This window comes from Podarcis gaigeae, assembly GCF_964106915.1.
Source record: "Podarcis gaigeae genome assembly, chromosome: 14".
Taxonomy (NCBI): domain Eukaryota; kingdom Metazoa; phylum Chordata; class Lepidosauria; order Squamata; family Lacertidae; genus Podarcis; species Podarcis gaigeae.
Genome location: NC_139690.1, coordinates 37,428,491 through 37,499,302, shown reverse-complemented (window position 1 = coordinate 37,499,302; position 70,812 = coordinate 37,428,491). Strand labels below are relative to the sequence as shown.

Sequence of the window (70,812 nt, the reverse complement as noted above, 5' to 3'; positions counted from 1 at the left end):
TGCTTGACAGCACAGCTTTCCACCTCACCTGCTTTTGCTGCCCTCTGCCTCTCCTCTGCCATCTTGAGCCGGTAGTCCCCAAAGACATGATGCATCACCTGACGCTTTTTCCCAAGAGGAGACTTGCTCGACCGCAGCACCCCAAGGATGCGCCGTGTCTCCTCTACTGCTCACAAGAAGTGGAAGAAAAGACAAACAGCTCACAATGATAACTCTGCTTTTAACTTGATGCTCTTACAAAAGTATCTGACAACCCACAGGTAATCTCAGTAGCCCCTACAAGCTCGCAGCCAGGTAACTCTGTAGTACTTCTCCCCTCTCTACACATGCTGTTTAACATGCAATCACTTCATTTTTTTAAAAAAGGGAAAGGAAAAGAGAAGAAACATTGCACTACAGAGATGCTGGGTGGTTATCAATATATCTTTGAAGTTCAAGTCATGTGTGCTATTGCCGATGTCATCAAAATGGCACAAGGTGTCTGAAATCTGAATGGCTCAAGAGGGATGGTATAAGCAGGCTTGGGGAAACCCTAAGATTTTCAGTACAGTACATAAAAACAAAACAAAACAAATACAGAAAAAACCCTAAGGGTAGGGGCAGGGAACAAGCCAATGAGACCTAAGCAAGCTCAGTGGGCATGGAATGGTGGCTGGCAGCGCAATGGAGTGGCTGGTGAGAGACTGTGACATAGTAATTTGATTTAATATTTGTATTCGCTTTTTCCAACAACAAAAGCTGAGCTCAAATGGAGCAGGCTAGCAGCCTAACAGCAGCACTCCACACCACACTGTTTTGTGGCTGATCCTACTGGTTTAGGGTTAAGCCAGTGACCTTGAGACAACACACCTTGCTTTGGAGTTGGGTTGAGATGCAGGAGGCCAGTCTCCAGTTGAGAGATGCACCATTCCAGTTCCTCCTGGTATGTTGGTTTGGGAGCCTGGATCAATGGAAAGATAGCAGAGATGGCATAAGGACTGCTACTTAAAAGGGGGGGTGTCCCTCCCTCTCTTTCTACATACTGAGAAACCCAGATGTTCCTAATGTATTCCTCTGTTAGTACCAGAATTGGATGGAACCCAGGCAATTTTTCAGTGGGAAACTCTATAATATTTGGTGACTGTGCCTCCTCTCTTCCACCACAGTAAAGCACGATTTGGGGGAATGTGGGATTTCTTTCTTAAGCTTACTTATTCATACATACACAACCACTGTATTAAACCCGTTTGTTTAAAATTGCAATTTAGTGCGACTTGTGAACCAGATCTCTCTCTAGACATAGACATGTCCGAAGTCCAGAAATGTAAGAAAAAATGTCATCTGAAACTGGAGGGCTGGTCTCTGTATTTTAATTGTTTCGGATGTGAAGATACAGTTATAAAACACCTTGCAGCACTGTGACATGACTTGCTGTACTTGCTAAAATTCCTCCGTTTGTAGCTTTTATAGGTGTACAGGAGCAAAGGACCCAGCAAACAGAGAAAGGCCCACACACTCCTTACCTCTTCCATTAGGATAGTTGGCAATCCAGGCTTGTGTACAAGTCCTTACATCATCATTCACCTAGAAGCACAAAATTACAGATCAACATTCCAGAACATTAGCAATTTACAGTGCAATCCTATACATATTTACTCAAGGGGATTGAGTTCAAGGGGACTTACTCCTCGAAAAATATGTGTGTATGGTTGCAACCCTAGGCTGGGGAAGGGGCTGCAGCTCAGTGGCAGGGCATCTGCTCTGCATACAGAATGTCCTAGGTTCAATCCCAAGAATCTCCAAGTAGGGCTGAGAAAGACTCTAATCTGAAATCCTGGAGAGCCACTGCCAAGCAGTGCAGGCAGTATTGACCTAGATGGAATGATAGTCTGATTCAGTAGAAAGCAGATTCCCATGCTCCTATGACACTGAATACAATGGGACTGACATGTGAGTAAATATGCTTTCCGTGCAACCTAGGGACGGGGGGGTGGGGGTGGCACTGTGGGTTAAACCACAGAGCCTAGGACTTGCCGATCAGAAGGTAGGTGGTTTGAATCCCCGTGACGGGGTGAGCTCCCTTTGTTCAGTCCCTGCTCCTGCCAACCTAGCAGTTCGAAAGCACGTCAAAGTGCAAGTAGATAAATAGGTACCGCTCCAGCGGGAAGGTAAACGGCATTTCCGTGTGCTGCTCTGGTTCGCCAGAAGCGGCTTAGTCATGCTGGCCACATGACCCGGAAGCTGTACGCTGGCTCCCTCAGCCAATAAAGTGAGATGAGCGCCGCAACCCCAGAGTCGGTCACAACTGGACCTAATGGTCAGGGGTCCCTTTACCTTTTTATTTGTCCACCTAGCCCAGGTAGCAGGCTGTTGGAAAGACCTTCTCTACTTAGAGACCCTAGAGAGCAGCTATAAGTCAGGGTAGAGACTATGCTGGGCTAATTCACAAACATTCTGACTGGGCCTAAGTGAGAGTCCTTGCTAGGCAGGTGGCCTTAGGCAAGTCCCTATCTCTCAGCCTCAGTCTTCAATCTACAAAATGGGAACCATAAAACCAGTTTCAGGGTTCTTAGTGAAGCACCAAGAACCCTGCATGAATGCTAAATGTTGCTCCTTTGGAGGGGTGTGTGTGCACTGACATACACTTAGAATAAAGGAAGAAGGTGCCTCTGGGCACATGCTCAGCCCAATAAATTGTTTTCCCCACAAGCACTGAGCTCACAGCCCTTTCACGCACAAACACACCCTCGCTTTAGTCGTTTCAGCAGCTTAATTAGGACGACACACACACCCCACCGCCAGAAAACCTTACTATTTGTTGTTGCTCTTGTTAAATGGTTAGCAAATTCCTGGTCACTCCATGGCAAGGAACCTAGAGTTCTACCACTAGGTCTCCCATCTATTTTAAGATCATCTATTTTAAGATCTTTCTCGCTCACCAAATGCCCCCCTTCCTGTGCCAGCTTCACAAACCTGAGCAAACTGGACTCTCTTTCAAGTTGTTATGTGGATATTCCTGCAGCTCTTCACTCCTTAATTGGCTGCTCAAGCTCTGCCATGCAAATAAGCGAGGCGGACCATGTCCGAGGCCGAACCTCTTCCCCGTCACCTAACATTCTCTGCTTTCAGTTCCGCCGTTAAGTCGTTCCGGCTATGCAACTCCCTTTGAAACTGAAGCGGTAGCTTTCGATTGCTGCAAATCTCTTGCTCAGGAATCGTCCACAAAGTATACCACACTTTAAGGAGGTGTTTTTAACCCCCACATTTGGGTTCATTATTCTTTTTTTTTTTACTCAATGTCAACAGCTTAATTTACTCAATCATTTCTACTCAAGAGTAATTCCGATTGAGTCCAATGGGGTTTCTTCCCAGGGTTGAAGTGTTATAGGATTGCAATCCTAACCTCTCTTAAAAAAAATGTGGAAGAGGCGATGATAATAATCTCCACGGGGACATTTATTAACCGCAAGTGCCCTCTGCCGGGAAAAACAGAAAAGCGCAGTCACTGAACGAATTACTGTATTTCGATCTTCTTAACGATTGATATCCTTTTATTCAACGCAGAACTGTTAACTGGTGTTAATAAAAAGGCCTCTCTCGTTCTGAAAACAGTCGGTTATGGCCATGACTAACAGCTGGACCTTTCTCATTATAATAATTATTTTGCCCTCTATGCCTTATCTAAAGATGCTTGTTTATGATGCAACATTTTCCTATATTCATTGAATACACTGTTTTGTTTTTCTTTTCAGTTTTGTGTCTTTGACTTCTGATATTGACTTGTAAAATTCCAGAGAGAGAGAGAAAAAAATAATCCACTCGTAGCGTTTTTAAAATACAGTACTGATCAAGGGACTGCATGGTGGTTGCAACATATCCATTAGCATTTTATAGAAAATGAAAACAGGAACACTCTTACACATTTCTAACACTCCTGTTCCCACACCAAGGATCACAAGCTGAACCTCCCCTCATTACACACACCACTAGAGGCTTTTCTGTTTTTCCTTTTCCTTTTTTTTTTTTAAAGTACTTTCACACTTTCTGTAATTAAATAACTAAGAATCAGTGTAACCACAGTTCAGTTAGGGTAGGGGCAGAAAATTGGCAAGCAATTAGCATTTATTGTTTTGCAGAGAGAGTTCTGCAGGGTTTATTTAAAAACTCACACACAAAAAACACCAAACTAGCTCTATCTTGGGACCTGGAAAATTGTGTCAGACTCAAGATGCATCCCCATTAAAATGGGTTTTATTATATTTGGATGTGGCGTGTGTGTGTGTTCTTTTTTTAGAACAAAAGTGGCAGAAGAGAGCAAATGAAAACAAGTGGGATGACATATTGGAAGCAGTGATCCAAAGTGTTAGACAGGATATTTAGTACCTAAACTGAACTACCAGATGTCAAAACAAAATAAAAAAATTCCTTCCAGTAGCACCTTAAAGATCAACTAAGTTGATCTAGGTGTGAGCTTTCGTGTGCATGCATACTTCTTCAGGACTTCTGTTTCAGTGTATCTGAAGAAGTGTGCATGCACACGAAAGCTCATACCTAGAACAACTTAGTTGGTCTTTAAGGTGCTACTGGAAGGAATTTTTTTATTTTGTTTTGACTATGGCAGACCAACACGGCTACCTATCTGTAACTTGAACTACCAGATGTGAGAGATCAATATATAGGGAAACCACTCTTTAAAAATAAAAGTGAAACATTTTCCTTTGGCAGGTAAAAGTCCAGTTCAGATGATTAGAATGAGTATGCACAGAACCCTTTTGAATTGTAATGATGATTACAGACTTCCTGGTTGAATCACAGCTAATAGATGAGCAAAAGAGCTATGTGCACACTGCATAGGAAGAAAAGGCTCCTACGTACCACAGCTTAATAAACCAAGATATAATTGTCCAGATTCACCCAGAGTTCCAGTCTATGAAAGCTGCTACTCATCAGTACAAGTTTAACTTCATTATACTAATGATTTGTGAAGTTGGTGGGTCCACTGGCCCCTTTAATTGCATATGCATGTACATTCTTGAATATCATCACCATATTGTAATTTGTAACCCCTGTAGAAGCTGGGTTAAAATTATTCTAAGTCTACTGAATAGTTTTACATTGCTCCAGGCTCTTGCACCTTAGTTACTATTTCAGAGTTTAAGTTCTAACTGAATTGCCAAAGACTTAACTTTTTGCATTTCATTGGCATTTAATGTCGACATCTGTATATTTTTCTCTTTACACTTGTGTATGCATATATACCAGAAGTAGCTATCCTGGCATGGTGTGGCCAGTCTCTCAAACACAGTGTTACTGCTGCTTACCAAGATAGTGAGGTTGTGTGTGTGTGTGCAGGCACCCTAGCAGAGCTACCTGGAAACTGAGGATTTCTCCATATATCCAACCTACAAAAATGTATGCTATTACAAGTGTGCTATTAAGATCTCACCATTTACTGTTTTTGCGGCCTAAGAAATATTTCATGATTCTTATTTTCTCTATATCTTCCTTCTTCTTTTTTGTAATACTTAATTTTTAAGTGCTTTTAAAATGCACTCACCCCAGACTACAGAGACTTAGACTGCAATTCTATACGCACCAACCTGGCAGTAAGCCCTGCTGGACACAGGGAGAACTTACTTCTGAGCAGACACACATAGGATTGCACTAACTTCCAGAGACCCCAAGGAGATGGCAAAAACATGGGAAACCCACATCCTCATTTGAGTTTAGAAGTGGGCAACCATTTGTTTATTTATTTAGAATTTAAAGATTTAGAAAACTATTTAGAAAATATGTATATGCCAGCATAACCCACCATGGCCATTTGTTACAGTGCCAAGTCTCCAGCAGGGCCTAGGACTTTGATTCTTAACACCAACTTCCGACATTTCAAAGACAAGAGGTCAAGCAAACAACAAATGAGCAACACGTAGCTGTGGCACCAGGGCTCTTGTGAATCCATGCATCAGCAACTGAGCGGCACAAATCTGGAATGTGGCACCTAGTTCAGAATTCAGGCTACAGTGGTACCTTGGGTTACATACGCTTCAGGTTACAGACTCCGCTAACCCAGAAATAGTACCTTGGGTTAAGAACTTTGCTTCAGGATGAGAACAGAAATCGTGCTCCAGCGGCACGGCAGCAGCAGGACGCCCCATTAGCTAAAGTGGTTCTTCAGGTTAAGAACAGTTTCAGGTTAAAAACGGACCTCCAGAATGAATTAATACTTAACCCGAGGTACCACTGTATTGAGAATATCAGCCTTCTAACTTCTAAAAAAAAAAAAATTAAAAAAATCACACCCCCACAAAGACAACCCAGGCTTCTGGTCCCTGTCAGGCCCCTGCAGGAGACAGCTGGGTACACTTGTCCCAGGCCTTGGACGGCTAAGCCAGTAGGGGGCCCTGCCAGGGACTGGCTGCTTTTTGAGTTTATAACTTTATTCTAACAAGGTCCTGCCCTGGGCCTCAGACAAGCTCTGCACAGGCCTGATCCCTGTGATTTGGACAGGTGTTCAGGAAACCGTCTCAGAAGCAGGAGGCAGAAAACAAGGCCAAGCACAAAGTTTCCACATAGCTTCCTTTCTTCCCTCATTATTCCAGGAAACAGAATGTATTATGCACAGCAAACTGGTATACATATGTGCAAGATTAAGTCAGGCTTCAGAACTGAGTTGGATGGTTTTTATGCAGAATCTGACTTGCAGGGTAATATTCCTTATTGGAATATTAGAGGTCCATATAAGAGCAGTGCAGAGGCAACTAGAAAGGACAATGGATGAGGTGAGTTCTTTCGTTAGGATGGCTTGATGATGGCTGGGGAGCTAGATGCAATGAGAGGGCAAATAACAGCAACCTAAGGAACACCTCAGACATGGGGGAAAGCTCATGGTAGCGTCTCACCCTCCTAGAATTGGAATAACATGCACGAGATGTCTCAGCTGGCTTTAATCTGTGGCAAGGAAGATGACAGTAAAAGAAAAGGCACCATTCCAGCATTACAAGGGGTAGGGGTGGGTTTATGGCTGAAGGCCACAACAGAGGCACCGTGGGAGGAAAATGGCCAGAGCTCCCCTATGGCATCTAGTGCAGAATTCTGCATTTTTAAAATCAAGTGTCTAGCTCCTGTTGTTTCAGACGTGCTTGAGAAGTTCTTTAGATAAAAGCAACCTCATAAGTTGATTTGCGCATTCAGTTCAGCCCTGTGCAATATTTTCCTCCAGGCCTTTGCATTCACACACGATAATGGGAGAAGCAAGCATCTGAAGGCAGCCAGACAAGACAACCACCTCCGGGTTTCTGGGGCCAGGTGAGGAAATTAACAGCTCCATCCACAGCTCCTTGGAGACAAGCAACTTGCCATGCAGGATGCAATTTGTGAACAGTGGAAAGGACTGCCACAGCTGGAACTTGTTTGAATAAGACTTCTTTTTTCCAGAGTCAGAGGAAGCAGAGATGGCTGGTGTTCACTGGGACTAGTGGGATGGTCAGAAGATGGAGTCAGAGCCAGTGATGAGGGGAGCGACAGCCAATGGGAGGTGGAGCCAACTTATTTGAGATTTGTCCCCCATCTGCCTGTTGAGTTGCACAAGGGCAAAACTTGAGACCAAAGAGGAAGAAGCTGCGAGCCAGGGCCACGCCTGGCTTGGTTTTAAGTAAGAAGACAGGTAGGTGAGGGCTGGCTGACTGAGGGCCAACTGAGGATGGTGGACCAGTGCTCCATTTGCCCTAATGGACCAGCCTCCACTGTGCAGGAACAAGAGAGACAGGGGCATTTGGAGAAAAAATGCTCTGTTCTGGCTAAAATCCACTCTCTGCCACTGATCTGAAGTGCTGCTGTCAGAGTCTCAGCTCTAGATTTAGATGGCAAAGCTGTCCTGCCTCCAGACCTGCTGGCCTGCAATGTAGGTTGCCCGAACATGGAGGTTGTCATCCAGCAACAGGAAATCTGTATGGAATATAAATTTATGTCACTCAACAGAGGAAGTGGGATACAGTGGGTCATTGGCAGCTGGCACCTGCTGGGATTGATGGGGTTGAAGGTGGGGAGCCTGACAGTAGGTGGAACCAGAGCCAATGATAGGCTGAGCCAGAGCCAATGACAGGTGGAGCTCTAGAAAGGCAACACTGAGACTAAGGAGGGGGAAACTGACAGGCAGTGCCATCCACCTGGAGTGAATGTAAGTTAGAAGGCAGGCAGTTGTGCGGCAGTCTGAAAGTTAGTGAGGCAGTGCCCCATTTGCTCTAATGGACCAGCCACCAAGCACTCCCAACAATGCTCAGGGCCATTTCCTTTTTGCATATTTGGCACAATGCCTGTTGAAACAGGTGCATGAAAAAGAAATATCTGGTCGAGACTGATGTGAGGGCAGGGATGGGGAAACTGTCGCCCTTCCAATGCTGGTGGCCAAAGGTTATGGGAGGTGAGAGTCCAGCAACAACTGCAGGGTCACAGGGTCTCCATCCCTGATCCACGATAATCCCTAAAGGAGTAGAAAACAGGCAAAAGTGCCTTATATCAGGCCATACTATTGCCTACTGGAAGTAATTCTTCAGGGTTTCAGGGGAATGTCTTCTCCACTACATGTTACCTTCTTTGTCCTCAAACTAGAGATTGCTAGGGAATGAATCTGGGTGCTTCATGAAGAATGGGTTCTATTGCAGAGCTATGTTCCTCCCCTTCCCAAAGTCATAGCTGCACCAAGCACAGCTTCAACTGTCCACTAGGAGTCCAGTGAAACTGCCCTACTCTCTCCCTCCCTGGAACTTCACACCCTACTCTAGTTGTTGTGCTCTCCCTGATGGGGGAAGAAAGAGACTCTCTCCTCAGTTTGAGGATTTTCCAGCAGAAGACACACAGGAGGGGCTTAGGGGTGGGAGGTTTGGAACTCGCTCTCCCAATGACGGCCAATACCTGCATCGGTGTCATAATCCAAGGTGCCCTTTCTGTCCTCGATTTTCAAGAGCTGAGCAGGGTGTAGAGAAGCAGCTTCCAGTGCTGTCTCTACAGAGCAACCTGAAAAAGAGAGAAGATCCATCACTACGATTTTATTTATTTGCTTAAGCAATTTACATATTGCTTAACTACAATAGTCTTTAAGCTGGTTTACAAAGACAGAATACAACAACAACAAATAATCAATTAAAACAGTGAAATCGAACTTCAATGAAAATACGTGCAGGAATAAAGAAGCCTTCAGTAGGTGCTAGAAGCTTGACAGGGAGGGAACCTGTTTGACCTCAAGTGGGAGTTCCATAAAATTGGGCATGCAATGCTAAATGCATGGCTATTGGTGGACACAAGTTGTGTAGCCAAGCCACCAAGGACCACTAGCAGGAACTCCAATGAAGACCTCAGTGATCTGGTGATCCTGAGGTGCCCTGGAGCCTTGTAAATTATTAACAGGATCTTGAGTCTGAGCTACAGACAGCCAAGGCAAACATTTTAGCATCAGCGATAGTCTGTCCCCATCAACAATCTAGCTGCAGCGTTTTCCTTCAGTTGGAGACTCCAGACCAAACTGAACGTAACCCCACATAGAGCGCATTGCAATAATTGAGTCTTGAGGTTACCAGTGCATAGATTACTGTGGCCAAAACAAGTTTAAAAGCATAGGCCCCAATACTGATCTTTGGGGGACTCCACTTTCTCCATTTAAAGAACTGCCCATTCCTTCCTGCTCTTTACTTCCTGCTACTTAATCAATCCCTGATTCACAGGAGGACCATTTTGTCCAAGAACGTATGGACAGCCATGGGTTCCCCCTTCTCATCCCACACAGAACAGCCTTACCAGTGGCATCCTTGAAATGTCGAACACATGTGTCCATGGTTGCAATGCTGCCACTCAGCGTTTTGGTCCCTGTGAAGAGGGAAGGGGTGAGAGAATGAAAGAACAAAGTTAAATGGAAAGCTGTTCACACAAGCCAATATGCGAGTCCAGTTTCCTGACTCCTGAGTAGACTAGCAAAGGACTGAGCTGTTTGGATTGAGTCTGCAGCACGTCAACACAACTTCATTCCTTTCTTCTCTATGAGGTGCATTTTTCTTTTTCCCTTGTGGTCATTAACCTGAGCAACAGCTCTGGAAAATGCTTCAAGTTTAGCCAGTATAATTAAGAATGCACCATCACTAGGTTGTGGGAAAGGACTAAGTGTGCAATGTCTTATCCTGGTATCACACACATGCTGGGAGATTCACTTTGCACTGGTCCATGGATTGTGACCGTAGCAGTCAGGATCAAGCATGGAGCCCAGTATGGGCTGCACACAATGTAGAAAGACAGGAAGCTGCCTTTATTGTGAGCCAGACCATTGGTCCATCTAGTTCAGTATTGCCTTCACTGACAGGCAGCTGTTCTTCAGGGTTTTGGACATAGATCTTTCCCAGCATGGAGATGCCAGAGATTCAACCTGGAACCTTCTGTATGCAAGGGAGATGCTCTGCTACTGAGCAATGGTTTGCGCAGCCAACATCATGGTGATGCCATGCAGGAAGGAGGTTGTTCCTGGTATCTGCAAGGTTTGGGCCTTCAGGAGCTTAATGGTTCAAAAGTCAGGCCACACACTCCAACCCTGAATGAGAAAGTTGTCCAGGGTCCCGTCCTCCCTACCTGGATTCTGGGGAACTCACCTGCAATGTAGGAGTTCAGCCCATCCATCTCCACTACCTGTTGGCCCAAGGTGTGCCTGCCTGGGGCAAGCCCCATGCCTGGGATGGCATCTGTCACCAGGACCAGACCTAAAGGGACATAATTGGCTCACGTTAACTCCAGTCTTGTCATAAAGGTCAGCAAAGAACACAGGAACTGCCAAGTCAATAGTTCTTTTAGCTCAACAATAGGGAATCTCTGGCCCTCCAGATGTTGTTGGACTCCCTACTCTTTCAGGCCCCATCTACATTGTTGAAAGCAGACTTTAAAGCAATCATCTGGGAACTGTAGCTCTGTGAAGAGAACGGGGATCCCTTAACTACTCTCTGCAAACCACAGTTCCCAGGATTATTTGGGGGAAGCCATGATGGCTTTAAAGTGGCATTTATTTATTTATTACATTTATATCCCACCTTTCCTTCAAGGACCTTAAAGGAGTGTCTTCCTGTTTTACCCTCACAATAACCCTGTGAGGTAGGTTGTGCTGAGAAACAGTGATTGGTCCCCGGCCACCAAGTGAGCTTCACAGCTGAGTGGGGCTTAGAATCCTGGTCTTCCAGGTCTTAGGCCCAACACTCTGGCCACTGTACCACACTGCCTCACTACCATTTTAAATGTATAGTGCAGATGTGACCTCACTCTAATGAACATACTCTAGCTGATCTCTCTCTACCTCCCTTGTATTATATATCTTTGGGCACCCAGCAAAAATGTTCCTCTTCAACCAGGCCTTTGGCCAATCAATATTCTACAGCCTTTTATATGTGTTTTTTTTGGGGGGGGTCTATTGTTTTGTTGTTGCTATTTGTGCTTTTCTCTTGTGTTTTTTATCTTTTGAACTGCCCTGAGATCTTTTGATGAAGAGTAATATATAAATATAATAAAATACATACATAAATAAATAAATAAATCACACTGTTTCCCCAGTACCTACAGGCAGCAGCTGGGAACCGATCTAGCAAGACTAACTCCATATTCACTACTCAGGGGATTTCCTGCCCAATGGGACAAACCTTTAGGGTCAGCCCGGTGAGCGATCCTCAGGGCAGCAGGATTCGTGTGGATGCCGTCTGATATCATGCCATAGAACACTTTCTGACCTGGGGGGATCTGGTCGCTTGTGAGGAGTCCCACAATCCCAGGATCTCGATGGTGGAACTGCAGGTAGACAAAACCAGGATGAGCATCAGAATGGTGCCCCATGGAGTGTTGTTTAACTGCTAAAGAAGGGAGATTGGCAGGCAGAGGAAATGGGAATCCTTCATTCAAGGCTCTCCTCCAGGTCCTCCTCCACCCCTGACTCAAGTGCAGGGATAGGGGTGGACCAGATACAGGGTCTTCTCAGTCATGGCACCAGTTAAAATTTGTTGACCCCGCCCCCCCAGCCCGCGCATTCGGAAGGCATCATTCCCATATTTTTAGATGTAGCTTCACAAGCAGAAAGGCCAAAAACTTGCTTTCCAGTAAGGCAAAAAATGTGTGGAGATTCTTAAGACACCTGCCAGACTGAGAGGGAGAATATCAGGGGCTGGATCAAGGGGCCTGATGGGCTGGAAGTAATTGATGATACTCACAGGTAACATGGCATTGAAAAGGTGAGTGATGAAGGTGGCCCCATGTTGAACAGCCTCCTCGGCATGAGACAGGTTAGCCATGGAGTGACCTAGGATCAAGGAGAACCAGGTGTCAAGTGTACTCAGCTAGAGGGACCAACGTCTGACTCAACAGAAGGCAACTTCCTATACTCCTAATATTTAGTGGGCATCCTAGCTGTTGGAAATATAATGCATTTCCCCATTTCTAATATATGAAAACTCTGGATCCGCTTCCAGGAACCCCCACACCAAATGCATCCTTCGATCAATAATAGAATGAATAATATTATTTCCGCTGTTCCAAAACATGTGTGGACCTAGGCTTGTTCCCTGCCTGCCAGATCCCAAATCTCAAACTTTAAGGTCTCGTGTAGAGGAGGCAATATTTACCTAGTGACACACAGATGCCGCACTTGGTGAGCTCCTTGATCACTTCACTGCTCCTCTTCATCTCGGGTGCTAGGGTGACAATACGGACGCTGTCCAGGCTCCCATAGGTGTCTAGCAATTCCTGGAAGGCTCCCGTCTCGAAGGTGCGAAGGCAGTGCTCTGGGTGTGCCCCTCTTTTTTCTTTGCTGATGAATGGACCCTCCAGATGAACCCCTGTCCCATTGCAGAAGAGATGGGTGAGTTCTAGAGCAGAGTCGCGAACCTGAAGCCCTGGAGATGTTGCTGGGAAACAACTCCCATCTGCTCTGACCACTGGCCAAGTGGGCTGAGGCTGATGGGAGCTGAAGCCCAACATCTAGAGGTCCACAGGCTCCCCATCCCTGTTCTTGGATGAGGACAGTGATGCCCTCTTCTGCAAGTCCCAACCTGCAGCAAGGCAGACCTACAGAGCCAATCAACTCTGTGAGTCTTCATCGCCTTCCTCCTCATTCCCCTCTCTCGAAGCTCCATCCAGGCAAACAAGAAGCACCAACACAGTTCCAGGACACATTCCATCCAAGAAAAAGCACTGGAGGAGGAGAGGCCAGTGAGGGGTGAGGCCTGGGGGCAGAGGCCGTGGCCTGGGAAGGGTGTCCCAAGGGCCAGATAAAAAGGCCTATAAGTCACATTTGGCTCCTGGGACTGAAATTCCCCACCCCTGGAATGGTGGACTAGGAATGGAGAGACCTGAGTTCAAATCTCTACTGAGCCATAAATCTCACAGGGTCTCTTTTGGCCACTCACTGTTTTACAGCCAAACATACCTCACAGGTTTGCTGTGAGGGTAAAGTGACTGGGGAATGAAGCATGTATCCAACCTTGAGCTCCTTGGAAGAAAGGTGAGGTATAAAGGTAACGAATATGGCAGATGTTGTCCTGTAGGAGAGTAGGTGTAACACTCACCTAGGACACCAGCTCCATGAAGTCCTCCATTTTTGACACAGATCTGAGGCAGCACCTGGAGTCGTCAGAAACATCACAGTTAATCATTGCTGTAAATGTATGAACAGAAAGCCCTTGCCTGCTGACTTCACTTTGCATAATTAACTTGTTCAAACCATGATGCAAGGGCGGCCGGCAAGATTCCCACTTTGCAGATGGGATACAGTCAAGCCATCTCATTGAGTATGTGGTCAAGGTGACATCTGAACTCAGGACTAAAGTCATCTGATGTCACTACATTCAGTGCTGAATTGGCTAAAGTGTGTGGTCCCATAGCTGCAATCGTTCACTTGCCCTGAACCCACATGAGCAAAAATAATAAAAGAGCATCCCAACTATCTTGCCTTAAGAGTCAACTTTGGCTATTTGGAGTGGGGGCTCAAACCAGTGATCCTTCCTCAGCGATGGATCCCAGGAACTTTGGGAATTGTACCTCGTTGAGGGTGATAGCAGCCTCCTAACGACTCAGCACCCTTAACAAACTATACTTCCCATGATTCTTTGGGGGAAGGCATGGCTCTTTAGAGTGGTATCAGAGTACTTTAATTGTATGGTGCGGATGGGGCCCTAGTCAGAGAGGCACTTCAGGACAAACCTTCTTCTGGGCCCAGTTTCCTGGTCGCTTCATGGACCCATGAAACCAACAAGGCCTCAGCCCCATGAGACAGAGAGATATCACAGTCTTAGAAAAATGGGCCTTAGCCCTGTTTCATTACATAAGCTCCTGATCGGGTATCCCTTTATTGACTTGGTTAAGACAATCAAATATGTCTTTCGCCCTCCATTGACACATGGAAGCTTGTGGAGAGACACTTCCATTTGACTGCTGTTCTTGCAACGTCTAAAACTACAACCATCACCCCTGTTTTTCTTTCTTTTCTCCACAACTATTAAGCTCTGTATTCCCAGTGTGGGTATGCGTTGTTATTTGACAGGAAACATAGATATATATAGGTCCATGAAAACAGCACCTTATCAACAGTCTAAAGTTTGACAACTAGCAATCTTAGTTTAGAGTCCAACCATTTACTTCCTCATTTGGGAAGGCTACAGACAGACAAGGACACATGAGCTGAAGAGGTACTCCACCTTAGATGGGAGGAGCTGTTGCTCAGTGACTGAACAAAAAGACCACATTCACACTGTACATTTAAAGCACCACAATACCATTTTAAACAGCTGCTTCCATTTCAGGGGGTGGAACTGTCTGTCTCAGAGGCATGCAGGAGGTCCTAGGTTCTGTCCCCTGCCTCCTCAGGTAGGTCTGAGAATGTCCCCTGCTAAAGCTCTGGAGACTTGCTGCCAGAGCTTGACAAATCAGTGGCATGAGTCAGGAAAAGGCAGCTTCCTCCGTGCCTTCTCCTTTCTGTCAGTGTTGTGCTTGTAGAATTCAGTAGGGAAGAGGATGGGGACAAAACTGGAAGAAGTTGGCTCTGCCTGTCATTAGCTCTGGCGCCACCTACTGTTGGGCTCCCTGTCCTCTGCCCTACCAGTCTCATTGGGAACCAACCACCTCGGGTACCAGGCGACAGGCAAGACTTCTCCCATGATCCCAGAGAACTCTAATGCTACTGGGATTAATTTGACCAACCTGTGCCTGCTTTAAGGAGAAAGAACAGAAATGGACAAGAGTTTGGGGTGTGTGCATCTAGATGGAAATAGGCACAGAAGGCAGCTCAACTATCAGAGGCTCATCCAGGCCTTCACAATTTGTGAAACAACATGAACAACACAGCTTTGTACTGTGGTATGTCAGACTCTTGTGGGCCTCACTCTGCTGCTCTGTTTTTGGAATCCCAGGCAAACAGCAAAGATGGGAGATTTATCACACTTCTGTAGGCTGCCACACATGGTTGGCTGTGTTCGACTCGCAGGTTGTTCAAGGCGTGTAAAAGCTGCTTAGAGCAACATTAGATCTCATGAGTAAGGAAGGGTATTCATAGGGCCCTATTCTTGCTTACCTTGTGATATACAGATGATGGTGAGGACACCAGGGTCGGGCAAAAAGAGGTCACTCCGTGAGACAATATTTTCTGGGCAACCAGTGAGATTCCTGCTCCCACATCATCTGTGGCCAGAGAGAAATCCACTCCAAAGCCTCCTGTGTGAAGGGAAGAACAGATAAGTTGCGACTGGCTATGCTATGAAAACTAGGTTAGCCATCCCTAACCATGTGCCCTCTAGATGGGCAGGGCAGGGCATGCATAAATAAATAATGTAGTTGATGCAGACTCCCATGTCCCTAAGCTAGCTAGTTTGGCCAATGTTCAGGAAAGATGGGAGTTGTAGCCCTTAACATCTGGAGGGCACCAGGTTGGAGATGGCTGATCCAGGGTGTCTCTGGAAGCAGATGATGTACAGGAGTAACATATCACTGGTTGAGTGGAGGGATCCTGCTTTCCAGTACATTTGAACTGTACAAATGCCTCTTGCTTGTCCAGATGGGCAAATATAGGCCTAGAAATCTCTGGCTTTTGTGTGGCAGAACTGCAGCCAACTGTACAAATGTAAGATTCAGATTTGTTGTCTCACCTACCAATGTCATGTGGATCCTGACGGCTGAAAACAGCTACCCACTCCTGATCTAAATATAGTCTAAAATTGCTCAGTTGGTAGGGCATGAGACTCTTAATCTCAAGGTCATGGGTTCGAGCCCCACGTTGGGCAAAAGATTCCTGCATTGCAGGGGGCTGGACTAGATGACCATAGTGGTCCCTTCCAACTCTACAATTCTTTCATTCTATGATGTTGCTCATATATATGTAAAAGCTTAGAACCCACAAAATTATGAAATAATGTTTTCTTCCAACTTGCCTCTCTTATCTAACTCTTCTGTGCTTTTTCTGCAAGTCACATTTTCACGGCAAAGCTTTAAAAAGATTCAAGCATGGACTACACAAGCAGAATCTAAGAGGCAGCAATTTCTGCACTGCTTAAACCATCCTAATCCTCAGTGTTCTCTTGTACTGGAATTATTCCAATACCTTACCATTGATCTGCACATCAATGAAGCCAGGTGCCAGGATGCTTCCCTTGCAGTCCAGCTGGACGTCTGCAGGTTTCTTTTCATCAAAGAACAGCTTCTCTGGGTTTAGGATCTTTCCTTCTCTCACCCACAAGTCCTCTCTGAAAACAGAAGCAACCAGTAACCTAGAACACAGCCAGACCTGGGAGAAAGCCATGCGTCTGCAAGTACATTTAATAAAAAGCAGCAGATTTCACCGGAACTTTGTCTACAAATGCTAGCAAGTTGAAGAAATTAGCATTGTCTTTACAAAGATATTTGATCAGGAGCAAACACTGGTACATGTAAACATACAAGGCTGGTTCAGATGTAAGTATAAACCATAGTTTAGTGTTACAAAAAAAAAAACAAGCCTGGCCTCCACAAAGGCTCACATGCACATCCTCCCACTCTGGCATGGCCACAAGGAAGAGTTCAGAAGATTTTGATTCCATTTTTTATTAGCCTCAGTTTGCCATGTCACTGGATCCAGGACATACAGGTTACATATGCTTCAGGTTACATACGCTTCAGGTTACAGACTCCGCTAACCCAGAAATAGTGCTTCAGGTTAAGAACTTTGCTTCAGGATGAGAACAGAAATCATGCTCTGGTGGCGCAGCAGCAGTGGGAGGCCCCATTAGCTAAAGTGGTGCTTCAGGTTAAGAACAGTTTCAGGTTAAGAACGGACCTCCGGAACGAATTAAGTACTTCACCTGAGGTACCACTGTACTATGATTACTCTCAACTATGGCTACACACCTTAAGGCCATCGCAGACAACAAGAAGCAAAGCATCTCCCCCACATGCTCACCTTTGCAGCTCATGATTCTTCAAAATCCAGCAGTTAGTAAACTGGAAGACTGGAGCATCTGAGGTGGCTTTGTCAGGTGGCATCATTCAGGCATTCAGGGAATGCGCCTGGTAATGAGAAAGGAAGCAAAACACAGAGAGAATAGGTGGGGAAATAACAAAACAGTTCTGCAAGGAAGACGACATCAGGCATTGCCGTTGGCTCGCACCTAGAAGCAGCCATTCCATCTGGTTATCTGAATTGTTTTCTTCTCTGCCTGTCACCATAAGAAATGTAACCTCAAAAACCAATGACTGGGTTTGCTCCTCCTCCCTCCTTCCTCCATCTCCTTTCCCCTGTGTTTTGCCATTATCTTTTAGATTGTAAACTTGAGGGTATTGGTCTGTATTGGTTTGGTTGTTGTTCTTATTTTATTGATCTGTATTGGTTTGGTTGTTGTTGTTCTTATTTTATTGATCTGGAAGTGGGGCCAAAAAGGGGGGGGGGGGCTTAAAAAAATGTTCTTGAAAGTATAGGTGCAATGCCTGGTAAACTCAACAATTAGATGGCATGCTCCCTTGGACCTCTCTGTGGCAGAAACAAAACCATACAAAAGCTCTAACATTTTTATTTATATGATTGACAGAGTTCTGCTTTTCTTGCTGCAACATTTTGCATTCTAATTTTTTTTAAAAAAACAGAATGCGTAAAGCACATCCCAGAGGTCAGAGGCAGCCCTCTTTAAAAACACAACTGTGCATGTGCAGAGTGCATTTCCTTCTTTAATGGGCAACTAGAATCCACCACCATACATTAGGCCTGGCAAGGGTAGCCAATGTGATGCTGAACACCTACAACTGTAACTGTCTTCCCTGCAGTAAGAATAACAGGGTAAGTACCACCCTCACTGCTGCCTCTGCTCATAAGAGGAGCCCTGCTGAATCAGGCCAGTGGCCCATTTAGTCCAGCATCCTGTTCTCACAGTAGCCAACCAGATGCCCACAAGAAGCTCACAAACAGGACCTGAGCTCAACAGAAATCTCTCCTCCTGCATTTTCCAGCAACTGGTGCTAAAAAATATTTTAATCACCAAGATGTACAGCATCTGCCAGTCTGTTTCTAGGTGCAATTCAAAGTGCCAGTTTAAATCTTTGGTTGCACCAAATTTTATTTTAAAAAGCTAACTAAAAAAGGAAAGGAAAAAGTAGTAAACAAATAAGTTCAGCTTCACTATTTTATATTATTTCTTAAAATCTCAAGCCTCTTACTAAGTTTGTAAAAACACAAGGAATATGTGATATAATTACGGTATATTACAATAATGTAAATAAATTATATAGATGTATATTCTCCTGAAAGTTATTGCTCTAAAGCATATAAAAAATAACAATTCTAGTTGTGCTCCATTTATTGCACTGTGGACTTTATACTGCCTTGTGGAATATTCTAACGTTTAAAGGAGGGTTGTAAATCATATCTAAATCACTACAACACAGGGCAGTGAAATCTACCGTGTCAGCTTCCTCCGCCTTCTCTTCTATTTTCAAGACTGGTAGCAAATCGGCCCCCATCATGTCAATGGAGGGGCGATGGAGAGATTCAGCCCAGTGTATCAGTTCGGAAACCGAGGAGCGTGATGTCATCTGTCACTCAATGCGGGGGGAGGCAAGTTGCCCAAGAAAGAGCAGTCCCGCCTACATCTGCATAAATTAGCATGTGCTTTACACAAGCACCTTCTCATTGGCTAGCATTTCTGCTCCAGGGAAAGAAGAGGTGTTCCGAGTAGCTGCTGAACCCCCGTGGTTTCCCTCGGAAAGAAGCGCAGAGCATTGGCCTTACCGGCTCCCAACACATAAGCCGTCTCTCGGGTCGCCCAACTTCTGCCTTAACGCTCTTCTCCAGCAGCGGATCCCGCTCACGTGACAAGTCTTTCCTCGTCAGCTGATAGGAAAGACTGTGGGGGGGGATGGGCTCCCTACGGGCACGTGAGCGGCACAGACGAGCCGCCATGATGGGAAGGGAAAGGAAAGGAAGGGGTCAGTGCCGGCAGCAGCCCTTGAGATGGTCAGAGTAACAGCTGACTAGGAATAGCTGAGCATGCAATTCTATGGAGACGGGGAATTAGGTGGTAGATATACATATGTATTTGTTTGTTTGTTTGTTTGTTTCCTTGATTTAGATGTTTTATTTAAGCAATTTATTGTTTTATTTACTTTTATTTATTTAAACATTTTATCTTACTTTTATTTATTTGAACAATTTGTTGTTTCTATATTTGTTTTCACTCACTCTGTACTGCTTAACTACAATCTACTCCAAGGGGTGTACAAGAAATACATTAAATATATATATATCGGTTAAACTATAAAATCTGACTGCAGTTAAGATGCCTGCTGGGCAGACTGAGGTCAGTGGGGCAGTGCCCCATTTGCCCTAATGTGCCAGCCTCCAGGACCTTTGTACATTTGCTGTAACTATTTGTTTTGCTTTCTAGCCGCCTATTCTTTCTTGTTCTGGGAACCCTGAAGCAGCAAGAACATGCCAAAGGGCGGCTAAGAAATGGGTATGACAGAAAAAATTTGCATACTGCAGGCAGTTTCCTTTTTTTCTGAAGAGTGACAATGGAGCTGAGGTAAAGCGCAACCAACGACCAGGATCCAGCCACATGTCTGTTTGCTTATTGGACAAGAACATCTGTAGGGGGGAAAAAACACCAGTTCTTCTCTGCCCTGCCCCCTCACCATCATTGCTCTTGTAGAGATAATGCATGTTAGTACACAAGATCCATGAATATGTGTGTGCGAGAGATGGAAATGAGGCAGAGGTAAGGTAATAATAATGAAGCAGCATTTATCTTTCAAGTGCTCAAAGTACTTCACATATATTATTGTTATTAATATACCACAACTTTTAGGATATGGGTGAAGCTATACCACCAGTTGGTAGAGCATGAAACACTTAATTTCAGGCTTCTGGGCTCAAGCCCCATGTTGGGTGAAAGATGGACTAGATGATCCTTGTGGTCCTTTCCAACGCTACAATTCTCTTGATTCCTCAGTCACACACCCCTCTCACCAGGTCAATACCCCATCCATGCCCTGGCCTTGCTTTGCCTTGAATGTTTTTGCCTGACTGGGATGTAGCTGGAATTCTGCTAATGCCTCTTGATTGCTTGGAAGGAGGCGAGAGAGGATGTGGGTGCATAAATTCACTTTTCTGGCTCCACCTACTATTGCTCATGGTCCCACTCACTACTAGCATGTGGTCCTCAGGAGGCTGCCCAGAAAGGAATGTGACCTTCAAGCTGAAGAAGATTCTTGAAGCCTGCATTACTAATAATTCAGTGGCACAAAAATCGGGAGTTAAATGTGGATCGTGGAGAGGATGCCAGCATGCACAGAATACATAACTTTAGTAACACCTTGCTCAAATCTTCAGGACCACATGCCTTTTTCAGTGTGAAGGATCTTCTAGCTGATACCATCAAATTCAGTGCTCATCTGTTGCAGATTTCAGGGCATTGTGTGTGTGCGTGCGTGCGTGTGCGCGGGGGATATATATATATTCAACACGAATGTAGGATATAATGATGCATGCAGAAAGACCTAGTTGCAGAACTGTATCAATGTGATGGAAATCTGAGGTGGCTGTGAAAACCAGTCATCCGTCTGTGTTGTTGGTAGCTGAGAGGTGTTTCTTATTCCCTGCTGAAAGGTTTCCTGACAACAGGTCTGGCATATTAATAAAGGCTTCTGACATCTTAGTGGCAAGGCAGGGAGGACATGAGCTAAGGGCTGAGTCACTCATAGTGGAAGGCACCGCAAAATAAGTAGACTCTTCCTCCTTGCCACCACTGTTCCTGCTAAGATGCAGATGCTGAATAATGATTACACACCTAAAGGCTCTTCAGCCAGATTTTGCTTTATGACCAAATGCCTGATTTTGCCTCACAGACCTGTAGAGTTGAAAGGGACCCCCAAGGGGCATGTAGCCCAACCCCTGCAATGCAAAGACTTGGTAGAATAGCGCTTGTTCATATTTGCACAAAGTGCTCTTGAAATCTACTTTAACACTTCTCTTTTCACTTTATAAAGCATCCTGGGAATTGTAGTTCCTTAAGGGTGCTGTTAAGGCCAGAGATGGCAGTGAGGAGGGCCACCCTTGACGCCCTCCCTCTGCCACCTCCTTTTAGTTCTCTTTCTGAAAGCCCATCTCCCCTTCTTGCCAACAGAATAAAAATGAGGCTGAGGGGGCCCTTTGAGCGGATGTCTGAGTTCTACCATGATGTGTCACATCCACACCATACATTTAAAACCTTTTCCCAAAGAATCATGGGAACTGTAGTTTGCTAAGGGTGCTGGGAATCACAGCTTTGTCGTGGGTAAACTACAGTTCCCAGGATTCCTTGGAGTGGGGTGCTTGAATGTGTTTTATATGTATGGTGTGTACACACCTATGATGCCAAGTAACGCTACCTGTCCCTGTAAATCAGTGAGACGATGCTCCATTGGTAGTACAGTGGTATTCGTTCCGAAGGTCCGTTCTTAACCTGAAACTGTTCTTAACCGGAAGCACCACTTTAGCTAATGGGGCCTCCTGCTGCCGCCGCGCCTCCGGAGCACGATTTCTGTTCTCATCCTGAAGCAAAGTTCTTAACCCGAGGTACTATTTATGGGTTAGCGGAGTCTGTAACCTGAAGCGTATGTAACCTGAGGTGCCTCTGTACTGTACCGAGGCATGACTGTAGGCATCTCCACACAAGGAGGGGTATTGGTTCAATCTTCACAAGGTAGTGTTGTTCATGTATAAAACACCTTCTGACTGGGTTCAGTCTAATGGATCAACACTTGACCCATATTTGGTTGAAACGCATGCTCCATGTGCACTGGGGATGTACGAGTCAATAGCCATTGTAGTTAAAATGAAACTGCCATGGACAGCAGCTGTTTACCTCTGAATGCTAGGTGCCAGGGTGAAGCAATTGGGGATAGCCATCACCCGTAATGGCTTGCTTGTGAGGTAGAAAGCTAGATTAGGTGGACCATGGGGCAGTCCAAGGGCTGCTTTCCTTTCTGGTCAACCTTCTGAGGGCCACATGATAGTGGTGGGTGGGGCCAAATGCAAAAGTGAGCAGAGCAAAGGATGCAGATTTCCCCTTTGCACAGTAGGTTGAACGTTTGCAAACCCTTCTCCATTCAGACAAGCAGGAGATATTATCAGCACCCAAGGACACATTCCAGCCAGGCAAAAACACTCAGGGTGCAAATCAAAGTCAATGAGAGGTGTGGTGTGGGAGGTGTGATTGTTGCAAGAGGAGAGTTCCAAGGGCCAGATACAGAGGCCCCGAGGGCCGCATTTGACACCCCAAAGTTTGAGTTTCCCCACCCATGAGATAAGACTTTGATCTGACCTGCCATGGCAATCCGCTGCCTTCCTCGGTCCTGGCCCAGCTAGGAGAGCAGAGGGCAAAGGGCTGACCAGGAGGCCATGTAAAACAATCCCTTGAGCTGAATTCAAGCTGCAAAGCACCAGTTGTATCACTTGGCAACAGGCACATGATCTAGACGTAGGGTTTAGTTGGTGTGCGTTTTGCGCCTCTGTCCTTTTCTCAGGCCTCTCTGTAGATTAGATTGCTCTTGGAGCATCAGCTTCCAGGAGGAAAATTTAGGAGCCTGAGTTAGCTACTCTTTTGATCCACAGGAAACCAGATCAGATGCAGAAAACAAAACACAGGACAGGACAGAGAGCAGAAGAAAGAGACTGTGTGTGGTGTCTGTTCAGAAAATGGATGGATTTTGCTAGTGCTTAGTCTGGTAGCATTGTGGTGGAGTGGTCTGAGTCTTGGACTAGGTACTGGAAGAGCTAATCTTCACTTTGCCATGAAGTTCACTGGGTGACCTTAGGCCAGTCCCTGCCTCTCAACATAATCTACCTTGAGTTCCTTGGAGGAAAAAGTGAGATCTAAATGCAATAAATAAAATTGAAATAAACAACGTTTCTTGGGCAAGGGTTCCCAAACTGTGATGGTCCTTGAATTTCATTCAGGTGGTCCATGACATGTCGTCATTAAGTTTTTAGTTGTGATTTTGGTGTTTATTTTATTCCCTATTTTGTATTTCACTGAGTTCCATGGAATGCAAATTGTAATACAATAAGAGAGAATGTAAGAAATAAAAGAAGCAATAAAAATACAATTAAAAACCACATAGCATCTAACACAGCACACTGCAATTGCTACAAAAGACAGAAAAAGGAGTCTGCCAGCAACTTTCAAATGATCGACAGGGAAAAAAGATTGGTAACCATTGATCAGGAGGTTCAAAGGAATTAAGAGTACTGAATTTGAGTGATTTTTTACACAAGGTCTCAAAAAACCCAGCAACTAAAAATAAAGTGTACGCTGTAGACTGTACAGTAAAAAATCAGGGTCTGGAGCTTGTCATCCACACAAAAACTTGATCCAAGCCATGGATCCTCATGGTTTTTACATAACAACAAGACCAGCAACAAATCATGGATCCCATTTGCGGACACAGCCAGGTGCTGGTGGTTTTGATGCTAAGATTATGAGGATCCAGAAGGATCTGTTTCTCCAGAAACAGATGGGGTGGGGAGTGTGACCTGGAGGATCAGGGACAGAAGGGAAGAGTGTCAATGTTCCAAAGCTTGGTGATCCCTTGTCTACACTGATGGGCAGCTGCTCCACAGGGGTTCAGATTGAGGTCTCTCCCACTACCTGAAGACTCAAGAAAATGAATCTAGGATCATCTGCATGCAGAGAGCAATGCACTCTACTGCCATGTGTTACTACTCTCTCCCTCTCCTCAATAAATCCTACCTTTCTTTGAAAAGGAATCCAGTATTTTCATAAGATTTTTTTTTGGCAGGCTCAATAAATAAAGCTTACAACCAGGTTGCTACACATGTAGGTCGCAACAGCTACAGCCATTCCACAGAAAATACACTTTAGTGTTCCATTCAGAGATAGTTGTTTGGGGAACCGCAGGCTCTCAAGATGTTACTGTACTATGACTCCCAAGATCTCTATAATTGGCATGCCATACATTTCAAGCACCTATCATACTGTGTTAAACGGTCATGGCTTCTCCCCAAAGAATCCTGGGAGCTGTAGTTTGCTAAGGGTGCAGAGCCTTGTTAGGAGACCCCTGTTCCCCTCGCAGAGATACAATTGCCAGAGTTCCCTTCGAAGTGGGATTATTAAACCACACTGGGAACTGTAGTTCTGTGGAGGGAATAGACAGCTCGGCATCCTTAAATTCCTTTAATTCCTACTGCTCATAGATCTTTTTGTGGGAAACCATGGTGATAGTGCTTTAAATTTATGGTGTGAACATGACCATGGACAATGCTGGCTGGGATTGATAGCATTGGGAGTCCAGCAACATCTTAAGCCCTCCTCCCCAGCTATCTGTACTATGTGATCCTTCTTTCAGAAAAAGAAATTGACAGGACCTGTAATTATCTACACTTCTAATTAAATCTTTGCTAGGAACCTATGTCAGTACAGGCTTGCTTTTTCCTCCCTGGGGCTTTTTTTTGGGCTTTTTTTGGGGGAGGGGAGCTAAAAGATGAAGCACAGTCAACGGAAAGAGAATTTACCTACGCAATCAGCATTTGACTTAAGGCCTCTTCCAGGGACCGAGGTGGCCTATTAATGGATATTATCCATCACTACTGCTGCTGCTTCTCCCTCTCCCTTTTGTCAGCTTCTCCCTCCCCCTCTCTGTTCCTCTGCAGGGCTGACTCACTCTGCAGCGCAGAGCTTCAATGTAAAATCAGAACAAGGCGATCCGTTCCATTTCACAAGAGCTTATCTGCAGACCCAAACCATTTTTTCCTTAATTAGATGCTGCAAACGCTGGCATTTCACGTCCCCCGACACCCACCACCACTGCAAGTAGACCCATACAAGTATTGCCTTGGCAAGGTGGGGGCGGCGGGCGGCGATGCTCTCCAATCCAATCTGTGAAGCTCGTAAAGGGTCTGAGGGGGGCTGAATGAGTCAGGAAGAAGTTCTCAATGGCCCGAATCACTAGAGACTGTCTGCTGATGTAATTGCAGGGATGCCTCAACCTACTTCATCCTTACTAGGATGCACCAACATGGCTCTCAAGAAATAAATATCCAGGCTTATTCTGAGCTCCTGTGTTTCACTACTCTGTATTTCTGTACATGGTCCCTTATGTGGTTTTGCCTCTTCTGCACTCAAATAATACATCATAATCTCAAAACATTTAGACTTGGGTAATGGTGCATAGGTGGATCGTTCGCTTTTTCTTTTAAAAATACATAGGACCCCCCCCCACCAGTTGCCATGCACATCTTTGTGAAAAAAGGGTGCACCTTTGTACATTTCTTTGCAGGTTGCCTTTTTAAATTATGCTGCTCATTTAAAGAGACTAGTGGTAAAGGACTATGCACATCATGCTCCCCTCACTTTGGTATCTCCAGCCACCTACAACTTAGGCCCCAAGTATCTGAACGTGTCTGCTTCCCTATAGACCTTCCTGAGTGTTAAGATCAGTAGAGCAGACCCTCTTTGTAGTTCCACACAACACTCAGAAGTTTGGGTGGTGGCGGCCCAGGAGAGAGAATTTTCTGGGGCAGCCCCTAAATTGTGGAATTCCTACCCATAGAGGTGTGCCTGGCTTTTTCACTATACATCTTTTGGGGAATGCTGGAGATGCACCTTTTTACCCTCACCTTTGACATCCAAGATGTGTAAAGCACCTTGGGGCCTGCTGGTGAATGGATGCTTAACAGCAACAACAACGGTCACATTTGGGAAGGAAAAGCTGCCACATGTTTACTCTGAAGCATTCAATTCAGCTGAGTCAGCTCCTAAATTTGCATACACAGGATTGCAATCTCTTGTCTCTTTTGAAGTTATCTACTTTGACAGTCAACAAGAGTCTACAGCAGAGGTTCTGGTCTGTGGCACCATTCACATAACAAAAAACAGCTATCATTTTTTTCCAAAAGGGGGGGGGGTGTCCATGGCTTGGCTTTTTAAAAACGGGTTCCTCAGTACTTAGCTAATTGGGGACCACTGGTCTAAACTATCAGCATAGGAACAAGGAGACCCATGTTCAAATCTTCACTCAGCCATGTCACACACTGGGTGACCTTAGGTTATATCTCTATTTTTACCCTGCCAGTCCTCCAAGGAACTCAAGGTGGTGGAGGAAACTTTTTCCCTTCATAAATGCCCATACATGAAAAAGCTGTTACTGCACAACTGTAGCTCATATTCCCAGAGCTAGACAATACAGCTCTGGAGAAATTATGAAGTGCAGACTTTCATTAGCTATGGTTGAAGTTATAATATGCCCAAATCAAGAGTCCTGATAATCGTGGCTCTTGTTTTTAGTACATTTGCTCCATGAGTAAAGGGTGGAATTTGGAAAGAAGCAGCATGGCAGGGCTGAAGAACTGCCTGTTTGATTTCAGCTACATATCAGCCACAGCCGGCCTAGTCAAGGGAGAGATTTATAATAAAAGCTGTAGCCTTCTAACTACTGTTAGAGCTGCGGTTTCCACATCCCTGCAGTCTACAGATCCTTGGTGAAAGTTCATATCTAGCCATCTGCATCTACTCCCTTAAATGTAAATAAAAGCCAAGTTCTCACATTTTTATACCCAATTTTCTACTGTGGTATCCATAAGATGCTTTCTCCAAGCGCACAAGAAAACCTGGAGGTGTGTACGTGGTGTACATCAGCTGTAAAGAGAACTGTGGTGCTGCAACTCCTATCATGCCTGACTATTGGCTGTGTCTCCCGAGGCTGATGAAAATTCTTGTTCGGTATCTGGGGAGGGGGGGGGGGAAACAGGCTCCCCAAAGCTGATGTATGCCATGAGAAGGATCCCATGCATCTGAAACCACACTGGCTTTAGTACTAGGTTTTCTTGAAAAACAGTACATTCTCTCTCCCCTCCCCCCACTTTAAACAAAACAGTTTTTTTCAGAACTAAATGCAAAGCCATTTGTGATGGTATTTCCGTTGGCTCCTTGAGGAACAAAAGCACATCTCACTGCGCTAACCAAAGTGTCTTGGAGCTTTACTGCTGTTTGGATCCAAGCACTGTTAGAAAGTCAGAGATAAAACTTATTCTGTTATGGCAACAGAAACCTGTCTATTTGCCAGGGGGTTGGACTAGATGATCCTCAGGGTCCCTTTCCAATGCTAGAATCTGAACTACATTGCTTGACTGTAATCTGCTCTTACAACACACACAGGGGAAATGGTAATAACTATGGATTAAGGCAGAGGTTTTTAAACTGTGGTTGCTAACCTGGTGCCCAGAAATCTCCATGTGGTTGCAACTAGATGCACACCAGTAGTAAAATGTGCATGGCGCCTAGGAAATTTCAACCACTGGATCCAAGTCCAAAGTTTTTTGATACAGTGGTACCTCGGGTTAAGTACTTAATTCGTTCCGGAGGTCCGTTCTTAACCTGAAACTGTTCTTAAGCTGAAGCACCACTTTAGCTAATGGGGCCTCCTGCTGCTGCCACCCGATTTCTGTTCTCATCCTGAAGCAAAGTTCTTAACCCGAGGTACTATTTTTGGGTTAGTGGGGTTTGTAACCTGAAGCATATGTAACCTGAAGCGTATGTAACCCGAGGTACCACTGTATAGCACTGGGCTGTATGGAATCAACACCCCTAGTATCAGTTTCAGCACAACCAAGGAATTTGCCACCCGATTTCTGTTCTCATCCTGAAGCAAAGTTCTTAACCCGAGGTACTATTTCTGGGTTAGCAGAGTCTGTAACCTGAAGCGTATGTAACCTGAGGTTACAAAACTGTATTTTGTAGTCAAGACAGTCCTGAAACTCATATGACAGTGAGGAATAGAGGGCAGGGCGTCATCTGATCAGGAAGGCTGTTTTTCCACAGTCCAATTGGGTGGAGTCCTGCTTGTGTTTGCCACAGACATGCCTTTGAACAAGCTGCTGCCCATGTGCCGACTGCTGTGCAGAGAAGAGACCCATAGTACAAAGCGGATTATGCCTAGCACCAAAAAAGCAAACAGGAACAAGTACAGCCATACTCCCCAAAAATATGCACAAGGAACTAGGGTGCCAATGGGAAATCAAGACTAGTTTATTGACCCTCCAGGCGGTTTTTAAGGTGTCCTTGCATTTACACACAGAGGGTTAGGTGGAGCCAGTGTTTCAAAAGCCTGCATTTCAGACAAACCACACAAAGACACACCTCTTTACAATGATGTAGTGGAGGAAATTTTATTATCTGGAAACGTATAACTGCGAAACCCAACACTGGGTGCACAACTTTGATGCCGGAGCATACAGATTTTTTTATTTTTATTTTTACTACTGGGAACACAGGAGTGTCTGACATTTTGCTGTTATTTGTATAAACACAAACAGTCTCACACTCCAATACCAGGACACGACAGCAATCTTTTGAGATTCAAATTACATCCAAGGATTTCTCTGCACTTACAATTAACCCCACAGTGTATTAATCTACCTATATATGAGATTAATATATATAAGCATGGGAAATTGAAAACTCTTGCTCCATATGTATGAACATGTCAAGTCTTATAAATAAAACATCCAGTGAAGAGAAAAAAGTTACCATTTCTAGTTCATATTTATACATAAAGTACTCTAATGGCAGAATGGATGGAAAATTGCACATGAGCTTCCCCAAGCCTTGCCTAGAGGGCTTGAGGCAGCTCATTCTCTTTAATATTGAAGTACACACAAGACAGACGAGTCACTAACATACATTGCGCATTTACAAGAGATCAACTACCAAACTGATGACAACTGTACACATTGTGGAGAGACCATTTTCATTCTGGAGATTAGTTTTGTTTGTTTTTTCAACTTTTTTTTAAACACATCATACTCTGATTTTTTTTATTTTACTTTGTGGAAAGGATAAGGGCAACAATGAGGCCATAGAGACCCAAGACTTCAGCAAAGATCAAGATCAGGATCATGCCCACAAATAACCTAGGCTGTTGTGCCGTCCCCCGTACGCCTGCGTCACCCACAATGCCGATGGCGAAGCCGGCAGCCAGCCCGCTGAGGCCTACGCTCAGACCAGCGCCCAGCTGAAGGAAGCTCCTGCAGGTGAAGGACAAGGGGGACAAAAGTTTAGCAGCAAAAACAAAACAAAACCCACCTCCAATCACATTGAGACAGCTTAGTACTGTTCTTCTAGGAATGGCAAGTCAAACCCATTCAGAAATTTCCTGGAAAGCCTTTTCGGCCAAATCAGCATTCCTAGACTATGCAAGCATTCTGCCTTAATAAGATTCTGCCCAAGTTATGGCTGCTGTGCAGCGATAAGCAGTTTTTTCCTCCTATTCTAAATCAGCTCAGTTAAGAGCTTTGTTAAACAGTTAAACAGTTTCAAGTAACCATGTCTAACAGGACTGCAAAGACCACCTTCATGCTAATTATTAGTTAACTATTAAACTGTGGGGATTTGAGTTTTTAAATGGTTTTAATTGGCACCCTGTCGTATCAAACTAATTTCTGCTCAGAGTAAACCTAACAAAAATGGGCATGATTAAATTAGGCCCATTAATTCCACTGCAACTACTCTTCGAGTCAAACTTGGCTAGACACAACCCTTTGTTTTTTAATTGCATTGTTTTGCTGCTCTGTTTGTTGGCAGGATATAAATTTAATAAATATTATTATAAAAGGGGGATTTTGAGCCATTCACAGTTGTTGCCAAGCGGACCAATTTTAATTGCAGGAAGTTCCGATTTCCTGCCCCTTTGAAAAGCAAAGGGCAAAGTAGCCCACAATTAGCTTATACAGTGGTACCTCGGTTTAAGAACAGTCCTGTTTACGAAGGATTCGGTTTACGAACTCCACAAAACCGGAAGTAGTGTCCTGGTTTGCAAACTTTACCTCGGTCTAAGAACAGGGCACCAGCGGTAGGAGGCCTCATTAGGGAAAGCGCGCCTCGCTTTAAGAACAGACTTCTGGAACGGATTAAGTTCCTAAACCAAGGTACCACTGTATAGACTCTGGAGACTGCTATGTGGCTACTTTTTCACTACTTTCATGAGTTCCTAACAAAAGCAATCTTGTTGCCACAAGCTTTGCTTTAAAGTCTGGATCTTATGCTAGAGAACCAAGTCCCTTGGAATAGCCTGCATCTGAGTCTGCAAATCTTCAACGGTGACAGCCCAAAGACCAAGAGGGAAAACCCTGAAGGAAAAGTAAACAGCCCAAAATGGATGGATACGGAATAAGTAACAAAATTAGTGCAAATATTTTTGTTTCATTCATACAACTCTGCTTTGTTAGCAATAAAGTTCTCCATTCATAACTGTTATTGGCAAGTTATTAATAGTAACTTTCTTAGGATGGATTATTAACTAGATATCCAGATAGCCATCAGCTACTACATGCAGGTTCTTACATGATCTCATCAGTTCCTATTAATCTTAGTTCTATTGTTCTAGTAATGAGCCACAGTTAAAACAAACTATAGTAGACAATGCACTCATGGCTGATTATTTCCTTGCAGGGCAGATATGCCCGGTAGGAGTCACAGGCTTGCTACAACTTCTCATGAAAGTTTAACAAAGATTGGGTTTCAGCTTATTCTAGGTACATAATGCAAGGATCCATCCGTGCCTCTTTAAGTCTAGCGTAGCAGCAAGAGATTGGTTTACAGACATGCTTCAAATTAAGCATCACTGAATAATTCAGTGCTTCACTACTGCGCCACATGTCAGAGTTATTACATATTAAAGTATTTTGCCTTATCTGGTTTGAAGACTTGGGGGGGGGGGCAAGTTCGTTAGAAAAGCCCCTCAAGCTTTCAAAACCCACTACAGCCCAGTTGGCTCAAATGGGCAGTCAGTTCTGCAGAACAAGAGAGGGGGCCTCGTACTATTGTTTCAACAATAGCCTTAACATTCTGTATGAAAAGCTAAAATTGAAACAGTTTGCAATATTATTACAGGAGGGCTTGATGTGCAGAAAAAATCCCCCGTCCCACCGCAGCATGCTGGAAATAATACCTTTTATCCCAGTTATTACCAGAAGGCATTTGAGAGTTGAATCCAGCTGGCTGAACACCTTTCTATCACAATGCTAGAGCTTAAGTCTCAAAGCAGAGGGACTCTATATTAAGTAATGATAGACCATTTTAAGCCCAGTGTTTCCTTGAGCTTGCAATTTTGACTGTACTTATACAAAGTTGATCCAGACTCAGTCTGAACAAGATGGGTTGATTTTGAAGCTATGCTTCTGTGTGTTGAGTATACCCTACAACATGCATGTCCAAAGTCCTTTTCAGGTGCCTAATCTGGCCCGCCGGTCGGTTTAATCTGGGCCCTGTGGCAATTAATTTCCTGGGGTAAAATCCTAAAAAACCCTCAACAACTTTAACCCTTAAAAAAACTCAACAACTTCAATCCTAAAAAAAAATAACCTAGGCTGTTGTGCTGTCCCCCATTTGGACACCACTGCCCTACAAGGACATACCTGGAAATAGCTGGGGCCTTTAGCAAATGGGATCCCACAGGTTTTGAACAGCTATGAGTAGCATATATTAATGCAAGTGCTGCCAAACATTACACGGAAACAGTTTTCGAAATGGCGCTATCATTAGCCAAGCATGGTAACATAAACAATAAGGGTTATCATTTGCATATATAAATTTTTGCTTTTTTGCACCTTAAAAGAACTGAGAAGAGGATTCTATTACAGATGTACTCCCACATACTACACTGCAGAGGTTGGCAACCTATGGTCCAGGGGCCGGATATGGCCCACGGGGGTAGTTTAACCAGCCCCCGAGCCGGCCCTGAACCCTGCCGCAGGCTTGGCAAGTCCCTGCGCGCTGCACTAAACTGGCACAGCGCGGCACAGGGACTCACTTCTGTGGTGCTGGCGGGGCTTCCTATCGGCTGCAGGAAGCTCCTGAAATAGCGTTTGCACATGTGCATGCACACGCCTCCTCCGCGTCGGATCGCGCACACACACGCGATCCAGCCCGCGGAGAGATCTCCAGGGGAGTGAAGCGGCCCAGGCTGGTTGAGCCTTGCCGACCCCTGTACTACAGAGGCACTGAAAAACCTGCAGCTGACATGTCAACTGGCCATTTCAGTGTTTTTTAAAAATTTCAGCACAGCTCGCAATGCAAAGGACTCAAAAAGAAAACTTACTTGTACAGTGTAATTCCAACTGTGATGGAATTGGCAATAAGGACTGCCACTACCAAGCCGTAGATTGCTATAATACCCGCCATGACAACAGGAATGATTGACTTCATGATCAGCTCTGGCCGCATAACAGACATGGCTGCAATGCCTGTGCCGCTCTTTGCTGTGCCATAGGCAGCTCCCAATGCTGGAAGGAAGAAGAGAAAAGCCAGAGGTGAGTCTTACCAAACTTACCATACCCTTTTAATACCAAAGAACAAAGGAAAATATTGGAACAGAAGTCAGCACTGTGTAAAATTGTCTTGGACTATGGTTAACATGCAAAAATATAATATGACTAAAATACAAAATCACACTGCGGGTATGAATGTCATACAACACAATTTTTAAACTGATTTCTAATGTCAAGTAACAAAGCATACCCATGCAAACAATAGAGAGAACACAGTACTATTTTACAAATAGTATCTAAAAAAATTCTAAACTTCTGACCATGTAGTCCATCGGCAGCTTTTTAACAGTAACTGTTGTGTGCCCTGAGCAGCAATGTAGCTTTACAAGTTACAAGTCAGGCTTGCTGTACAACGTGCCAAGCAAGGTTTCAGAGAGACCACAATACTATATTATCCACACACTATGACTAAGATATTTGTTTCTAATTTAGGGGCCACCCGCAGTAGATTAGAAGTAGAAATGGTAGACAAAGCATAGTGTCAAGAGTTATTGTGCAAACAGCAACAAGACTATATGTTTTAGCTACCGCACAGGTTGGCTGACTACAATCTAGGGCAGGCATAGGCAAACTTGGCCCTCCAGATGTTTTGGGACTAGAATTCCCATCATCCCTGACCACTGGTCCTGTTAGCTAGGGATCATGGGAGTTGTAGTCCCAAAACATCTGGAGGGCCGAGTTTACCTATGCCTGATCTAGGGTTTAACTATGATCCCCAGATGGACACATGCCTTCACTCAAGGCATGAGGACAACCAACGTTCTTGATGCACCACTGGAAGCAATGAGTAGCAGCATCTAATTGTTTTACAACATGACCTCAGCTTTCGTATTCCCCATCAACTTAGATCAATGCAGCCTGTTATTTTCAGGTGAGCGTCTGAAGCCACTTGACACCCCCTTCCCCAGAAAAGACAAAGCCCCCTGCATTCAGCCCTAAGCCCCTATTTTAAGGTAGAAAGTTAAACAGTATCCTCCTAGATAAAAGGATGACAAGTTTCACTTGAGACACATGCTGGTGCCAATGCATTCAACGGCCTCAGGACTTTTTAGATAAATTGTCACTTTACAGTAGTGTTTTGTCCCTCTTCCTGAGCCCATGGATCCAGGATGCTGCAATTACATTAAAGGTAAAGGTAAAGGACCCTTGACAGTTAAGTCCAGTCGCGAACGACTCTGGGGTTGTGGCGCTCATCTTGCTTTACTGGCAGAGGTAGCCAACGTGTGTCCGCAGACAGTTTTTCCGGGTCATGTGGCTAGCATGACTAAGCCACTTCTGGCGAAACCAGAGCAGCGCATGGAAACGCCGTTTACCTTCCCACCAGAGCCGTACCTATTTATCTACTTGCACTGCATGCTTTCGAACTGCTAGGTTGGCAGGAGCTGGGACCAAGCAACGGGAGCTCACTCTGTCACAGGGATTCAAACAGCCAACCTTCTGATCGGCAAGTCCTAGGCTCAGTGGTTTAGACCACAGTGCCACCTGCGTCCCACCCTACATTACTCTGTGCCAAAATGGCTTCATCACTAGAGCTGGCTGATTTAATCCTGCATCACCAATGGAGCCTCTGAGCCATGTACCACAAATGTACTAGTAAATCTAGTACAACACCTTAAGCTGATCTAATGTAGCTCATCTGTGCTTTTGATGTACAGAAACTATCTACTTCAAAGGAAAAAATCAGAAAGGAGGAACTAAAATAAAGACAGTAACATGTTATGGCAGTTGTAGTTTTTGCACTGCCAGATTGCAGTAAGGCTATTTTTCCCAAGTCTCATCCCAGGAATGCAGAAATTTTAAAGTCCAGTCTTAATTGTAATGCTTTGCTTTTAAGTAGTTTTCACCTGCGTAAATAACCATATAATGGAGCAAAGTTCTCAAACCTGAAACCTGTAGTAAGGTTGCTAGGTATCAGCTTGTTTATTGGCTGTAAGTTAAGCCTTAATTAAGCCATCAGCATGTTTACATGACACTTTCCTGGGGTAGTGCAGCACTTGGCTCTTCCCTACCATAAAACTCTCCTTTGAAAGGTGGTGTTGGCAACAGTTAAGTGTCAGTGGTGTTTGTGGCCGCCTTATGTTAGGGAACGTCTGTTCAGACACTTTCACAAGCATAGAAAATCAGCTAGGGAATGTTTCAGTTTTCTTTTTACTCACTAAAAACAGGCATGGTGGCACCAAGCTCACAGTAAACATGCCACAGGACTACTGCCCTGTTCTGCTGCTTGGCACTCAGCTTTCTGAATGGCAAGGCTAGCTAGCATTCCTTGCCTGCTTGTGTAGCCAAGAGAAATGGACAACCACCACTGGATAGCCCCATCCTTCTACGTTACATTCATGAGCCAATACCACAGGCATCTATTCAAGCCTTGTCTACTGGACTTATTACAACTGGAGAGAGACAAGGCTGAGAGGTTGGCTGTTGTCTTCGCCACCACCAGCCTGAGCATTATCCCATGGTAGTGTGGATAGGCTATGGCAAGCAAAAGCAGCAAACAGGCTGGATTATATTTTTTAAAACAAAGGAAGCAAATTGATTTCTTTTTAAATATAATTTTAAATATGAGTTGCAGAACTAAGTTTGTAATAAATACAGTAGTACCTCGGGTTAAGTGCTTAATTTGTTCCGGAGGTCCGTTCTTAACCTGAAGCCCTGAAGCACCACTTTGGCTAGTGGGGTCTCCCGCTGCCGCAGCGCCACCAGAACACGATTTCTGTTCTCATCCTGAAGCAAAGTTCTTAACCTTAGGTACTATTTCTGGGTTAACAGAGTCTGTAACCTGAGGTACCACTGAATAAGCAAAAGCATGTTAGTCCCATAGCTAAATCTCTCAAAACCTAGTCAAATCTCTACTAGATACATTTGCAATGCTATATGTAAAACAACCAATTTGATGGTTGTCTAGTTGTTGTTTAGCAGCTTAGTTGTGTCCGACTCTTCGTGACCCCATGGACCAGAGCACGCCAGGCACTCCTGTCTTCCACTGTCTCCCACATTTTGGTCAAACTCATGCTGGTAGCTTCAAGAACACTGACCAACCATCTCATCCTCTGTCATCCCCTTCTCCTTGTGCCCTCCATCTTTCCCAACATCAGGGTCTTTTCCAAGGAGTCTTCTCTTATCATGAGGTGACCAAAGTATTAGAGCCTCAGCTTCAGGATCTGTCCTTCCAGTGAGCAATCCAGGATGATTTCCTTCAGAATGGATAGGTTTGATTATCTTGCAGTCCATGGGACTCTTAAGAGTCTCCTCCAGCACCATAATTCAAAAGCATCAATTCTTTGGCGATCAGCTTTCTTTATGGTCCCGCTCTCACTTCCATACATCACTACTGGGAAAACCATAGCTTTAACTATACAGACTTTTGTTGGCAAGGTGATGTCTCTGCTTCCTAAGATGCTGTCTAGGTTTGTCATTGCTTTCCTCCCAAGTAGCAGGCGTCTTTTAATTTCATGACTGCTGTCACCATCTGCAGTGATCATGGAACCCAAGAAAGTAAAATCTCTCACTGCCTCCATTTCTTCCCCTTCTATTTGCCAGGAGGTGATGGGACCAATGGCCATGATCTTAGGTTTTTTTCTGTTGAGCTTCAGACCATATTTTGCGCTCTTCTCTTTCACCCTCATTAACAGGTTCTTTAATTCCTCCTCACTTTGTGCCATCAAGGTTGTATCATCTGCATATCTGAGGTTGTTGATATTTCTTCCAGCAATCTTAATTTCTTAATTTCTCAGTAGACAGATGAGGTGATCAAGCACTCCTATTTCTTTAAGAACTTGCCATAGTTTGCTATGGTCGACACAGTCAAAGGCTTTTGCATAGTCAATGAAGCAGAAGTAGATGTCTTTCTGGAACTCTCTAGCTTTCTCCATTATCCAGCGCATGTTTGCAATTTGGTCTCTGGTTCCTCTTCCCCTTCGAAATCCAGCTTGCACTTCTGGGAGTTCTCAGTCCACATACTGCTTGCTTAAGCCTGCCTTGTAAAATTTTAAGCATAACTTTGCTAGTGTGTGAAATGAGTGCAATATTGTGGTAGTTGGAGCATTCTTTGGGATTGGGATGTAGACTGATCTTCTCCAATCTTCTGGCCACTGCTGAGTTTTCCAAACTTGCTGGCATATTGAGTGTAGCAACTTAACAGCATCATCTTTTAAAATTTTAAATAGTTCAGCTGGAATACCATCACTTCCACTGGCCTTGTTATTAGCAGTGCTTTCTAAGGCCCATTTGACTTCACTCTACAGGATGGCTGGCTCAAGGTCAGCAACCACACTACCTGCAGTGTACGAGATATACATATCTTTCTGGTAGAATTCCTCTGAGTATTCTTGCCACCTCTTGTTGATGTCTTCCGCTTCCGTTAGGTCCTTAACACTTTTGTACTTTATTATGGTAATCTTTGTACGAAATGTTCCTTTCATATCTCCAATTTTCTTGAACAAATCTCTGGTTTTTCCCATTCTATTGTTTTCCTCTATTTCTTAGAAATCTACAATTTATTATTGGGATTCAGGTGGTAGCTCTGGCAGAAGTCTGAACCCACTGGATGATTTAAAATTTTATCCAAGTGTCATCTAACCACCACCTTTGTTCGCTTCTCAAATTGTGAATATTGTGACCACTTAATCACCAAGAACACTTCCCATCTCACTGGACAAACTTGCTTCTGGACATTAAATTAGAACAGCTAGTTGAAGTACCAGATGGTTGGTGGGTAAATAAGTTATCTGTAATTGAGCATCAATAGCAGTGAAATGACATGAAGATCTTTACTCGTGCAGTGAAGCCATTCCCCTTCCCAACAGGTGTATTTTTGCGCACATACTGCTTGAAAAAAATGCAGGTTTCCTGTTACATAAGCAATACATTGTGCATCTTTCAAAATAGTAATATTGTTTTAAATTTTTAACAAACTTTGGCAAGGATCCAGGGGGCTACTTTAGGCACTTACGTATGTTTGAGAATATTTCCCCCCCCACCCTTTGAACATAATACTCTTTTTCCATTATCAAACTGACTGTTTTACAAGCAATTGGTACTGGAGATTGCTGCTTGGGAAATAAATCCCATAATAGTGATAGCTATTTGCATCCTGGTATGCAAACAAACATTTAAACAGGTAGCCTTAACCCTCAATACGGTATGTTGGGGACACACAACAGGGGAGTGTTGGTTCTGTGATCAGCTTATTTCCCAGAGGTATTTGATTAGCTACTGTCAGAGAGATGCTAGGCTACACAGACCCTTGATTTGATTCTAGCAGGCTCATTTGACAGGAATAAAAAATACTGAAACCGTCCTTACCAGTGTCATCAAGCAAGCAGTGTGCATTCTTTTAATTTGAAGCTGTAAGCTTGCTTTAAGTTGATCTACCCTATGATAATGAGCTACAGCAACAGCTTGTTGGATTAGAATGACTCTCTTGCATTCATTGCTATGTAAGCATTTGGCATATTTGGTTTTGACTGATTTGATTAATTATATTTCTATGCCACTTTTCATTCAAATGAATTCCATGGTGGCTTGCAAATAACATGATAGAACACAACAACATCAGAAACACAACATAAATCTTGTGGAATAATTAACAAATCAGTGAAACAAAACAACAACAAGAAAAGATCGTCACAATTAAAGCAAAGGTCCTATTCTATGATTAACAAATCAATACAGCATTTATAATCTATAAAACAGTATTAACAGTATTAACATCAACAAATAGCAGCCAAAATATAAACTAAGCACTGCAAGGTTCACATACACACTCCCCACACCCCATGACTCAAACTTTCCCTCTATGCTGCTCATTAAAATACAGTGGTGCCCCGCAAGACGAATGCCTCGCTAAACGAAAAACCCGCAAGACGAAAGGGTTTTCCGATTTTTTAGCGGCTTCGCAAGACGAATTTCCCTATGGGCTTGCTTCGCAAGACGAAAGCCCATAGGGCAGGGGTCTGCAACCCGCGGCTCCGGAGCCGCATGTGGCTCTTTTACACCTTTACCGCGGCTCCGGGGCGGATACTAGTGAGGGGAGGAGGCGCACTGTGCACCCCGACACTCCCCACTGTGGCGGGTGCTGTACTGGCTGTGACGTTGCATGGGGGCAGTGCGTGCATTAGTCACACACTGTCCCGACGTCACCTTCCCGCCCGCTACATTGTAAGGGGCATGTACGCTGGTCACTGCATTGAAAGGGGACATGTACGCTGGTCACTGTTTTGAAGGGAGTGAAGAACACACACACACACACACACAAAGGTAAATTGTTAATTTAACGTTTATTTCTATGAGGAGGAGTAATTCTGAGGGGTCAAAGAAAGAAATAATTAAAAAATGACAAAAAAGTTATTTTTATAATGACGAGTTTTGCGGCTCCCAGTTTATTTTTCCTCCGGAAACGGGTCCAAGTGGCTCTTTCTGTCTTAAAGGTTGCAGACCCCTGCCATAGGGAAATCTCCGGGGACAGTGGGGAAGCGCAGCGCGCCTTCTCCTCTGTTCCCGGACCTGTCCTAAGGCTTGCGGTGGGAGGTCCGGGAACAGAGGACAAGGCGCGAAGGGCTTCTCCTCTGTTCCCGGGGCTTGCGGTGGGAGGAGGGTTTTTCCTCCCCACCGCCAACATTCAGAACAGCATTCTGAATGTTGGCGGTGGGGAGGAAAGCCCTCCTCCCACTGCAAGCCTTCAGGACAGGTCCGGGAACAGAGGGGAAGGTGCGCAGCGCTTCTCCTCTGTTCCCGGGGCTTGCGGTGGGAGGAGGGTTTTTCCTCCCCACCGCCAACATTCAGAACAGCATTCTGAATGTTGGCGGTGGGGAGGAAAGCCCTCCTCCCACCGCAAGCCTTCAGGACAGGTCCGGGAACAGAGGGGAAGGTGCGCAGCCTGCTGCCCCGCGCGAGGGGCGCTCTTAAGCAGAGCGCCCCTCGCGCGGGGCCGACATTCGCTGCTTGGAGAGCCCTGCGGGGAAGTCCTGCAGGGTTCCCCAAGCTGCGAATGTCTGCGCCGCGCGAGGGGCGCTCTGCTTAAGAGCGCCCCTCGCGCGGGGCAGCAGGCTGCTATCCGCAGCTTGGAGAGCCCTCTGGATCTCTTCTGAAGGCAGGTGGGGGGCAAAAGTCTTTGTCCCCCCTGCCTGCCTTCCCGGGGGATTTTAAAATGCTGGCGGGCGGCAGCGCTGCCGCCCGCCAGCATTTTAAGATCGCCCCGGACAGCGGAGAAGTCCTCCGCTGTCCCGGCGTTTTTAAAATGCTGGCGGGCGGCAGCGAAGGCATTTTAAAATCGCCCCAGGAAGTCTCCGCTGTCCCGGGAAGGGGGGGGAAGCAAAGACTTTCGCCCCCCCCCCGTCGGCCTTCAGAAGAGGTCGGGGGACAGACTGTCCCCAAACCTGGTCTGAAGGCGGTTTCCATAGGAACGCATTGATTGATTTTCAATGCATTCCTATGGGAAACCGTGCTTCGCAAGACGAAAAACTCGCAAGACGAAAAGACTTGCGGAATGAATTAATTTCGTCTTGCGAGGCACCACTGTATGTATACATATAATGCCCATGGCAGCAACTCCTTTCTGAAGGTTCCTTGGGCTGGAGATGTAGCAGCACAGGTGAAACCAACCACCCCGATGGCAAAAAGTTCCCCTCTCTCCTCCCTCTGGATACAGCTCTTTTTAAGAGTCCTAGGGCTGGAGGGTAGGGCAAAGCGGGTGGAAACAACCATTACCTGCTGGCCAACACAGTCTCTCTCCCCTCACTACTGACATAGTTAGGATCATACTATTACAATCACATTAGGCTACAAACAACAACAGGTTCAGAAGATATTTTAAAAAAAAACCCTATGGTGCATGTTGTTCAAAAGTTCTGCTATGGTCCTCCCTACTTCTGTTGTATGGTGGATGAAGCAAGTCAGCCTTGTTATTTCATCAATTGCCCCAACCCATCATTTATTGTGATGTTAACTGGGCTACAGTGTCCCAATCAAAAGTACAGAAATGCTGCCCACAGCATGCACCAAATTAGCCATTACTCTAATAAATCCAGATTCTGCAGCTCATAGTAGCAATGGAAGCAGTGCTTGAGGTGCTCGCAAATGGAGATATACGCCTGGCGCCCTACTAATTTTGAACCCTGAATGGAAGTACTTAATCCTCCATACATCCAGGTAAATGTCAGCCAAGAGTTTTGTAAAAAATATATGACTAGTCTTATGGACTTCTAGATCTATACTTGCTGAACAGTTGTGCTGGAGAAGCTAGAAGTCTTGATTAATAGCTCTATGGACCCAGGTTTATTAGTTTTTGATGGTGAGAAGGCAACACCATACAGACTGTTTAGCAGAAAAATACATAGTAACACAGATATGTTGTGAACTGAGGCTGCAGGTCGCTGTAGGTTATAACTTGCTTGGATTAGGGATTCTTATTCAAGGTATTCTGCTAAAGTCCATGTACCTTAACAATGCTGTATTAAAAATACTGGCTTGGATACGAACCTTCCTTCTATGAATGGAATAGGGTTTATGTTTTTTGGGCCGGGGGGCTGCAGTTGAGGTTGGCAAAAATTGCTCCATCCCTTACACAGAGGAGCCATTTAGGATCCAAGTTAACAGCTTGTTAACTTGTAGAGGAAAGGAACCTTGAAAAGGGTGGCTAAGGCCAAGCAATTTCCACTTTTCTGACATTGGATAATCCTGTTGCAAGATGCACTGCTATAAAAATTGGCTGTAGAAATTTTATTACTAAGCACACAAATGATGATAGTCACAAGAGAAGTACAACTGGCAGAATTTAGCTAGGCACACTAACAGCTGAACAACTGTCCTCAATAACTCTTTGCTTATCTGAAACTGGGGGGGGGGGGGAGAGAATTGTGCAAGTAGACACAGTGAATCTTACACAGGTTGTAGAATCCACCTTTTCCTGTCAGAGGCTTGCATTTTAATTATACAGTGCATACCATGACCATGAGAATAGTTTTGAATGCTTGCCCAGTCTTTGCTGCACAGGGTTGCTAAAGCTTTGTTGATGAAGTATGTGAAGTTGTGGTTTTATAATGGAGGCTTCCAAACAACTGCTTAATTTAGTTATTCTAGTAGCCACTGCTCTGATAATATATTTAATGGCACATGGTGTAATGCCATGTACAGCTTTCATGCAGGAATATTGATTTTGGTGGAATATTGCATGAATGCCAGGAAGTTTGTGATCTATAGAAGGATTAAAGAATTAAGACACAGCCTTGTTAGTTTAGTCACAAAACCAACTGCTACTTTCAGAACCTCTAACTTGCTTGAGAAGGAAGATACTTTAGTTAAATGTTTTCAGTGGCAGTCTCAAGTCAGAGGTTCTGAAAGTAGCAACTGGTTTTGTGACGTAATTCTTAAAGTCAAAGTCCCACTGCAACAGAATCTTCATTTTAATCAAGAATTATTAGCATAATCTAGAAAGTGCTGACAAGATAAAGGCAAATGATCTAGTCACTTCATTCTCCTTGATTCGACAGTAAGCCAGCCTTTGGTCAAGAGTCCATATGACAACAGATTTAGGAGATAGTCTTCTTCATGTTCAAGCAGAGCATATGCTTGCCACAATAGTTAGGGGGACTACACCAATACAAATCTGAATGAGGGAAAACCTTCTTGCACCAAGAGTTAACAGGGAGGTCAGCTAGGTACCTTAGATTGAAAAACTGTCAGAAATCTTGCAGAGCTCTAAGATGAGGAACTGGACAGAAATGGCTTTAACTGGGACGTATGGACAAGCTATGTGAAAATATTTAAGTGGCCTGCTCAGGTCTAAGGAAGGTTGGTAACATACAAATACAAGTCTTCCTTAATTTTTCCTGGAGTACATCATCCAGTTACATTTTATTAGTTCAGCCCTAGTACAGGTTTCTATATTAGAAGCCAAGCCTCTTGCTATTTGGAAATGGATTTACATTATAGCAGCTTTCTAGCAAACCTAATATTTTTTTCATTGCTCTAGTTTAGTTAGAAAAAAGCTTGTAATTACAGGAAGAAACCCTGCTTTCTAGCATGACTTCTACATGCTGGGAGAAATCCATCAAGGTAGCAAGCAAGTCTAGATTCATTTCTGCAAATTAAAGAGAACACTTCCATACAAATGAAGACATAGCAACACAAAAAGGATGTAGGCATACCATACACTTCATAACATATAAACTCATCCATCAACTTAAAAGCTTCTGTTGTGGGTTTTGCAGCTGGCATTTCCTAGCATTACAAAGTTGAAGTTTTATTTGCCTGCTATGTACACTTAATTGCTGTTGGAAAAACCTGAGCAGGATTTTGTAGCATAAAGATGTGCTAACATAGCACTCAACCTCCTTCCCTCTCCCACTTGCCCCACCATAGTCAACTGCTATTCTACCTACAGGACTGAGAACCTGTTTCTAAAGACTTGACTTAGATGTGTCCTCATGGCCCCAAATTTACTTACTTACAGATTTAAGGTAATTTTATCTTAATTCTGCCAGAATGTGGAGTACTAGCACACCATGACTTGTGCCCCACCCAACATGTAAAGCACTCTGCAACTTCCTCTTGCCATTTGAAGGAGTGCAGGATCAACTCTCCGGGGAGATCCTGAACTTTGTGAGGCATAAAGAGGTCACGCTAGGGCTCTGCGAACCTCAAAACCCGAGGAGGTAAATCCTCGGGACAGGGGGATCTGGCTGCGTTCAGGGTGACTCTCCTGTGTGTGTGCCAAACCTGTCGGGGTTTGGTAAGGAGGCAGGACTGAAGATGCGAACACTAGGATACATTCTAGACCTGCACAGCGATGCCACAAGCTCCAAAGGAGAAGCGGTAAAGCATTCCGAGAAATAAGGTTTAATTCCTGACTTTGACTTCTCAGTGGTTTCTTACAGCATCTTGCCATTCACAAACATTCAAAGAATGAGTTTGCCCATCTTTGGACTCTTCCTGTTTTCTCTCCCTGCCTCCAACCCCCAGTTGGGTGTTAAAACAGTTCATTTTTTGCACATGGGAATTCAGATAAAAGCTTAAAAAGATCTTGGCTCTATCAGTTATTATTTAGGCAAAAATGTATTACGCAAACCTTCATTCAAATTGTGAGCAACAGTAAGCCAAGAGATCCCATTTTTGCTAGGCAAGTTTGGAGATCACTAACAGAGAGAAGAAAGGAGGCCTTCGATTAGCAGCTTAAAGTAGAGTGAATGATGGACCTATGCCTGAAAGAGCATATGGTGTTCTTTTTGGAGAGTGGGGGAGAGGGCTTCAAGCATGTGCAGTGCTTTAAAGCTAGAAGCTGAAATATCACAGGTACTTAAACTGGCTGGCTTTCTGGGGTTGTCAACAATACATCTCTAGCTTCTCTTAACACTTCAAGTGGTAGTAACAGACAGTTCCTTGTCTGTGGATCATGAAGATCCAAGTTAGTATTGGCAGATGTTTGCAAAGTTTGGGAGAAGAATGCACTGTGTTTCAAAAAGATTCTCCACCATCTTAACTCTGGCACAAAGATCCCCAATGGAAGGCAGGGCAGGCTATCACTTAAAAGCTTATCTGAACATTTAATGTCAAGATCAGAAAAGCAAATGTGTTTTGGACTGGTTCAGCACACCTTACTTGGTATTCACACCAACAAACCATCATTGATTTTTTAAAATAAAACATTATGAGTAGGCCACTTAGTTGCGCGGAAGCCTAGGGAAAGCTAAGACCAGCATTCTGTAGGGCTTCCAGAGGCCAAAGTCAGACATCCATTCGCCTTCACACCTTCCACCCATTTTACAAGTTACAATCAGGATCTGCAAATATTCTACAGGTTACAGTATTTTGGGGATGACAAGAACACCATCTCATCATCAATAGGAACTAGCTTTTATGCAACTATGTCAGCCAGGGCTGAAAACAAAGCTTTTACTCATTTCTGTGGAAAGGAGACTTGTAGACCAACATAATATTGGATGATGGTTTAATTGAAGAACCGCAGAATGAAACACTTGACAAAGTGACAGTCACAGTAGGACAATGATCACAGCAATCTATGTTCATTTGTCTGTCTCAGCTTTGGAAAAAATGAAACTACGTTTTACTGACATGCTCATCTACTGCAGAACTCTAGAAGTTTCCTAAAGTGCAGTTTGATATGGCTAGATTATAACATATGGTGTTAATGGTTGCTTATATGAAGTTCCTAGCGGATCCCTCCTATGTCATCTTCAACCAGGCCTTTGGCTGCTTAATATTCTACATGGTGTGTTGTTGTTTTTTTTTGGGGGGGGGGTGTTATTTTGTTGTTCATTTTAACTATTTGTGTTTTTACCTTGTATGTTTACTCTGTGAACTGCCCTGAGATCCTGTGATGAAGGGCAGTATATAAATCTAATAAGTAATAATAAAATAATTTAGATGTGGCGTGCAATCTCATGTGTTTGTTTCTGGTATACTAGAATACTGTATGAGATGTTAACAGTCTATGACCAATCCGAATATCTGGCAATACCCAACTTTAGTAAGCTAGTCCATGCTAACTGTAATGCTATTTTTAAGCTTTGTAACAATCCGCTTTTGGTAACAGCACTCTGTGAAGTTTAGTCAAACAAATCTGTTGGTCAGGAAATTACAAGAGAAGAAGCCATTTTAACAGCTTCTGCCTCTTCAAAGCAGTCCAGAAAGCTCTTGTAATACATTAAGTTTTGCTTTCATTATCCTTCTCCATGATCCACCCAGCTAAATAGCAATTTAGAGATTTTTTTAAAAAAAGCTATGCAGCTAGCCATATTGGGAGCAGAAATGTGCTCCCTAGCCAGGCAATTCCAGGTTTCACCTTTCTAAAGATAGATGCACATTACAAGGAAGATTATATCAAGTAGGAAGTTAACATGGATCAATATATAGTACTTGTAACCACTGGAAATTATTGTCACCCATTTCCTTCTGCCATAGTCTAACTATGTTACATGGAAATATTAGATAATCACATCACTCAGAAGCATCTGATAATCCAATGAAGCAGGGAAAACCCACAAGCCTTGTGATTAGAGATCAGTCACCAAATAAGTACAGTATCACAAAATATGGTTGTATGCTTGAAGGTCATGATGGCACTTGCAGGAGAAAGGTAGCACCATCACAAGGTTAGCCAGCAATGACCAGAATGAGTTTTATAAGCTGTTTACTATCATCAGAAATTAGTGTGTACAGGACCAAGATATGGGTGTTTATACAACATGGTTTCTGTCTCAAGCTGGCTAGCACAAAACAAGGCCTGAACTTAGTAGTACTAGACTGGTCTTGCACAGCTCATGAGGAACTAAGACATAGTGTCTTATTTAAGGTGTGCCAGGGCAGTGTTCAATGACAAACCAACAGGTACTAAGTCATTCATCTTAAGACACTGCATATCCAAGTCTCTGGAATGGAAGCCTTTGACAAGTTAGCTTCTTGCTTCTCTGAAGATTAGCATTCAGTGCCATTTGCAGTTCACTAATAGACTGTTAGTTAAGGTGTCTGGGTATTTAACAGAGCATCCACCAAGAACTATGTATGGTTGTCCAACACAGTTTTAATCATGAATACCTTTCGACAAATTGATTCAATCTTCAAGTTCTATCAAACAACTTTTCAACATATGAACACACCCATCTATCTGGCAGAGGCTTTCTCAACAGTGCTTTTCACAGCAGGGCAAAAACGTCCAGGTGTTTAGCCAACGACCAGATCTGATCTAGAACAAATCTCTCAAAGCAACTGTTCACACCTTATTGCTACTTTGTTGACACGTCTAGTCCAATGCAGGGAACAATACTCAATAGCCAACTCAACTGGGGGTGCTGCTGACAACATGAGCTTGCAATGCAAGTTTTCCATTGCTGCTTTAAGAGACTACAGTTGGGACACTATTTTGAAATATCATGCATTCAGGCTACTAGACTAGCCATTTGCAAACCCCTTTCCCTTTATAAATGCTTCTTACATTTAGTTATCACTAGGAGCATCTGCATGTCAGATGAGTTATCTACCTCAAAGGATTCTGGGCCAGCTTGGTCTGTTGGGCCCATTCAAAAGACAGCTTTATACAGGAACAGCACACTGCTGAGAAGAAAATGGTATACAAGCCATCTTCCCAACTCAACTTCAGTTGTTACTGGCCTTCTCAGAGTCACTGATCCTGGCAACACAATTTGGAAACCCCACCACAACCAGTTTCCACTGGAACAGAACCCATCCAGTTCACCACGCTCTGCCAGAATAGATAAGAGGCAGTTGTATGTAGCTATTCTGCAGGGAAATGTTGCTTGGCTAGAATGTGCCCTTGAACTCTGATCATGCAGCTTGCATGTCTGGTTAAATGACAGGGGGAAGCAGAGGAGCCAATTCCTAGGGGCCAAGATCCCTCACCATAAAGTATTTGAGGAATAAAGTATTTGAGGAAGCCCCCCACCCCACCCTCGGTTGATGGACACTGCCACTGTGATAGATTATGCAGGGCTGGGCTTACCTCCCCTCCCCAATATTTTATTCAGGTTGGCACCCCTGGGGGGAGGAGTGTGTAGAAATTAGCCTATTGCACAAAGTTGCTAAGGAAGCCATATTAAGTTCAGCAATCTTCTCGTGTACAGTGGGAATTTATTAACTGCTAAGTTTCCTTTTGCCCATATGCTAATTTCATTTGATTTCAGTAAAATAATTCCTGAAGACAAAATCAGTGGCTAAACTTGGTCAGAAAGTACTGGTGTGCTAGGTAAGAAACAGCAATTGTCTTAATGAGAACCAGAATATTGTAGTGGTTAGAATGACCAGTACTGGGGAGATTCTGGTTCAAGTCTCCATTCAACCATAAAGCTTCAACCTTGGGCTAGTCACTATGTCAGTGTAACCTACTTCTCTGGGTTGTTAAAAGGGGAGAGAATAAAGAACAGCCTAGAGTTCCTTTGAGGAAGAGCTATGCATCTTTTTTTAATAGCAATAATACAGTGGATATTCTAGAACAGGCTTCCTCAACCTCGGCCCTTCAGATGTTTTTGGCCTACAACTCCCATGATCCCTAGCTAGCAGGACCAGTGGTCAGGGATGATCGGAATTGTAGTCTCAAAACAGCTGGAGGGCCGAGTTTGAGGAAGCCTGCTCTAGAACTATTCAGGTGTGCAATAGCTCAGTGGAGCTTTATATGGAAGGAGATTCTCCTGGAGGCTAACTTATATGGATGCTTATTTTCAAGTTATGCTCAATTCTAATGGAACGTACTTCCAATTGCAACCTAAACAGCACAAGGAATTTTATAGTTGGCTAGTTAGAGCCATGCTGGTAGTTTGATGCCATTTGTACATGAGCGTAAAGACCTCCCCACCTTAAACAGCAATAGTTTAGCGAGAAGCATATTTTACATGGCTACAGATAACAGCAGCAGCAGTGCTTGCTAGATTATCCTTACACATTGAAGGAAAGCAGTAAAGTTTAGTGTGTCTGCATTTTTCAATTAGTAACAATACTTTGAAATTCCTCTTCCCAAAACATTTACAAAATTTAGGTAGCCCATGTAGAGTGTTATTTGCATTTCACAAGCCCTCACCGCTTAAACAGAATGGTGTGTCAGTTTAATATGCTGGCATTCAGTTGATAAGCCAACATACAGATTCAAAAATGACACCTCCAGTAAAGTCTTGTGTAGAGATAGCTTCACCTAGGTCTTTTTCCTAACACAACAATTCAGTTCCAGAGCAACCCCAATAGGACTTTGGAGAGCAAGCTGCATACTACATCTCAGCAAGGATAAGCCAGATTTTGCAACCGGCAGACAGCAAGTTAATCCAAGCGCCGCACATCCATCTGACTGCCTTGTGGGAGTGCTTGCTTGGTACAAGATGGAAGATGTTCCAGCCTCACTGGCCTGGATGAACTGACCGCATGGAATCATGACTGCATGGAATCACCTAGGTTTAGGTTAATTTAGCACTCTGGATGGCATGTAGTGAAGAAGCAGAGGCTGCAACCCCCTCCCTCTCTGCAGTCACATGGCCAGCCAGGGGCTCCGCTAGCAGCTGACACTCTTCCCCTATGACGTCACCCTCATTGCCCCTTTGCATCTCTGCTTTCCGAAACAGCAGTAGTCTCCTTTTCTCTTTCTCTTTGCCTCTGCTCCCCCCTCCTGCCAATACCCCGGATGAGCCAGCTGGTAGAGTAGGGCGACAGAAGGCAGAACTGAAAACCTTCAAAAAGGGAGAGAATTAAGAAAAAGGTAGACACTGAAGCAACGGAAGTGACAGGCAGAGCACGTCCAGCTGGGCTGGGATTTCGCCCCCGCACTGCCCTCTCTCCCCTATCACTTGGGCAGGGACATTCCTGCGGCCACAGAATGGCAAGACAAGGAGAGGCAGGCCGCTTAAGCCAAGCCCTGGAACTGGGACAGGCTGGAGCAAGGAAGGACACCTGCTGTCTCTTGCACTGAAGACCAGGATACAATATAGAGCCGGCAGATTAAATATTGAAACTAAATACATGTTGCCCCTCCCAGGTTGTAAGCAAAGGGAACCCCAGTTAATTTTAAATGAAAGCTTTTTAAAAAAGAAAAATCCAATAATCAGCAGCATGTCTGCAGGCACTCCCATACCCAAGCAGAGAAAGGAGTCAAGGAACCACATCCCCTATTGCCCCCTCCCAATAATTCCTTCCTTTCCCCAACCACCCCACAAGCTTTCTGCAGGGGGCTTTGCCAACCTTGGGAAGCAGGGGGAGGGGAGACACTAGATTATTCCCTCTCCAAGTAGGGCAGGGAAGAGGGGGAACACCTTGGCAGAGGGAAAGAGGTAACGCCAGACTTGCCACCTCCCCGTGCCCACGCCTTTCTTGCCTCTCCCAAGTCCAAAGGCAGGACAAGGAAGACGGTTTCGTGGAGAATTGCACAACAGGAGCAGGAAGGTGCTGGGAGAAATGGGATGGAAGCCCCCATCCCCCCCCCAAGGCATAGGAGGGGGGTGGGGAAGAAATGAGACACACACACACACACACACACACACACAGGCAGCCAGAGACGAAAGAGTCTCAGGGTTTGGCCAAGGCAAAGCTCCCTCTCCCCCCCCCCCCATCTCAATACTGGATAACGATCCCACTTGTCCCCCTCCCCGCTTGCGGCAGAATCTCCTCCCAGGATGTGCAAAAGAGACGAGTGGGTGGGTTGGAAGCAAGTCACCCAACTGCTGCAGAGCCACCCTGGCTGAGCCGAGCGCCTTCCCCCCCGCCGCGATCAGGATGACACCCAGCCCAGTTACGCAAGGCCACACAACAGCAGCAGCAGCCTCCTCACATGACGTCCTTCCTCAACCAAACCCCCACCGCCAAGCCCCACCCGTGGGTCCTCGTCGGAAATACCCCACAGCCTCACCGCTGAAGATCATGGCAGCCGAGGCACCCATGACGGCGAAGAAGCAGGAATATTCGGGAGGAGCGGTGGTGGCTGCGGACGACATGGCTGCTGAAATGCACCGAGCCGGCGGGGGGAGGAGGGAGAGTTTTAAAAAATAAGACTAAGCAGCGAAAGGGGGGTGGAGGAGGACGGCTACGTCGGCGCCAAGCTGAGCCGGGCGAAGGGCTGGCGGCTGTGAGCTGCAAGAGGCGGCGGCGGGTGACGGGGCTCCTTAAGTCCTCTAGCGCCGCTGCTTAGTCCTCTACCGCCAAGCGGTATTCAAACGTCCTGACAGGCGGCGGAGGCTGCTGCAAAGACGGCGGGCCTCGTTGGTTAGCGTTGGCAGCGGCGCTCTCCGGCTCCGTCGCTCCTCCTCGTCCTGCAGCTGCTGCTCCGCCACTGCGCTCGCGGTTCGCTCTAAATACCCAGCCACCGCAGGACAAAATGGCGGCTGCCCGGGGGTCACGTGGGGCCGAGACGGGACCTCCTCCTCCTCCTCCCTTCTTTTGGAATGTGCCAAGGGAGAGAGGGAGGGAAAAATAAGGGAGGGCTCTTAATAGGGAACCACCTTCTGCTCCTCCTCCGTGGTCATTTCGCTGATCTGTGATCATGAGGACGGTTTTCATTTTGCTTTTTAGGGTTTGTGAAAGAGGAATGTCAGACAGGGTCTTGGGGTGTCTCTTTCCGCCGACCCCCCCCCCCCGTCGAAGCAAATGGCTCGGGTGGTTCAGCCCCCTCAGGATTTCTCGGCTCTCTCAGTCCGTGGAGGGGCGGGGTTTATTTGTTCCCCCTCCCGTCAGGTGAGCGTGATTCAGCGCTGATTAACATAAAGGGCGGGGGCAGCGCGAGAAGCCCAGCCCCCTTTTCTCGCTAGGCTATTGATGGGCCTACCTGCCTGATAGAGGTAGCTTCCTCGATCCTCAAATAGTAATAATCTGGTTGTGGGTTTTCCTCACCAGAAATGAAACCACAGTCTTACAGTGGGTGCAAATTTTGCCCTTTTACAGAACTTTCTGCACCTGTCCTTCGGATGCATCAGACTTCAAAGATTCATTCCAGCCAGGCAAAACCTATTCATGGTATAAAACAAGGCTGGGGGCAGGGGCTGGGGAGAGTTCAGGGGGCCAGAGAGGGAAGACTTAAGGACCACATTCGGCTCCTGGGCCTGAGGTGATAGGGCCTTAGTTGCCTTGTTCCACTCAGGTCCATGTATCTCTGTATTCACTGCCAACAGCTCTCCAGGGTTTCAGGCAGGGCAGAGGGGTTTGCCCATTTTATATGGAATTGTCTGGTGTTTAACCTGGGATCTTCTGCAGGCAAAGCAGATACTGTACCACTAAGCTACAGCCTTTCCATCTGCTTCATCAGATACATAAAATGAACAGAGAAGCTCTTCAAAATAAGCAATAATTTCAAATAAATTATTGTGGTATAATACACCGCAAAAATCCCCCCCCCCCCATCTGCCGCTCTTCCAATACTCTGCAAGTATTACTCTGTAAAGAATATGTTCTGTAATGCTGCAATCCTTTATGGAGGAGTAAGTCCTCATAAAATCAGTGGGACTTAGCTTTGAATAGACGTGCATTGGATTGCATTTAAGGTATCTGTGTCCTGCTTTACAGAGGACAATCCTCTATTTAGAGGGCTGTCCGGTCCATGTGTGGTATAAAGATAAAATGGACATAAGAACGGAGAGAGGGAGCCTTAAAGTTGTCCTTCAGCTGTGAGCATCTGGGTGGCAGACACTGTGGGCATACAGATCACTTAGTCACTGTCTTCTTCAGAATGGTTAGTGAGAAGTATACCTATTTAAGTTGCAGTAATTTCAAAATCTGCTTCTGTACATATAAATTATCATATGCAAATGTTAAGTAAATGTGCCCCTTTTTTTGGTGCTGCATTGCCTTTTTTGGTGATGAGTTGGAAACCCTAATGAACCATTTTACGCTGCAGTCATAAACATGCTTACTAGGGAACTGGATTCATCAAACTTAGTGACACTGGAAAAGGTGGTGGCATCTCAACTCCAGACAGTCATGGATGATACTTCTTTACTTGGATTCATTTCTGTACATTTTCTGACCTGGTTATGAGGCTGAAACTGCCTTGGTCATCCTGAGAATGACCTGTGCGGAGACAGAGCCTTTTCAGTGGTGGCTCTTCCAGGGCTTTTTTTCAGCTGGAACTCACTGGAACTGAGTTCCAGCACCTCTTTGTAGCATAACAGTAGCTCAACGACTTAGGGTTGTCTGTAAAAAAAAAAGGGGGGGAGTTCCTGCACCTCTTTTTCTAGAAAAAAAACACTGGACTCTTCACCTATGATCATCCTCACTGGAGATATTTGTCAAGTTCCATCTGTGGATGCTTTTTGAACCTCTGCCTCTTCTGCTTAGCTTTTCTTGGTGGTGGTTATTGTTGTTGTTGTTAAAGTTTTGGCCTCCCTAGATTTTAAAAAAATGTTTAAGCCTCCCTGGTTTGATCTCTCTGGTGTTGATCTGGTGTTAAGTTTTAATTTGTATATTCTGTTTTGATAGTCTTTTTTTCTGTTGCCGGAATCCATTTTGTGAGGACGTGGTTCTAAAAGGTGGAATATAAATGTTTAATATAAATAATAACACTGAGCGAAACTCAGGAATGGTTTACAAAGGGTTTACGTGTTATGTTCTTGTGACGTGCTTGACTTCTGTGTAGGACACCTTATAATGTGTGAAGTGCATAATGCACAGCCATGTCCGCATAACCTCTAACAGTACTTATTTATGTGTGCGTTCTAGTTTCACCTTGTTGATATCTGCAGCAGGTGAGCCTCTTTCGTGTCCCAGCTGTACCTGGTTAAATATGGCTGCACCTTTTCCCTTACAATGTGTACCTGTTGCTAGTGTAGACTGAAGTACCTCATATGCTTTACGTACTGTTTTTCTAGGGAGCTGCAGGATGTCATTATTCTGAAAGTGCACGCTAAATTACTCCTTCAAGTATGAGTCCTATATAGATTGCAATAGTTATTGACCACGTTATATTATCTAAAAACTTGCTCTAAGCCCACAGGATAGAAGGGTTTTTAAAAAATTCAATCAGTACAAAATCATCCATATTTTCAGAGCTGAGATTAATGGATCAGTCTGTCTGCATCAAGGGCGGAGATTTTGTGGCCCTCCAGATCTTGCTGGACTACAACTCCCAACATCCCTGACTACTGGCCATGTTTACAGCGGCTGATGGGAGCTGGAATTCAACAGCATCTGGAGGGTCACAGGTTCCCCATCCCTGTTCTAGATACATCAGTCACTCTAGGAACTGAAAACAGGTTTTTGGAGTGAATGTTGTGTGACAAGAATACACAGACATGTATTCGTGCGTGAGTATGTATTTGTATTTCCTATATATTAATAGCGAACTTCTAGCAGAAGCCCCACTACACTGGCAGAGGGCCAGTTATGTTCCTTCCTTGGCAAGATACAAGCAGGCAGAGAGCACAATAAGCCTAAACAAGACTCTAGTTCTCACTAAGGTGCTAAACCGGTGGCTGGGCTGTACCGCTTCATATTGCTGGTAAGGGCTTAGGCGCTTCAATGTATTTATAAACAGGGTTTTGTTTTTTAAAGCAAAAAGCCCAACATCCCTCCTCTGCAGGGTTCTTTCCTGACAAGGAAAGCCCCTCCTGGCACTTTCTATCAGTTGCAGAAGTGGGGAGTGCAAAAACAGCATGGTTTCAAAGTGAATGCTAATGGACATCGTTGCTAAATATCTTTCGCAATCACCCCCAGTTCATGCTGCGACGTCTGTTTGCTCACATGGGGTGGCCTTATACCCTGGTGCACAGAGTCCTTCTGGCTGCAAGACGGAAGCAGCCTGCAAACTGGGGGCTGTGGTACTTTATTATTATCGTATTGCTTGATCATATGCTGGCATTGAGCCGTTTTGCAGAGGCAGAACAATCCTGCCAATAGAGCCAGGGATCTTTCTTTGCCCTGGAGCAGAATATTTCAGTCCACAGCTGGCACCAGAGGCCAGCCTCCTCGGACAGCTGCTGAAGTTCCAGCATTCCAGGCTAGCCTCCTCTGCTATGATGCTCCTTCCCTCAAAGAATTCTAGGAGCTGCATTTTATTAAGGGTGCTGAGAGTAATTCGGAGACCCCTATTACTCTCACAGAACCACAAATTTCAGAGTTCTCTGTGAAGAAGGATTAGTTGTTAAAAAACACTGAGGATTATAGCTTTGTGAGGGGAGTAGGAATCACCTAACAATTCTCAGCACTCTTAACAAACTGTGGTTCCCAAGATTCTTTGCAGGAAACCATGACTTTTAAAGCAGTATCAATGTGTCTTAAATGCACACTATAGATGTGGCCTTAGCTGGCCAGTTCCAGTGGGAACTAGCCACTGTTGAGGGTCAGGCACTGAAAAATAGAGCTCTTTGTGGCCTGCTCCGTGTCCCCTCAGCAAGCTTCCTGTCCCATTGCAACTGCCAATCCCAATGGCTTCTATATGTGGTGTGGAGAGGTGCACAACATCTTGACCTTTTGCCTCAGGCAGCAAAATATCTTGATCTGGCTCTTAAGGGGGTCATGTGAGATGTAACTATAATTTAGTTAAGAGTTTTTGCATACTGCCCTTCTTCTTTTTTTTAAATACCAAGTAAGTAAATAAATTGTGAGGACACTTAACATTACAATTTAAAACCAAAATATAACAATATACAGTAAAACTCAAAGTCAATAAAACAGTCGAGCAAAGTGGAAATTCCTCCCAACAAATAGTTTTATTAAGTTTCCATTTACATTTGTTCAACTGTTCACTCTTTATACAATCCAAGTACTTAAAATGCTTCTACACAAAAGTGGAAAAATTCTATCAATACAAATTGTTCTAAAATATGAAACCATTCCCAGGTGATCATTCTGAAAAAAGCTAGACATTAGTTCACTATAAGAATTTTGTTTAGCTGCTGTTCTTCCAGACCAGTCCTAGCTGCAACAGCAGACTTTGGTCTTTCAGTTTTCAGCAGCTCCCTGCTCGAGGCCAAAATTCGCTCCCCACCTCCTGCCTTTGGTTCTGCTCAATTTACTGTGTCATAGTTACAATGTCCTGCAGCACCCCCTAGGCTCAGCGCCCAGTGCGGTGGAAATGGTAGCACTACCCTAAATGCCTTTGCTAGCTGTGCTTCACCTCTCACAGAACTACAATTCCCAGCACCTTTAATAAGCTAGAATTCCTAGGATTCTTTGCAGGGAAGGAGTGTGGTATGGTTTATTTATATACTGCTTTTTAGCTTAAGGCTCCCAAAGCTGTGAACAACAATATATATTAATGCAAATAAAATATATAATACAATATATCAATAAATCAAAACAAAATAAAATAGCATCAGAACTCAGCCACAACTACAGCTCCTGTAAATAGGATTTGAGTATCACCAGGCTCAGTGCACTGGAGATGGCAGAATTCTTCCCTTCTACTTTGGTTCTTTGTGGGAGTGAAGAAGTAATCAGAACCAGCATGTTGGAGTTTATTCTTACACTCTGTGTTAGTCAAAACAGCACATTCCTAGGCATGTTTACTCCAGAGTATCACACTGTTTTGCACAGAGTTCACTCCCAAATAGAGCACATTGTACTGTAATCCTAATGTTGCAGCTTTACATGCATTTACCTGGGAATAAATCCCATTGAATTCAACTGGATTTCCTTCTGAGTAGACATGCTAATCCTTTATATATACCCCCAACCCTTTGATGTATTTATGTATTGGGGAAAGCTGGTTGATCTAGCATAGTATTGTCTACGTTGATTGGCAGCGGCTCTCCAGAATTTCAGATGAGTGTCTCCCCCACCCCATTCTGGATATGCCAGGGATTGAATCAGGGATTTTCTGCATGCAAAACTATACCCCTTCCTTTGGAAGGGTATGCATTATAGTTTGCATGTTGTTTAACAGTGCCTTGCTTTGGATTTATAATCGTATACTGTAATTTATTTTTTTTAACCTGACACCCTCACCCTCACCATTGTGCATCTCTCAAGTGCCCAGCTGAATGATCCTCAGCTTACAGTATCTTAATAGCTCTCAATAAATGTTGAAAGCTGTCTGCTGCTCATGGTGGTGAAGGATTAATAGCGGTTTGAATCTACGTAGCTGCAGCTCAGGATCTGTGTCCTCTGCCAGGTGCAAAACAGGAAGGGAATGACAATGAGCAGGGATGGGGGCATGAAGGCAGAGGGAGCTACTTGCAGTTCTGGATTTTGTGAACTGTGAGGTCAGTCCGCAGAACTTGCCCCCATTTAGGGATTGGTTGCCAAGAGCACCATTAGAAAAGCAGCTGGACTGTGTAGTGCAGATTATTGCATTGGTTCCGAGTTAAATGACAGAGCTGCTGACACAGGCCTGTAATACAAAAAAAGAAAGAAAAATCTTAGCATCCCTCTTACAGCACAGTCGACTACAGCGTGCGGATTTATGGAGGAGAAACCAGCATTCTGCCTGCGTGAAGATCTTGAGAGCGTTTGTATGTGATTTTTGCCTCTAGCCGGGCTGCTTTTGTAGCAGAAAGCGATCAGAGGGCATTTAAAGGTTATCAATTGCTATCCGACAGCAGGAGACGCAAGCAGTTTGGCGGAAAGAGAGGATTTACTGCAAACACATGAGATTTCAGAACACCCCCTGCTACTTTTCAGCAGGGATGTTGATTTTTTAAAAAATAATAATAATCGTAATCCAGGCCTGTAGGTACCAATGAAATTGACACAGTCCTCTTAATGGAGAGGAGGTAAGCCCAGTTTTTGGGAGGACAGGATAAATTTGATTCTGGACAACATTCTGAGCAAAAGTGGATCAAGCAATGAATGCAAAATTTAACTTTTTATACTAGACTAGTTTCTACTGTGTGCAGCCACATACAGTGGTACCTTGGGTTAAGAACTTAATTCATTCCGGAGGTCCATTCTTAACCTGAAACTGTTCTTAACCTGAAGCACCACTTTAGCTAATGGGGCCTCCCACTGCTGCTGCGCCGTCGCTGCACGATTTCTGTTCTCATCCTGAAGCAAAGTTCTTAACCCGAGGTAATATTTCTGGGTTAGTGGAGTCTGTAACCTGAAGTGTATGTAACCTGAAGCATATGTAACCCGAGGTACCACTGTACACCTCTCTATCCTTCATCCAGACAAGCAAGAGACATTAGCAGAGTTCAATGGCATATTTTAGCTAGGCAAAAGCATGGGGTGTGTAGTAGGGCCAATGAGGGGGGAGAGAGTTTGAGGGCCAAACAGAGAGGGCCGCATTTTGGGCCCAAGCCTGAGGTCCCCCACCTCTGACGTAGGGTTTCTCGGCTCTCGGAATCAGAGATATTAAGCAAGAAAGTGACAGAGCCAGTCCAGAATTCAGAGGCAGTGGGTTGTTGTGGACAGCTGCCAGTCTGGCTCACCTCTAGCATAACACGGTATTCTTCCTGCAGGTTCCCTTTGATGTACTTTCCCACCCAGTTTGAAATCACAGCCATAATGAACCTTGCCAACAGGAATGATAATGACATTTCCTTGGAATTCTTTCCTGTGTGGAATTTGCGTAATGAATTTCAGTGCCAGAATATGACTTTAAGAAATGAAGTCAGTCCTCCAAGCAACTGAGGTTGGGTTTACAGAGTGGCTTTAAGGAACTCCTGTACTGTTGGTGTGGAGATGTCTCTCTGCTCCACATTCTTCAAAATGCCCAAGTGGTGTATATCCTAGTAGTTAGTATATAAAAACGCATAGGCCTCATTGACTCACTCCCTGATGTGGTTATCAAAATGGTTAAGACTGTGACTGCACACTTTAGTGAGTTAGTTGTGGGAAACCTTTGGCCCTCCAGATGTAGGTGAACTAATATAATAATAATAATAATTTATTATTTATACCCCGCCCATCTGGCTGGGCTTCCCCAGTCACTCTGGGCGGCTTCCAAAAAAATATTAAAATACTGTAGTACATCAAACATTAAAAGCTTCCCTAAACAGGGCTGCCTTCAGAACTACAACTCCCATAACCCCTGGCCATGCTTGTTGGGGCTGATGGGAGTTGGAGTTCAGCAACATCTGGAGGGCCAAAGGTTCCCCACACATGCAGTGGTTAATGACCTTGAACAGGAGTCACAAATGGTTTTCAGCCCAAGGACCATGTAGACCCATGGCCAAAGTGAGTGCAGGGGGAGTTTAAAAGTGGTCATGACCTCATTGTAGCGTGGCTCAGTGGTATAGCATGAGCCTTGCATGCAGATGGTCCCAGGTTCAATTCTCAGCATCTCCAGGTATGAGCTCCGGAGAGCCTCTGCCTGTCAGTGTAGACAATACTGAGCTTGATAAACCAATGGTCTGGCTCAAAATAAGACAGGCTCCTTTTCCTAATTGCAAGTTCCTAATGCTGTCTTTCCGCTTTTCTAAAGTGTTTTTATGCTGCCTTTTTATTTTTTATCAGTTTTTATTTTTAAATTAAGCAGTAATGCTTAGAAATTTGAAGTAATTTTAATCTGCTTTAGTATTTTAACTTTTGTATGTTTTAAAGTAGAGTTGCAGTTTTTTTCTTGATTTTACTGTTTTGTCTTTTGTAAGCTACCACGGGCCTCATCAGCAAGCAGAGAAGGTAAGTTTAGAGTTGGGGAGTCTAAAAAGTTTGAAAAACACTAAAGAGATTCCTCCCCCACTTTCAGCTTTAAGACACAGGTTTCTTGTTAATCAAAACTTGGAGACATCAGAAAAGAAAGAATGAAAAGCTTGTCTCTGTAGGCACTCAAGAAAAGGGGGGGGGAGGTGTGGAAACTTCCCAGCCTATCTGCAGCTTGTGAGGCTGTATCATATGATTCAAGAAAGACCAGATCCTTGCAGCCAAGAATGAGGAAGTAGCCAAGCAGATAAACTCTCTTCCTTTTGTCCCTTTTGCCTTGAGGGTTGGGAAATCAGAAGTCACTGGCAGTGACTACTGCAACACACTGTATCTGGAGCTTCCCTTGGGCCTGATCTGAAAAACAAAACAAAATGGTAACCCAGGGGTCGACAAACTAAGAGCTGCAGGCTGGATCAGGCCCAATTGCCTTCAGGTTCCGGCCCACGAACTGTCCGTGGATCAGCGTGGGGATTCTTTTAGTTTGGGCTGCGCCATTTTTTTCCTGTGCCATTCCATTCCCCCCCCCCCCTCACACACACCGCCATGGCGGTGCCTCCTCCCTCCCTCCCTCCCTCCTCCTGGCTTCTCCCCGCCCTGCCTAGAGGAGGAAAGGGGCTGGCCTGAGCTGGCTGAGCACCATTTTAAGCAGCCCCTCTCTGGAGCCAGCCCTTTTGCTCTGCTCATCTTCCCTCCGCCATCACCACCACCGCCCTGGTGCTCCTGTGGGCTGAGCTTGCTCTGCCTACCCATGAGAGGCGGTGGTGGCGGTGGCAGCCCCAGGGAGGGTAAACGCAGTGGCTGGGGCTGAGGGGTAGGGAGGAGGACTACTTGGCCCCCTTGCCTCTTCTTCCAGTCCCCGCTCCCCGGTGCCACTTCTCCAGCCCGCCACAAGGTCTGAGGGACAGTGGACCGGCCTGCAGCTAAAAATTTTTCCAACCTCTGCGGTAGTTAGTGCAGAATGCTGCAGCACAGTTGCTGACAGCAGTGATGACACCTCTGTTCAGAGACCTGCAGTGCTTGCAATTTGGTTACCTGGCCAAGTGCAAGGTGTTACTATTAGCATATAAAGCCCTTAACGGATTGGGATCAGTTTACTTGTGGGATCTCCCTGTATGTACCCACTTGACTGCTTCAGTTTGCAGAACCGGTGCTGTTAACAGGTGCCACACAGATCTGCTTAAAACATTTTTGTATACGCAAGACTATCCAGATAGGTAGAAGTTACATGTGAGTTACATGTCTCTTTTTATTAGTTACTGTTAATTTTAAGCAGCCTTTGAATGCTTTTAAATACCTATTTTAAACTTTTTTATTGATTATTTTAGTATTTTGTGGAAACTGCTTAAAGGTTTTGTTACAATCAAGCTGTATATTACTTTTGTTAATGCATTAATGCAGTGTTTCCCAACCTTGTGCCTCCAGATGTTTTTGGCCTACAACTCCCATCATCCCTGACCACTGGTCTTGCTAGCTAGGGATGATGGGAGTTGTAGGCCAAAAACATCTGGAGGCACAAGGTTGGGAAACACTGCATTAATGAACATCAGGGCTCTCAAATGCAGGACAACTGCCTTAACAGTTTCTGAAGTAAGTGAAATAATACCCATGACTATTGCAAAGCGACTTATGCTTTGCTAGCAAGCACAGATTATAAAGAAAATAGGTACACAATTAAGAAATAAATAAATAGCAACTGGGTTTCTAAGATGCATATTTGAGTGAGACCCAGAGACTACTCCTTTGACCTGGTTTGAGCTGCTGTTTGCTTTCTTTCCAAGAAGCGTTTTAACATTGGCTTCTTCAGAGGGAGAAAATAGAGAGCAACACCCAATTGATTTGGCCAGCTGGGTCAAATTTTGGTTCCTCCTCTCCCAGAACTGCCTGATCATTCATCACTGATCTCATTATAGGAACAATGATATACCGGTAACTTTAAGAATTGGTAGCTAAATGGGCTTGCTTTCCTCCTCCCTCCTTATTCTCTTTTCCTTTTGTGTCACATCGACCTTTGGGCAGGGATTGTCCTGTCCTGTTTTTATTGATTTAGTTAGAGGGAGTCAACCATTGCAGGTCAAGAACTACTAGTGTTCCACCCAAACAATTGAGGTATATACAGCAGTTACTAGCCATCAACCATTAAAAGCCATTGAGGCTCATTTAAACAACCATCTTACTAGAAGGACCATAGCTCAGCGGCAAAGTATCTGCTTTGTATGCAGAAGGTTCCAGGTTCAATTTGTGGCATCTCCAGGTATGGCTGGGATAGAATCCTGTCTGAAACCCTGGAGAGCTGCTGCCAGTCAGTGTAGACAGTACTGACCTAGATAGACCAATGGTTTGCCTTGGTAGAAGGCAGTTTCCTATGTCTTCCCATCTTACTGCCATCAGCTCCGAAGGAGGTTAATAGCAAAGCAAACATAAAGAGAAAAGTTGGCCTTGATTGCCTTAACAAGATTAATGGTGTTTGCAGTTTTGTGGGGTCAGCTGAGCTACTTGCCTTTCCGAATAAGTCACTGGTGACTTTTTTGGTTAGCCTCTATATAATCAGGACATTCTGTGTGTTTTATTTTATTTTTTAAATGTTCCCTTTGTTCCCTTCGGAACTCATCAAACAGGAAGAACAGTTTCATATCTTTCTTTCCTCTCTCGCCTCCTTTTCAGCCATTGTTTACGTTTCTTTTGTTGCTGGTCAAGATCTGTTTTCTGCTGGGAAAACACCAAGCCTTGGTCTGGGTGTTTGTGGAAGCTTTTCTCTGGGTGAGCCAGCGTGACACCGAAAGCATGGAGGTTTGCAGTAGAAACACAGGCCGGCACATTCCATTAGAAGGGATCTGGGTGGGACCAAAGCATTCTGCAATTACTGGTAAGGTCACCAGTGTAAGACACTGATTATAGCAAACCCTTTCTAAGGAATGAAGGAGAGTTGACAGGATAAATACCGGCTGAGCCCACTCATTAAAGCAAATGGCTAGAAGCAGCAGCAACCACTGCCTTGGTCACGTCCAGCCTGGACTACTGTAATATGCTGTACGTGGGGCAGCCTTTGAAGAGGGTTCTGAAGCCACAATCTGGTGCAGAAATGGTTGGGGGTCTTGTTATTTCTGTAAAATCACATTCATGCTTACATAAAACCCAGCAATTAATAAAACATTTTCTATATTAGAACAATACAAGACCACAATATAGACCGTTAAATGGCAGCATTGAAACAAGGCAGGCCTTGAAGCAGAAGGTAGTTTATAAGCTTCAAAAGCCATCTTTGAGGAAAGAAACTTATTAAAATGGGAATAGACCAGTTTAGCCCAGGTAATTTCTGCAGGGAGAATATTTTACAGTATCGGTGCCACCACCAGAAAGGCCTCGTCTCTTGCACCTGCCCATCTTGTATTGCATGAAGACACGGTAAAAAGTAGATGCTTAGAAAATAAGCTTGGGCAGGGTCATATAGGAGTTGGTGGTTCTTGAGTTATTCTGGTCTTAGGCTGGGATAGAAATTAGATGTGGGCACAGAGAATAGTATCAGGCATTGCTTTTTTATTATTTGCTTCAGCAATGCTTTAGCTACTCAGAACATATACAGTGGTACCTCGGGTTACAGACGCTTCAGGTTACAGACTCGGCTAACCCAGAAATAGTACCTCGGGTTAAGAACTTTGCTTCAGGATGAGAACAGAAATCGTGCTCCGGCGGCATGGCAGCAGTGGGAGGCCCCATTCAGGTTAAGAACAATTTCAGGTTAAGAACGGACCTCTGGAATGAATTAAGTTGTTAACCCGAGGTACCACTGTAACATGGATTAAATTAAAAAAAAATCCTTCCAGTAGCACCTTAAAGACCAACTAAGTCAGTTCTTGGTATGAGCTTTCGTGTGCATGCACACTTCTTCAGATACACACAGTGTATCTGAAGAAGTGTGCATGCACACGAAAGCTCATACCAAGAACTGACTTAGTTGGTCTTTAAGGTGCTACTGGAAGGAATTTCTTTGTTTTGACTATGGCAGACCAACACGGCTACCTATCTGTAAATGGATTAAATTGGTACTTTAAAATAATGCACAACAATCCAGTCAGGTGTTAAGATTCCCAATGGAAGCCTGGGTGAATATCCTTTAACTGAGCCAAGGCCTTCCATGATTTCTGTCAATCAAAGAGGCACAAGAGCAGGCCATGTCATTACTACCCACCCCCTTAAAATCCTTCATGGGACTGGAAGGCAGCCAGACCCTTAGTCCTATTAAGGACCTTCTTCCTCAGTGGCTCTCTCACCTGTGTTGCAGATTAGGAAATGGAGCTCAGTCATCAGCCGAGCATCATTAAATGACCTTTACAGTAAGCATGGAAAGAACGGGCTGGAATGGGTTTTGAAATGTTTTACAGGGATTCTCTGCAGATGGCTTCAGAATGGCACCCTGTTCCACAAGCTGTCCTTTGTTGCCATGGTTACTTGCTAAGATAAGTCTGGCAGGGCCCTGTTTCACATTCAGTTCACCCAGAATAACACCTGTTGACAAACCAAACAGCTAGAAAGGTACGACACTGAATGGAACTGTTGATTTCTGGGGTTTTATGCATGGTCTCGGCTGATCTTATTAGAGCTGCAGAAAGAACATAGAAGGTAGGACTGCAAGTTAGTCGGCTGGTGGCTGCACCACCAACAAAGTTTCACAGCGGAAAATTCCTTACATAGGTAGTCTTTCAGGGGGGCATGACAGTGGCAGAGTAGCAAGTGGCAAGTGCTTATATATACACCAAGTGTAACAAATTCAGTACCCTCCAGTTATTTCTGGACTCCAACTCCCATCAGCCCCAGCCAGCATAGCCAACAGGCAGGGATGATGGGACTTGTAGTCCAGCAACCTCTGGAGGGGACCACATTGGTTACTCATGATGATGGAGGATGATCTTCACTCAGAGGTTCCAGGGCAGGTTATGGCAGTTAAACACAATATTCAAAGCTATTTAAAACAAATCACAACCATAGAAAGCGAGTCTTAAAAATGTAAATCTCAGATGTCAACAACAAGCAAGCAGGATTGGGGTGGGTACGGAAATCTGGCCTACAAACCCCAGAAGTTTCATTCTTGCAACAGACCTCCTCTGCACGTTTACCATGCGAGTCTGGAAAAGGAACTGTCAACAAGACATTCAGTGCAGATTCATGCAAAAAACAGAAATGTGGGAAATGATGGTGTCGCGCAACCTTCATGGGTACAGCCCCTAAAGGAAGGTCTAAAGGAAGCAAACAGAGCTCCAGACCTGATACAGCTTCAACCAAATCCTTGTCTGTTAAACACAGAGGATGTGCAAAGCTCCCTGCCAGCTCTTCTGCTACTAGTCAGATTCTTTGACCTCGCTTGCCCTTCCTCCTCATTTCAGAGGACGTGATCTTGATTAAGGTTCTCTGGTACGCATATTAAAATCACAGAAACCACATTTCAGGGCAATGTCTTGGTGAGGAGGCTCAGGATTTTAGATCCAGAATTTAAATTCATGTTTTATCCCTACCCACCCACTCAACTTTCCTGCTTAGCACTCAGAGTGGGCCAGTCTAGATTGGGAGCCATGTGCTCAGATGTGGCAGGCTGCACAGTTAAAGAGGGCTGAAAACTCCCTTACTTGACTTAGTCCTTAGGGCTTTGATAACACTATGATGACCCTTTCTCTATGATGTGTGAACAAGCCCATAGTCGGGGGTAACCATACATCTTCCATAAAGGGTACATCCACATTGGAGCCCTTGAATGAAGCATAACTTTCCAGAAATAGGGCTGCTTCCCAGCCTGCTCATAGGTCCTTATAATATCAGTAGAAACAGTTGGTCTTGGTGAGTATTAACCGCTTCCAATTTTAACCTGAAGATTGTCACTTGTCCAGTTTTAATTTTAATTTTAATTGTTTGAATTAATTGTGGGATGTATCTTAATTGTTTGATCACTTATATTATGCATATTGTCTTATTTATATGATGTTAGCCACTCTGAGCCTGGCTTTGGCCGGGGAGGGTGGGATACAAATAAAATTTATTATTATTATTATTATTATTATTATTATTATTATTCTTTTTATTGCACATTTGTGATGATTTGTACTTGTGACACTACCATATCAGTCATACTTAAACCTGTTTTCAATACTATTTGCACATGCAAAAGTTTTGGGGCACACCACATCATATCCGATCAGTGCATATCCTGTAACTTCCTTCTGAAACTCCATAACTTTTTATAGCTTTTTACAGTCCTTTTTTTCTGGGGGCACGCAGGGGGACACATACCCCTAAACATTTTGTGAATCTAAGTTTGGCCTCATTGAGGGGCAGCATTTCAATATGAGTAGGAAAATGAGAGTACCCCTAAACATTTTTTTTTTGGGGGGAAACACTGGCTTTTTATAACACAAACGTTCCAGTTGTCTCCTCACAAGTAAGTTACATTCAGCAGAGATCCTTTTTTAATGCTAACTGAAATTCAAAGTTTTAGTGGATTTTATTTCTTCCTGTTGATCCTAGTGGGGCAATTAGTAATGAATATGAATAGCCGCTGTAAAATTACCCCAATGCCAGTTTTCTTTGTATTGGGAGGTAGCTTTAATTGCTGATTTCCTCCTATTATTTTTTCCTTTTTTTCTTTATTTTAATGAGACAACAGCTCTGATGACTAACTTTTGCAAGATTGTATCCTAATTTGTTGCTCCGTTCAGTTCTGGGGAACTGAACCTAGAAGATGGGCTATATAAGAGGACTGTGATGAGGGCAGACAGATTCACAGTTCTTCCATCCTCCTTCCCCTGACTAAGTCAGTATCACATGGAGAAATCCGGAGCAGCAGGAAATGGCTCATCTTCAGTTAACAGTAACTCGAGAGGGATTTCGAAGGTAATGATTCCTCTGCTCCAGACTAGTAGCGTTGTGGCGAATTCAGAAGTGCAAGGTCCCTTCGTGATAGCTACAGCCGTGCTGCTTATAGGATTGTACAACAGCCAACAATTCTTCAATATTATTATAATTTTATAATAATAATTATTAGGGATGCACTTCAACGATTGATGCAGATCTCCATGTGTTGACTTTCAGTTAGGTGTACTATTTTCTGTGCACGATACATGGGGAAATGAATTGGAGTGCTCCAATATCCTCTTTTGAAGTGACTTAAGTTATATTTTCCACGAAGTTCCATTACACATAACAGAACTTACACACCATTCCCCTGAAAACTGAAGCACCTCGTGCACCTAAATACTTAGCTTTGGAGCATACAGTGCCTAAAACACTCTCCTTTTATCCTAATTGGGAGGCTCTAGGATGCTGGGAGACAGTGCCTCTGCAGGGACCTTGCTGCAGAAACAGTAATGGGACTCCAGACCACAACACCACTTGCCCTAGGCTCTCTGCCACCTAGCTTTTGCTACATAAGAACAGTGGCTCAGGAGTAGAACATCTGCTTTGCATGCAGAAGGTCCCGGGTTCAATCCTTGAGTAGGGCTGGGAGAAACTCCTGTCCGAAACCCTGGATAGTTCTGCCAGTCAGCATAGACAATACTGAGCTGGATTTGCCAATGTGTTGATTCTGTATAAAGCAACTGCCTGCGTTCCTATGCTGCCAGGATACAAAGGACAAGGCAGTGCCTTCCCTTCCATTCAAAACAGGCCTGGGAAGTAGCTGATGCCACTTAGTGTCTGCAGTACTGGGCTAGGTGCGCCACTGGCTTGATTTGGTATAAGGCAGCCTCCTAGATCCCTTCTCAGAAGCTCAGAACATCCATAGGGCCAGCCAAGACATTATTGGGTATAGAGCAGAATTCTGAATTTCCCCCCTTTTGCACTAATGAATATGAGGGGCAATCTACCTGGAAGTTCTCATGCAATTCCTTTTGCATAGGGCTGGAACTGAGCAAGAGCCTAGCATAGGACACCATCCAGGTTAAGATTCTCTTACACAACCATTGTTGAAATGAACAAGGTGATTCTAAAGCAGTCCTGGTGAGCATGCTCCTGAGTACCTGAGTTGCCCTCTTTATGGGTTTGCTGGAGGCATGGGTGTGGCGGGGGGGCAGCTGCCCCCCCATTAAATATTCTGATAGGAATTTTACGGTCTTAGATATATGGTAATGTTCAGAAGTGTACCAACCAAGCACGTACATAGATCAGCACAGGAAGACCAACCTGGAACCATTTTTATTCCTAATCTGAGCCAGTGTTTTCTCTGCAAGGTCAAAGTAGGAAACCTCCAATTGTCTCTTTCCTCACAAATCCTGTCTTAAGGGCACAATTAAGAGCCTGTGACCTGGCCCAGGAACTAAGTATTTATCACTACAAAAGACTGGCCAGGCTACCCAGGCAATCCAATCAAGTAACCTGCCAGACAGGAGATAAACAAGGACAAGAGAAAAACAACATTCAAATTTCTGTTTTAGACCGCCTTTTCTGTGATGTAGGTATGATGTATGGGGTGGGTGGGTGGGGTGGTGGTCTTAGGTTACACCCCTTCTGTGATGTATGTATGATGTTTCTGGGGGACGCCTTGATCTACAGGGTGGCAATTTCAAAAGTCTTTATAAGGCCTTGCACACTTTTTTTCTGGGTTCCTCCTCCTCCTGCGGGTGAGGGGAGTACCCTGTTGTAACAGATCAATAAAGATCAGGCTTACTAGCTGCTTTGCTCCTCAATATTCTCTGGTTGGCCTCTGTTATTCTCTCCTACCAATAGGGAACCTATGTAAGGACTCTATGTGGGCAATTTTTGTTTACAACAGTAAAACAGTAGGAATATGTAACTAACTGACCAATCACATCAGTTCTGCCTCCCCCCCCCCCCCCAATCCTGGCTACACCCATGGCTGGAGGGCATCTGATTTGTCACTATGGGAAACAGGAGTAGATGAGAAGCCCTGTTCCAGCAAGGCTCTTACATTACCATCTCAAAATCTCCTATGCCTCCCTTGGCCCTTTTAGGTCAGAAAAACACACAAGTTTGTTTATGGTGCCTCTGTAAAGCCAGCCTCCGCTGGTGGTGTACTTGGAGGCAATTTAATGTTTCATTGATTTCCTTTCATAAGCAGCTCTTCTGGGGGCAGGGACACCAATGAAACCTAGAGTCTTTTGAGTTCCTGACCGGTTGCCCAATGACAGAGGAATATGTCAGAATGGGAGCTGGTTGTTTTTGGTTCGTCATGCTTTGTGGACATAGAAAGCACAGGCCCGGTTGTTACAGGCTAGTCCTGGTTACTGTGTGGGGCTTTCAGATCAGAGCTGGCACAACACCTACCTCCCTCTCCCACCACTCGTTCTGAGTATTCAGACTATTCTGCTGGTATTAATTTGGCTTTAACCCTGGGCTCCCCCAGCCACAAGAGCTGCTAAAAAGGAAGCTACTGCAAAGAACTGGGCAGGCCAATCTAGATGGAGGAGCGGAAATTGTGTGGAGAGAGTTTGGAAAATGGCCAACTATAGATTAGAAGGATTGCTCCTCTGTGGCATTGCATTTGGGTTTGTCTCTTGACCTCTTCTGCGTTTTTCTGCAATTCTCGCCCACTCCCTGAACTGGTGCATATCTGCACTTCTTCCTCTTGGGACTGCAAGCCCACACATTAATTTCCCTAAAACAACACAGATTTTGTGCCATTGCAGCGAGACATAATATTGTTGTGGGTATGCCAACAAAGGGGGCACATTCCAACCAAAGTTAAGCCCTTGAAAGGGAGAAAGTTAAGCATGTGCTTTTTATCTATTCAGTTTTAGTATTCATTTTCCCAACTTCGCAATTTTCAAGGCATGTTTCCTCCTGAAGCCACCAAGGACCTAAAGTGCAACTAATCCATGTTTACATTTAAGTCAATCCCATTGTATTCAAGGTCTTACTCTAAGGAAAAGGAGGTTGTACACTTGATTGCAGCCTCAAAACCGATTAACTACACATCTTCCAAGACTGGAGTTTTGACGCAGCTGTAACTCTGCAACATGCCATTGTTATAATAGCACATTAAGTGGTGGGTTTATACTGGATAATCCACACACCATTCTGCTTGATTAGCTGTTCTGCAATGCTTACTCAGAGCTACTGCATTATTACCGTATGGAGGGGCACTCTTGTACTATAGCACAACGGAAGAGGGCAAAAGTCACTGCATTTGCTAAATTGTAATGCTTAATGGCTAAAACAATATATATTTATAAACCAACTGGGCTAGGATAAAAGAATCAACTGAAGTAGGTCCAGACCTTAAAAGATTGCTTCTCTCATTTGGTAGCATCCCTTTCACATGTGTCAGAGGACAAGGCTAGTCACTCTTGAGTCCCCCCTTAAAAAGCAGCTAGCACCATCCCATTTCCATGACTCAGAGCATGCATTCACTATTTTCCCAATGAATCTTTCCTCTTGTGGGTTTCACTTCTGCATTTTATTTTTTGTCTTCAGAATTTGTACATGTCAAGATATTTCCAAGAAGGGGCTGTTGCAACCTGGAGTGTAAGCGTAGGAGTAAAGCACACTAAGGAGGAAAACACTTCTGATTGCTGGAAGTGCAGCAGCAGAGATTGTTCAGTTTGTAACTTAAGGGTTAGTTGTTAGTGTTAAAGTCAACTAGCCAAGGTGAAGGTGTTGCTTAGCAACTAGGCAGAGTGGTATGATCTTTATTGAGGTAGCATGTACTCTAATTGGCCATGTAGTTCTAAGGGCATTTTCCTCTGTACATCTCCTGCTATGTACGAGGTCTAAACTAAGGAAGACAAAGTACAGTCATACCTTGGGTTACAAACGCTTCAGGTTGTGCACCGCGCTGAACCTGGAAGTACTGGAACGGGTTACTTTCGGGTTTCGGTGCATACACAGAAATGCCAAATTGTGACCCGCGTGTGCGCAGATGTGGCACTGCGGGTTGCGAACATGCCTCCTGCATGGATCACGTTTGCAGCCCGAGCGTCCCTGTATCTCTCTTCCTTTCTCCTCAAATTATACACTATTTTTGTCCAGTTTGCTCTGCAAAGTGTTATCAGGACTTTTATCACCAGACTCCATTTTTGTTATTTAAATGGCTTTGCTAACACTGGTGACTCAACCAGTGTTCCAGGACCCTGTAATAAAACCATAGGAGAGAGGCTTTGTCAACCCTTGAGCCCTAAACCGGATGAGTGGGAGATCGCCAGCTCTTGATGGGGTTACACTCCCTCTGAAAGAGCAGGTTTGTAGCTTGGCGGTACCCCTGGATCCTTTGCTGTCGCTCAAGGCTCAGGTGGCCTCAGTGGCCCGGAGTGCCTTCCATCAGCTTCTGCTGGTGGCCCAGCTACGCCCCTATCTGGACAGGGATAGCTTAACTACTGTTGTCTATGCTCTGGTAACCTCAGGGTTAGATTACTGCAATGTGTTATATGTAGGGATGCCTCTGAAGACGGTTCGGAAACTTAAGCTGGTGCAGAATTTAGCAGCCAGGTTGCTCAGTGGAGCAAAACAGTTTGAGCATATTATACCGATTCTGGTCCGACTGCACTGGCTACCAATTAGTTTCTGGGCCCAATTCAAAAGTGCTGGTTTTGACCTATGAAGCCTTAAATGGCTCAGGACCGCAATACCTCAAGGACCGCCTCTTTCCATATGAACCTACCTTTGTGTGCCTCCTCCTCGAGAGGCAACATGAGAAGGGCCTTCTCTGCAGTGGCTCCCCGTCTGTGGAATGCTCTCCCCAGGGAAGTTCACCTGGTGCCTTCATTATACACCTTGAGGTTCCAGGCAAAAATATTCCTTTTAAACTAGATCTTTGGTTGATTTGATTGACATCCTATGCCCTTTTAAAATGTGGGCTTTTTTGGGGGGGGTTATTGGGTTGTTGTTTTTATTCTGATTATGTATTTTGTGGTTTTATATTTTGATTTTATTTTGTGAACCACCCTGAGACTGTTGGGTATAGGGTGGTATATAAATTGAATAATAAATAAATCTGTCAACCGACAGACTGGTTGTGGCTTCCAGATTTCATCCAATCCCTG

At 44.5% G+C, this 70,812-nt stretch overlaps 3 protein-coding genes and 1 long non-coding RNA gene across 7 annotated transcripts in view; 1 reads left to right on the top strand and 3 right to left on the bottom strand.

Annotated features, from left to right (window-relative positions):
• LOC310831056 (UPF0488 protein C8orf33 homolog) overlaps nucleotides 1-3,404 on the bottom strand; it is an 11,224-nt gene extending 7,820 nt beyond the window's left edge. The window contains exons 1-4 of one of the 3 annotated variants that reach the window (XM_083711135.1): nucleotides 2,953-3,404; nucleotides 1,503-1,563; nucleotides 850-940; nucleotides 29-166 (exon numbers count right to left, since the gene is read on the bottom strand). In XM_083711135.1, coding sequence (XP_083567261.1) covers nucleotides 29-166; nucleotides 850-940; nucleotides 1,503-1,511 — 238 coding nt within the window. In that variant the 5' untranslated portion in view covers nucleotides 1,512-1,563; nucleotides 2,953-3,404. Of the gene's footprint in view, nucleotides 1-28; nucleotides 167-849; nucleotides 941-1,502; nucleotides 1,564-2,791 lie in introns of all 3 variants that reach the window. The other 2 variants (XM_083711136.1, XM_083711137.1) reach the window with 2 other exon arrangements.
• Nucleotides 3,405-6,544: 3,140 nt separating this feature from the next.
• On the bottom strand, nucleotides 6,545-19,343 carry AMDHD2 (amidohydrolase domain containing 2). Of its 2 annotated transcripts, none has more exons than XM_083711141.1 (12): nucleotides 19,232-19,343; nucleotides 17,414-17,520; nucleotides 16,585-16,721; nucleotides 15,557-15,696; nucleotides 13,557-13,611; nucleotides 12,615-12,827; nucleotides 12,204-12,292; nucleotides 11,643-11,787; nucleotides 10,611-10,718; nucleotides 9,772-9,840; nucleotides 8,893-8,994; nucleotides 6,545-7,926 (listed from the first exon to the last, which is right to left on the bottom strand). In XM_083711141.1, the coding sequence occupies exons 2-12, from the start codon at nucleotides 17,497-17,499 to the stop codon at nucleotides 7,838-7,840; spliced, it is 1,233 nt and encodes a 410-aa protein (XP_083567267.1). In that variant the 5' UTR covers nucleotides 17,500-17,520; nucleotides 19,232-19,343; the 3' UTR covers nucleotides 6,545-7,837. The 2 variants fall into 2 exon arrangements, with proteins under 2 accessions (XP_083567267.1, XP_083567268.1); XM_083711142.1 differs by having other exon boundaries at nucleotides 18,904-19,279.
• A 92-nt stretch (nucleotides 19,344-19,435) lies between these two features.
• LOC310831072 lies at nucleotides 19,436-26,318 on the top strand. Its single transcript, XR_014557748.1, has 3 exons — nucleotides 19,436-19,517; nucleotides 20,110-20,216; nucleotides 25,151-26,318. It is a non-coding gene; the product is annotated as an uncharacterized lncRNA (long non-coding RNA).
• A 2,319-nt stretch (nucleotides 26,319-28,637) lies between these two features.
• Nucleotides 28,638-50,705, bottom strand: ATP6V0C (ATPase H+ transporting V0 subunit c). Its single transcript, XM_083711159.1, has 3 exons — nucleotides 50,175-50,705; nucleotides 32,593-32,776; nucleotides 28,638-29,521 (listed from the first exon to the last, which is right to left on the bottom strand). The coding sequence occupies exons 1-3, from the start codon at nucleotides 50,257-50,259 to the stop codon at nucleotides 29,317-29,319; spliced, it is 474 nt and encodes a 157-aa protein (XP_083567285.1). The 5' UTR covers nucleotides 50,260-50,705; the 3' UTR covers nucleotides 28,638-29,316.
• Between the last annotated feature and the right edge of the window lie 20,107 nt (nucleotides 50,706-70,812).

Coding starts and splice junctions, on each gene's coding strand:
- AMDHD2 (XM_083711141.1), bottom strand. CDS start 17,499: ATGATGCCACCTGACAAAGCCACCTCAGATGCTCCAGTCTTCCAGTTT. Junction 9,841..10,610: donor GCTGAACTCCTACATTGCAG/GTGAGTTCCCCA, acceptor CCCTCTTCACAG/GGACCAAAACGCTGAGTGGC. Junction 7,927..8,892: donor GGATTATGACACCGATGCAG/GTATTGGCCGTC, acceptor TATTCCATACAG/ATTTCCTGTTGCTGGATGAC.
- ATP6V0C (XM_083711159.1), bottom strand. CDS start 50,259: ATGTCGTCCGCAGCCACCACCGCTCCTCCCGAATATTCCTGCTTCTTC. Junction 32,777..50,174: donor GGCTGCCATGATCTTCAGCG/GTGAGGCTGTGG, acceptor TCTTCCTTCCAG/CATTGGGAGCTGCCTATGGC. Junction 29,522..32,592: donor GTTGGAATTACACTGTACAA/GTAAGTTTTCTT, acceptor CTTCACCTGCAG/GAGCTTCCTTCAGCTGGGCG.